The sequence below is a fragment of the Nicotiana sylvestris genome, chromosome 8 (genome assembly GCF_000393655.2).
Source record: "Nicotiana sylvestris chromosome 8, ASM39365v2, whole genome shotgun sequence".
NCBI lineage: Eukaryota > Viridiplantae > Streptophyta > Magnoliopsida > Solanales > Solanaceae > Nicotiana > Nicotiana sylvestris.
The window spans coordinates 204,076,667-204,143,690 of NC_091064.1; the positions used below are offsets into that span (position 1 = coordinate 204,076,667).

General features: G+C 37.0%; 3 protein-coding genes across 3 annotated transcripts; 2 read left to right on the forward strand and 1 right to left on the reverse strand.

Moving 5' to 3' along the window:
- The first annotated feature begins 20,224 nt into the window (after positions 1-20,224).
- Positions 20,225-22,225, forward strand: LOC104215011 (probable aspartyl protease At4g16563). Its single transcript, XM_009764746.2, has one exon. It carries the CDS (start codon positions 20,433-20,435, stop codon positions 21,879-21,881), a length of 1,449 nt encoding a protein of 482 aa, XP_009763048.1. The 5' UTR covers positions 20,225-20,432; the 3' UTR covers positions 21,882-22,225.
- Positions 22,226-36,025: 13,800 nt separating this feature from the next.
- On the reverse strand, positions 36,026-38,693 carry LOC138876263 (uncharacterized). Its single transcript, XM_070155171.1, has 3 exons — positions 38,462-38,693; positions 37,500-38,231; positions 36,026-37,329 (listed from the first exon to the last, which is right to left on the reverse strand). Exons 1-3 carry the CDS (start codon positions 38,691-38,693, stop codon positions 36,026-36,028), a joined length of 2,268 nt encoding a protein of 755 aa, XP_070011272.1.
- A 3,344-nt stretch (positions 38,694-42,037) lies between these two features.
- On the forward strand, positions 42,038-46,871 carry LOC138876264 (uncharacterized). The gene is made up of 5 exons (XM_070155172.1): positions 42,038-42,064; positions 43,336-43,470; positions 43,532-43,723; positions 43,797-44,187; positions 46,333-46,871. Exons 1-5 carry the CDS (start codon positions 42,038-42,040, stop codon positions 46,869-46,871), a joined length of 1,284 nt encoding a protein of 427 aa, XP_070011273.1.
- The last annotated feature ends 20,153 nt before the right edge of the window (positions 46,872-67,024 follow it).

Genomic DNA, 67,024 nt, shown 5'->3' on the forward strand with positions numbered 1-67,024 from the left:
TATTCGGCTTATTTATCTGATTTTTAATACAATTATGAACCATGTGCAAATTTTATCTTTTACCGCTTTATTATTATAATTATTATTTTTTAGGAATGTGAACATCGCTTAAAACATATCTTTGGATTGTGTCACATGAAATGCACCCACAATACGAAACATATTTTATTTGATGTTTTAGGATTTAGATTTGGGTCGCATGAAATGCGCATCCGAGTTTAAGAAGGTAAAATTAATTAAATCGCGCCTAAAGAGTCTAACGCGTCATTATCTTTTGGGAAGGAAGTGAAATTCACTAAACAATCCATCCCAAATTCTAAGTAATTTTTTTTTAAAATAATTAAATAAATAAATGAGATTGGAGAATCCTATACATTTGTATTATTTACATCTATTTATTTTTAGCGAAATCCTTTAATAATATCCTTTAATGACTACCTTTTTATTATTACTAAATTTTTTATAAATATAAAATCAATATCTACATTCTTGAAAATGACATATTAAATAGAAGAAAAAACAAATATTAGCAGAAAGTAATAAAATTATAATCATAGATACAACATGGAATTATCGAAAAGTAAAAAATAAAAATAAAAAAAAACTAATTATCCCATAGTTGGATTAAAATTCAAATTGTTAGTAAGACTATCTATTTATTTTTAGCGAAATCCTTTAAGAATATCCTTTAATGACAACCTTTTTATTATTACTAAGTTTTTTATAAATATAAAATCAATATCTACATTCTTGAAAATGACATATTAAATAGAAGAGAAAAACAAATATTAACAGAAAGTAATAAAATTATAATCATAAATACAACATGGAATTATCGAAAAGTAAAAAAATAAAATAAAAAACTAATTATCCCATAGTTGGATTAAAATTCAAATTGTTAGTAAGACTTAAGCTTATTGAAACTAATTATTTACAAATACTGAAAATTGAAAGAAATAAAAATAAAAACTTGAGTACTAAATCATATTTCTAAAAATTTAAACAATTTAACATTAACTAACTTTGTTTTAATTCATCATGTCCTAATACTTGTTTGCAAACTAATTCATGTTATAACTGAAATTGACTACATGATTCGGATTAACTTATCGTTGACGAAAAACCTTATGAATAAGGAACTTAGTTAATTTTTGCCAAACTGATTCAATAACGCCATTTTTACGTTATTTCTTCTATTTTTTTATTTAAACAATTTTAATTAATAATCAGGTTTAAATATATTTCCTAATAATCTGGTAAAGACGTTATTTAATATGTCGCTATAATATGCCTAGTTATGCCGATGACAGTGATTTACGGAATAATAATACATGAATAACCTAAATACAATACAAAAAATTAAATTAAACTAAATTAAAAATTTAACACTCCATTCTTCATTTCAGCTTACAAAATGCCAAAATTACAGTTGTGTACCTGATATTGTCAATATAAGAAGAAGAAAGTCAGCAACGTAATACGTAACACAGCAACAGCAACAATAACCAGCAATAACCAGTCAACGAAAATCCCAGTGACAGCTTTGAAAAATTCAAAATAAAATCCAGGAATGCCGAAAATAACGGACAGAAACCAAGGGAAATTTTCAGATTTTTGAAAGGCTAGTTAATCTTCAACCCTTAATTTCTACACCTGTATACCAGAATATTTATCAGGTGTGTACTACTTTCTCTTCTAATTTTCAATTTTTTTTTCTTTGTATGTTTTTCTTTTCTTGAGAGTTTCAATTTTTTTTTTCGGAATAAATGTTCAGCTTTTTTTCAATCTCTTTTTTTTTCTGTCTGTATTTCTTCTCTCCCCTCTTGTGTCCAGACTTCACATATATATATCCCATCCCATAAATCAATTAAAATCAATCCCTTTCTCTACCAAACCCATTATCTTCCCACTCATCCCCATTACATTAAATAAATATATCACACCACCCCATTATATTTTGTCCCCCATGCTTTATTTAAAATAATGCAAGATTCCCCTTTAATTTAAATCTTGTCCCCCCTTTATATTAAATAATCATATCACAACCCACCCCATTTCATTTTGTCCCCCATGCTTCAAATAAACAATTACAAAATGTACAATTCCTAAACTACCCCTTCCGACCTTACTGAAATTACCAAACTACCCCTGAACGTATTACAAATTTACCAAACTACCCATCAGCTATAACACATCAATTAATCAAACTTAACCAAAATATAGACAATATGATCAATTTCTAACAATGTTCAAACAACAATATGAACACGGATGAACATCATAACAACAATATCATATGAACATGATTTTAACAACATTTCAACAACAAATCACATGAACACAAATTGAACAACCAAGAACAACTAAAATTTGATTGAACAATATTTTAGCAACAAACAATCCTATTTTCGGATTCAAACCAACAACAAACAAAGTATGAAGATTTCTAAATTCAATCATATTGAACTTAAAATCAACTCTAACAACATTATAACAAACAATTCTTATATTAAACTTTAAACAAGATTATGAGACTAATTCAAGAAATAATCACAAATGGTAAACAAGAAATCAAACTATACACATTTCGGATTCAAAATCAAACAAACATAATATGAACATGAATTAAATCTAAAAATAAAAACGACGGATTCAAATGACTAAAACCAACATACTTCCCTTATTGCAACTAAATTCTTTTAGGCAAATGACAAAACAAAACTAAGAAGAAACAATTATGAATTTAAACTTGAACTTTAACAATACTAACAATTTCCGGAAAATACATCAAATACATGAAACAAATTGAAGAAACAATTAATTAAATTTCAATTTGAATCTAACAAACATTAAACTAACAAATTCTTACTTAAACAATACAACAAACATGAAATAAACATGAAAACAACTAATTAAACTTCCATTTTAAAATCTGAAAATTGATTTAACAAATAACACATGAACATGAACTAAAAATTAATTCAAACGATAAACAAAACAAACATTTGTTGATTTTAGATTCGAAAATATCAAAACAAAATATGGACAAAATAAAACTCAAAAACTACTAACCGGATCGAAAGACGAACAACGACCAAACAAACAACGAACTTGACGATGAACTTACGACGTATAGTATCTTCACTTGACGAAAAACCCTCGACCTTTGCCGGACTTTAACCGGACTGTCTTGTGTCGTCAACAACAGTACGAAGCGGCGAGCAGCAACACGACGTCAAGACAGCGGTCACGGCGACAGGCAGTAGCAGTCCGGCGGCGACAGGCAGCAGCACATCACGGACAGCCATGGACGACGACATGGTCGACGTCGAAGCTCGTCCATGGCTGTGTTCGTTTGGTTGAGACAGAAGCAGCAACAGCTGGTCGATCTTGGCAGCGGCAGTCCATCGAGGAGGATGACGGGAAGACGACGGGGAGCTGCCATGGCGGACAGCAGTAACTCGGAAATGACGCAGAAAACTGTACGTGCGTGTGGACTGCCGGACTAGTTTGGGTGGTGTCGAAACAGCGGCAGCTACCATGTGAGAACATCGAAGCTCAGCCATGGTTGGGCATGGCGAAAGCTCGAACGGGGACGATGAAGCTTGGTGAGGGAGGATGTGCTCGTGTGAAGGTGTTGACGCAGCTGTGTGTGCGTCGATGAGGAGCTTGGAGGTGGAGGATGATGAAGCTTGGTGAGGGAAGCAGCCATGGACGTTGGGTTTTTTGAGAGTGTTGGGGAAGATGAAGATGGAGGGGGCGGGTAGGCTAGTTTAGGTTTTTAGGGTTTTCTTACTATTTTTTTTTTGTTTTTCCTTGTTTTATTTTTTGAAATGCAAGATAATAGGGTGTTGGGTTATGGACCGGGTTGACCCAGTTCGAAATGGACTGGGTCGTAGGGAAGATTGGGCCATTTTTTGGGCCTGTAGCTTGAAGTTGAAGAAGAGGCCTAATTCCGACTTTCTTTATATTTTCGCTCTCTTTTCTTCTTTTATTTTTCTAAAACTAAATTATAAAAATACTTAAACTATTATTAAGAACTAAATTAAGCGCAAATTAACTCCCAATAACAATTAACGCACAATTAAGTATTAATTAAGCATAAAATTGTATATTTGGTCATTAAATGCTAAAAATGCAAACGATGCCTATTTTTGTAATTTTTAATTTTTGTAAAACAATTTTAATTACTAACAATTGTAGAATTAAATCCTATATGCAAAATGCGACATATTTTTTGTATTTTTTATTAATTTAGCAAATAAACATGCACAAACAAATACAAATAATTATTCAAAATGTCACAAAATATCACAAAAATGGCACACCAAGAAAAATTATTTTATTTTTGAATTTTTTGGGAGTAATTCTCATATAGGGCAAAAATCACGTGCTTACACTTATACTTAGTGCATAATATAGCGTAAGTATATATATTGTATATATATAAGCTGTATACGGTATTACCTCATACACTTATACTTAGTGCATAGTATAGCGTAAGTACATATATTGTATATATATAAGCTATATTCGATACGGTATTACCTCATACACTTATACTTAGTGCATAGTATAGCATAAGCACATATATTATATATATATATATATATATATATATATATATATATATATATATATATATAAGCTATATTCGATACGATATTACCTAATACACTTATACTTAGTGCATAGTATAGCGTAAGTATATATATTGTATATATATAAGCTGTATTTGATACGGTATTACCTCATACACTTATACTTAGTGCATAGTATAGCGTGAGTACATATATTATATATATATAAGCTATATTCGATACGGTATTAGCTCATACACTTATACTTAATGCATAATATAGCGTAAGTACATATATTATATATATAAGCTGTATTCGATACGGTATTACCTCATACACTTATACTTAGTGCATAGTATAGCGTGAGTACATATATTATATATATATAAGCTATATTCGATACGGTATTACCTCATACACTTATACTCAGTGCATAGTATAGCGTAAGTACATATATTATATATATAAGCTGTATTCGATACGTTATTACTCATACACTTATACTTAGTGCATATTATAGCGTAAGTACATATTATATATATATATATATATATATATATATATATATAAGCTGTATTCGATACGGTATTACCTAATACACTTATAGTTAGTGCATAGTATAGCGTAAGTACATATATTATATATATATATATATATATATATATATATATATATAAGCTGTATTCGATACGGTATTACCTCATACACTTATACTTAGTGCATAGTATAGCGTAAGTATATATATTATATATATATATATAAGTTGTATTCGATACGGTATTACCTAATACACTTATAGTTAGTGCATAGTATAGCGTAAGTATATATATTATATATATAAGCTGTATTCGATACGGTATTACCTCATACACTTATACTTAGTGTATAGTATAGCGTAAGTACATATATTATATATATATATATATATATATAAGCTATATTCGATACGGTATTACCTCATACACTTATACTTAGTGCATAGTATAGCGTAAGTACATATATTGTATATATAGACACACACGCCCGCTTCGTAGTACTATTCATCCCTTGTATTACAAAATTATTAACGACTTACATTTATATTATTTACATAGTAAACACAAAAGTGATTTTTAAATTTGACCATATAGAGACCAACTTTGGTCGCTAACTTTAAATGAATTTAATTTAGCGACCAAAGTTGGTCACTAAATGTACATGAATTTAAATTAGAGACCAAATTTGGTCACTAAAATTTAATCAGATTTATTTATATTTTATATATTATTTAAATTAATAATAAAAATTGTTAAACATTAGAACTGGGTCCCACATTGGCGACCAACTTTGGTCGCTAAATTTTGAATTATATTTATTTATATTTTATAATATTTTTACATAAATATATATTTATTAAAATATTATAACTGGGTCCTACTTTAGCGACCAAAGTTGGTCGCTATCTTCTTATCCTTCAGTTAGCGACCAACTTTGGTTGCAAGTTTTAAATTATATATATTTATATTTTATAAGTTTTATAAAATAATAATAAAATTATTAAAAAAAATTGTGTGGGTCTCACTTTTGCGACCAACATTGGTCGCTAAACTCAGTGTATCTTTGACCAAGCAAGTCTGACCAGTCCAGTCAACAGTTTGACTAAATTTGCGTCCAAATAGCGACCAACTATGGTCGCTAAATTATTTCAAATATTTTTTTTATTATTTTCGGTAGTTTGGCGACCAACTTTGGTCGCTTTTCTTAACAGACCAAATTTGGTCGCCAATATTTGGTCGCTTTTTGGCCGAATTCTAGTAGTGCTTATTCCGCCCTATGAGGTAGAGAGACTATTTTTGATAGACTCCCGGCTCAAGAAAAAAATAAAATAAAAAAGAAACAGAAACAACAAGCAATAACAATAACAAGATAAGAAATGACAGGACTAATTCAAAAATACGAGGCTAAGAAACATCAAGATAAGATGATAGAAAAGTCGAAGAGAAAGAAATAACATATAGTAAAAGAAACTTGCAAATAAAAAGATACAAAAATATGAAACTAATACTAATATTACCGACGTGAAAAGAGACACACACCTACCAATTATTCTACCCTAATTTTTAACCTCGACGATCTCATAAAAACTTAGTCATAGTGAGGATATGACATCATTTTTGTTCATTGAAGTTAGGCCACATCCTCTGATATTATAATGCTGCTATCATGTATAGGAGTATCTGCTATCGAATTTTAGTTACACTTGTAATATAGTAATAATAAATCACGACAATTTAAAGAAAGTAGGGAGTAGGAGGATGTGGACAAAACTTGAGTTCTTGTTCAAATTCATAATGCAATATTATAGGTATGGCCAATCATGAGTCATAATCAAAATACTTCACCACCTAACCCTAATTTTATCTTTCTATTAGTCACCCCATACCCTATCTCCTGCAAGTAGAAGTCTTTAAGACTTTTAGATACAAGTGTTTGTCCTCATCAAGCATGTCATATTTCTAGCTTTGATGTGATCTGAAGTGATAGAAATATTGGTTTCACGCACACATCAATCACAACTTTCACATAATTGAATGTCCTTTTTTGTCTCCAAATAGGATAATGCTTAGGTCGGTTATACTTTGAAAACATTTGTATATCAATCTTTTGTTCTTCACCAATTCTCATGTCAATTAACAACATAACAAACACGGTGTATTCTCACTGTGTAGGGTTCAGACAGGATAAATCTTATCCTTACCAGCCTACCTTATAGAAGTAAAAATATTATTTTCAATAAATTCTCGGTAAAAGAAAAGGCCATATTAAAAATAACAAATACAAATAGTAACAACAACAAAACAATATAAAATCGAAGCAAGGGCAATTCATATCAATTGTTATGTCATTTAATTGGTGCTATGTAAAAACAACATCGGGTAGTGCTTTTAACTGTTTGCTGGAAGGAAGGTCCCTCTAAATCAAAATAATTTATTTTAATACAACTATCATGTTCAAGTAAAGAAAATCGTATATAGTTCTACGTTTTCGAATTGGCATAACTTATTTGGGATGTGGGAGTAAAAGATATTAATATATGCTAGTGACCAGATTGTATTGGTCAAAATCTGACCATCACGACCAAACTGATCAACGTTTCGCCTAAGAGACCGGGCAGTGAAAGATAACATAGTCCACTTTGCACCCTTTTCTCGACATCCGCCGAGTCAGAAGGAGTAGCGCCTAAAGGGACGACCAAGACACATTGGAGCGTCGGACCAAGCAAAAAGCAAGGGTGCCTTGACTATATATAGTAAGGGAAAACCTTCGATCGTGGGGGGCTACTCCCTCTTTTCTCTCTCTGGAGCTCTCTTCTTGTATTCTTGATAGAAAAAATAACCTATAGAAGAAGATGTAAAGCTATCTCCCCATCGATCGATGAAAGACATAATATTGAATCTCAATAAGATCATTTATATTTCTTTTATCTTATATGCGATTTATACTACTAGCTCTTTGATCTGGAATTAACTGTTTGACTAAGATTTACCCCTTCATCTTCTTTGATTGATTTGTTAAAAAAGGTTTCGATATCTTTTGAGTCAAACAATTTAGCGTCGTCTGTGGGGATTTCTTAGTGAAATTTCCTAGTCTCTCCCATATCAAAGACAAGAAATACGATCACCCACCAAAAGGAGTGCGAAGGAAAAACCTAACCCACGCGAGACAAAGGCGCAGTTGGTAGGGGGAGGTGAGACGAGCAAAATTACCAAACTCAGAAATCTTTCGCCCCATCAACCATCGATATGCCAAACAAGACGAACAATGTTACCAACCGCTTCTCCTTCATTGGACCACTAGACGGGGGCAAGGAAAGTATCATTCTAACTCACCTTCTGCAATCTGTTTAAGTAGGGACACAAAGGCCGCGCAGGCGAACGAATAAAGAAACACCTCAGTTAAAGGACGAAAAACTATTGCAATACCACCCGCCGACAATACCTCCAAGACGGAAGGCGAGTGCCAGACAAGGAAACTACAATATGTGCGCAGAATGAACCTAAGCGAATAGCAACGTTTCACATTCTCCGACATTGCACCCTCCGTTGCGAGCAATGTCAAATGGACTAGGACTCTCTCGGAAGATATCTGGCTCTCCAAAAATTGGACTGACGACGAGTTGTTATTTCGATAAGTTCGAAATAACACCCTAAGGCCAAGTGCCTTCGCCAACAAAAAGAGTTCAACCTCGATCGAACGACGACGTGTTACTATTTCGATAAGTTGGAAATAGCACCCTTTAAGGCCAAGGGCCTTCGCCAAAAAGAGGAGAGTTCGACCTCGATCAAACAACGACGAGTTATTATTTCTATAAGTTTGAAATAACACCCTAAGGCGAAGGGCCTTCTCCAATAAGAAGAGTTCGATTTTGATCAAGCGATGATGCGTTACTTTTTCGATAAGTTTGAAATAACACCCTTTAAGGCCAAGGGCCTTCGTCAACAAGGAGAGTTCGACCTCGATCGAACAACGACGAGTTGTTATTTCGATAAGTTTGAAATAACACCCTAAGGCCAAGGGCCTTCGCCAACAAGAAGAGTTCGAACTCGATCGAACGACGATGGGTTACTATTTCGATAAGTTCGAAATAGCACCCTTTAAGGCCAAGCGCATTCGCCAAAAAGAGAAGAGTTCGACCTCGATCGAACGACGACGAGTTGTTATTTCGATAAATTTGAAATAACACCCTTTAAGGCCAATGTCCTTAGCCAACAAGGAGAGTTCGACCTCGATCGAATGACGACGAGTTGTTATTTCGATAAGTTCGAAATAACAACCTAAGGCCAAGGGACTTCGCCAACAAAAAGAGTTCGACCTCGATCGAACGAGACGGGTTACTATTTCGATAAATTTGAAATAGCACCCTTTAAGGCCAAGGGCCTTCGCCAAAAAGAGGAGAGTTTGACCTCGATCGAACGAAGCCGAGTTGTTATTTCGACAAGTTCGAAGTAACACCCTTTAAGGCCAATGGCCTTCGCCAACAAGAAGAGTTCGATTTTGATCGAACGACGACGGGTTACTATTTCGATAAGTTCGAAATAGCACCCTTTAGGCCAAGGGCCTTCGCCAAAAAGAGGAGAGTTCGACCTCGATCGAACGACGACGAGTTATTATTTCGATTAGTTCGAAATAACACCCTAATGCCAAGGGCCTTCGCCAACAAGAAGAGTTCGACCTCGATCGAACGACAACAGGTTACTATTTCGATAAGTTTGAAATAACACCCTTTAAGGCCAAGGGCCTTCGCCAAAAAGAGGAGAGTTCGACCTCGATCGAACGACGACGAGTTGTTATTTCGATAAGTTGGAAATAACACCTTTTAAGGCCAATGGCCTTCGTCAACAAGAAGAGTTCGACCTCGATCGAACGACGACGAGTTGTTATTTCGATAAGTTCGAAATAACACTCTTTAAGGCCAAGGGCCCATTCCAACAAGAAGAGTTCAACCTCAATCGAACGACGACGGGTTACTATTTTGATAAGTTCTAAATAACACCCGTTAACGACAAGGGCATTCGCCAAAAAGAGGAGAGTTCGACCTCGATCGAACGATGACGACTTATTGTTTTGATAAGTTCAAAATAACACCCTTTAAGGCCAAGGACCTTCGCCAACAAGAAGAGTTCGACCTCGATCGAACGACGACGGGTTACCACTTTGATAAGTTCGAAATAACACCGTTTAAGGCCAAGGGCCTTCGCCAAAAAGAGAAGAGTTTGACCTCGATCGAACGACGATGGGTTACTATTTCGATAAGTTCGAAATAACACCCTAAGGCCAAGGGCCTTCACCAACGAAAAGAGTTCGACCTCGATCGAATGATGACGGGTCACTATTTCGATTAGTTTGAAATAACACCTTTTAAGGCCAGGGTCCATCACCAAAGAGGAAACCCAAAGTATATCTAAGGCCAAAAGCCGTCAGGAAGTATAAAGGGGAAGAAAAATTGGGACTCGCCATATAGGCATCTATCTCGCACCAAAGCCATAAACAGTGAAAATAAAGGCGAAGTACAAGGCAAATAACGAAAAACTCTTCATCATACAAAGTCATTGCGCGGACAATCGCCGCTTACATATGGACCAAGCCAACAATAAAAAAAAAGAAAAGGAAAGGGGAAAGAAACAACGACAACCGACGACGAACAACCAAAAAAAACTGAAAGTAAGAACAGGCAAAGACAACATTCTTCATTCGGGGTCATCACCGCAATGGCCATCACCATCACCAAGAAGTCCTCCATCATCATCATCCGCACCCCCATTAGCTTCAGGCGTCGCCGCAACATACCCGCAATTAATGCGAGCCTCCCGCGCTTTCACTCGCGTTATTTCATATGCAGCCTTAGTCACAGTACCCGCCTCCCACAAACGCTTATATATATATATATATATATATCCTGCTGGGCTTCGGCGTAAACCCAAAGCTCGTGCATATGGCGGGGAATGGCGGTGGAGGAAGATTCAATCTGAGCCAACAGTCGCCCATTTTCTGCCTCCAGTGCTGCGACCCGATCTCCCAGAACTGATGCTTCTTGATCAATCTCGCTGATGTGCTCCTCAAGCCATGCCTCTATGAGGGTAGCCGTCGCTGTTTCTGATTCATGTTCGTACTGGAGGATGCGGATGGTGTCCTCCAGGTCCACTGCCCTCTCCGAAGCCGCGGACCAAGCACTCTCGATGCTCTCCAACCCATCGACCTTGTTCTCCAACGCGGTCAATTTCCCCATCCATTCCACGCTCAGTGCCTCGACCTTGATCAGGTTTTGATCCATCTTCGATTGCATTGACCTCAATCTCTCCTGCAGATGATCACATTCTGCGGTGACTCCCTTGCCCAACTCGGGCACCTCATCCGTCATTCGAAGTTGCTCCTCGAGCACACTCTTGCTGCGGATAGCTTGCATTAACTCTTGGTCCCTTTTCTCCAACTCCTCACCAAGAGCCCGATTGCCGGGGTTAGGCTTCAGCCGCTCACGCATCTCATGGCACTTGTTGCAGTAACGATGATATTTCTCCAACATCTTCAAGAAAATCTTGGCCCGAATGTTGGCCCTACGAATGCTTTCCACTTCTACCATATACGTCTGAAAAATGTAAAGATGGGTTAGAATTGTATCATCAAGAAAGGCGAGGGAAAACAAAAGTAAGCACATCATACCCTTAAGCCCATAGCGGCTACCTCATCCATCAAATCAACATCAGGAACGGGCCAAAGGGCTGCATTCTCGGCTATGGAATATAACATGCTGAACTGCGGCACCGGATCCTCCGTGTCCCCCAAAAGATTGGTATTCGAAGGGATCTCAAGAATACGAGCCGAGCCTCTCGTACGAACCACCGAGTGAGTAAGGCCCTCCTAAAACATCCTGATATTATCAGGGTCGAGGTCTGATTTGAATTTGTAATTGTCGACCATCATGCCTTTCCCTCTTTCGGCAGCCAAAGAGGAAGCATGACCAATTGCAGAGGATGAGGATACGTCCAAAATTGTAATGGCGGCCCCAGAAGTCCGATCTTCCGCTACGACAGGTTGCTGACCACCGACAATGGTGGGAATCTCTGATTGAGCCGAGGCAACGGTCAGTTCCGTCCCTACGGGGGGAGTCACGACAACCCCCTATCCAGATCCCGTTGTAGGAGAGTCGTCTAGATGAATCATTGTTGGGGGCGTAGTTTCAAACTCCACTCGCCGTCTCTTCGACGACCCCTCCTCTTCCCTAGTAGACGAAGAATCACCCGTCGGGCGAGCAATGCGGGTTGGGACTTTAGCCTGAGAAGTGGCCCTCGCAAGAGTAATCAAGGCTGTAGACTCAACTGAAATAGCCCTCGACGAAGGTCGGGCGATGGGTACCGCGACATGGTGAGTAGATGAGGCCGACTGACGAAAGCTAACGGAGGAGCCCTTGCTCTACGCACTCTCCCTTACATCAACAAACGACACGTAAGAGCTAAGTAAAAAGAGAGGAAGAATAGCAAACAGAAACGTCATCTCACCTGCAAGAGGCCTGCGTCCGAACCTTTCATCAAAGGTCGACCATGTGCGAACCACCACTGTATGGGGAAGGATGACACTCACCCATTCGCGAATACCTTCGACAGCGGATGGGGCAATTTCTCAGCTACAAAGACATGATAAAGTTTAGTACCATAAAAGGAAATAGTCGGGCATCTCACTGACTAAAAATACAAAAACTTACGTGGAAAGTTCCACTTATCAGGGAATCCCGTTGGGTCCGCCACAATGTGCTCAGTCCGCACGTAAAAATATTTCTCGTAGAAACGACAGTTAGTCATGTCGTCCATCTTCACCACCAGACTCTTCGACCTCCGAGGACACATGTGTATCATCGTACTGCGAATAAGTTGAGGGACGAAGATGCTGAGCATATGGCCCAAAGTGACCTCACGACCGGCGAGTTCCGCAAACTTAAGCAGCATAAGAAATAACTTGTACAAATACGATGAAAGTTGAACGGGGCATACCTCGTAAAAAGGGAAAAAATGCACCATCAACAAAGGAAGAGGAAGTGTATACCTAATAAGAAACGGGTAGGCGTAGGGCGGTCGAAATGAACTATGTCGTTCCCCACCGCCGGCCGCATAGCAACATAATTGGGGATTCCCCGCCTTTATTTCAACTCTACAATGTCCCTCTCTCTCATAATGGAGTGGACAGGTTCCGGTTCCACCCCGGCGCGAGTACTGAAGTCGGTCAACTCTCTCCCAGGGCGAGGTAGGATCTCAACCATCGACGGGACCTCCTCATCTTCCACCGCATCTACCCCTCTGGTGTCCTTTGCAGCACTTTCCGGTGCCGGAACTGTGGCGGGAAGATCGGCACGAGAGGAATCACCAGCCATTTTGTACGGATGAAGCGGCAAAAAGACAACGGGAAGAAAAGATGGAGATTTTCGGTTAATTAAAGGCAAACAAAAACTTAGAGTGTCAGAGGGAAAATATATCTGCAGAACTCTCTCAAGCGAAAAGTAAAGAAGTGTGTCAATCGAATGATAAACTCCCTCTATTAATAAGAGACATAAATCCCCCGAGTACGAAACCCAAGAGTCGCCAAATGAATCTGATAGGGCACAAAATGTTTCGGTTTCCCAGGAACTGTTCCATAATAGCGGTGACCACGAAATGACGCTTTGATACCAAATGACGTTTCGGTTCTGAAACCGCCGCAACAATCCATGGGTATCAAAAGAACGCCACCACCCCGCCTAAAACCCAAGTAATGTAGCTAAGGAATGAGAAGTCAGAAGTCAGAAGTCAGATTTCGCTCGACTTCGTAGCGATCATGATCCGTCTGCCGAGCCCGATAGAGGATGACCCCGACAGATGGAGGGACTAGCCGTATTGGTCAAAATCTGACTGTCACGACCGAACTGATCAGCGTCCCGCCTAAGAGACCGGGCAATGAAAGATAACATAGTCCACTTTGCACCTTTTCTCGAAATCCGTAGAGTCGGAAAGAGCAGCGCCTAAAGGGACGACCAAGACACATTGGAACGCCGAACCAAGCAAACAGCAAGGGTGCCTTGACTATATATAGTAAGGGAAAACCTTCAATCGTGGGAGGGCTGCTCCCTCTTTTCTCTCCCTGGAGCTCTCTTCTTGTATTCTTGATAGAAAATAACCTATAGAAGAAGATGTAAAGCTATCTCCCCATCGATCGATGGGAGACACAATATTGAATCTCAATAAGATCATTTATATTTCTTTTATCTTATATGCGATTTATACTACTAGCTCTTTGATCTGGAATTAATTATGTCTGACTAAGATTTACCCCTTCATCTTCTTTGATGATTTGTTCAAAAAGATTTTGATATCTTTTGAGTCAAACACGACAGTAATAGAGTACACAAGATTTGCTACCTACATTAATGGTCCAGAACCAAAAGAGAGAGGATAAAAACAGATGGGTCTAAAGTATCCCTTCTTATTTAAAAGGGGGTCCTAATTCTAAATTTAGAAATATCCTTAAAGTGGTCCCCACGAACAAAATATTAAGGGTTTGGCAGCAAGTGTAAGCTGCCACGTATGGTATCTTATGTCTTTATCTGTGTGGTGAGCTGGAAGGCGGGCCACCACTATAGTCAATCGTCTTTGTGGCCTGTTCTTGTTCAATGCTGATCTCAAATCCAAAGTATCTGTTCTTCCCTTTGAATATAAATATAAGATTTATACATTTATAGGATATATTATAAGTTTGCAGTTTTAAAAACTATTTGATTCTCTAAATAGTATCTCATTTCAGGGGAAATATTGTTTTAATTTTTTAATTTATTTTAAAAGATAATTAATTAGAGAAATGCCATATGTTTGGACTACTTTTTGAAAACATATGTTTATAGAATAATTTTTTGAGAACATGTTAAAAACAATTGTACAAAATATTTTGAGTATCTACATTTGAATTGTTTTAAAAAAGAAAATCAAATCATGACATGTACAAAAAAATTTGAATAATACGCAGGTTAAGTACATTAGCGATTAATAGATATAGTACAATCTTATTAAGTAGTTATTATGGAAAGAAAACCTTCGACTACTAAAGTTTCACTGTTTCAGTAGGAATATGAAGTGATATATAACCCAACTTTTGAGTTGATTTTTGGTGTGAGAAAACATAATATATAAAAACTAGGTAAATTTTTACCATATTAATACGAAACCAACCGAGGTATTCAACATGGGCAGAGAGAATCTGAAGTAGGGTTACTTTTCCTTTGATGATAGCACACAAATCCAGGCAATCACCAACTACAATCGATGAAATTTGGATTGATTATATTCATAAAAAAGAGCTGGCATATATAGTAAAGAAATAGGATCTTCATTTGGGAAATGTCATCATAAAAAATGCATTGACGTTGAACTCAAGAGCATTGGGTATATATAGGGCATGATATTTAGGAGAGCGGTCCCAATTTTATTGGAACTAAGTTCATGCACCTTGTAGTAGCTGGAATTTTCTTCTTCTTTCTTCCCAAATTTGAATCTTAATTAGTCATAAAGTTGAGTCAATGTACAAGGCTAGAATATAGTTTAGTCGTATTAGTAAAAAAAATTTACATAATAGGTGTAAGTTTGATTCTCACGGTCTTTTTTCCCTCGCCTTCCTCTTCCCTCACGTCACAGAACAAAGTTATTTAAGAAAATGTCAATTCTATGTTGCACTCAAAAAATAGTTTTCAATCACATTACTAAATCAATTCAAATACACAAATTTAACCTTGGATAAGACCACTATATGTTTCAATCTAATTAATGCCATCTGATAAGGTCATTTACAAGACCAAAACTTCAAAGCCAAGAAATCAAGATAATTTGTTTAGCATAATTAACGATAAAACAACAATTAAGTATGATACGTTGAATTTTTACATGTTAAAAATGTTAGGTTTTAGTTTCAAAAACCTCCCTGTACTTTCATGTTAAAACAATCACTCCCTGTACTTTCAAAAAAGACATAACGAGGGAAAAAATAAAAGGGGGAGAGAAAAGAGAATCAAAGGCCTAAACGGGCAACAACAATAATTGGTCAGATTTTTAGGACCCATATCTTGGTACAATATTATATCTTCAGTAAAAGAAATATAAGTATAGAGATTTATTTGCTTCCCTCTTCTAATTAAACTCTTAAATACCTCCTTGTTTGGGTAAAAGATAGAGTAGAGGATGTCAATAGTTCAAAATAATTTTGCCAAAAAACTTCTCCTTTGCAATAAAATAGAAGAGGAAAATGAAGAAAAAGAAATGGAGTAAATGTGCTTCGATAAACGGGTAAATCCAAAACTAGCGTATAAGGAATTTAAACAACCAATACAAAACATTTGCTTTCAGCTGCAATAAAAGATCTGGCAAGTGTCTTTAATTTGGGCAATGAATGTACTTTGAACCCTTAATACAGCTCATGCATCGAAGAAAAACTCTATTTATTACCAACACGGATAGTAATAAAGTGATAAATATTCATTCAACTTTAATTAGAAGTTTTGGGTTCAATCCCTGGATATAAAGTTGCATTTGTTAAAGAGCGCTTTATTTTTTAATGTGAGATTTTTTAGCGCGAATCCGAATTCAATCAGACTCTAATACGAGTATCGAATACTGGAAAAAAAAACTTTGCTTATTGGTTGACCTTGACATCGTTGACTTTCTACTGATTTATCTTTAGCTTTATTTAAAGTTTTGGTCTGACTATTAAATAAGTTCAATATTCCCTGGGTTGTTACCTGTCCAAAGATTTAGGCTTATCCATTCTTGATTCATCCCACTTGATTACTATTAGCAATTTGGTTAAACTCACATTTAATACTTCAAATCAACTATTAATACTTCAAGTATAAGCAAATATCCTGTTCTCCACTGTATAGTATGTAGTAAAGTATAATTGGATTGAAATCTTATTTTTTGTGTGTGGTAATTTTGTAAAATCAAAGTTTCTTGGTAACCTTGTGCTGAGAACAGTTTGATCTGCAAGAACAATAATATACCCGGTGTAATTTTATAAGTGAGGTCAAGGGAGGATTTAGTATGCGTAGACCTTACATTTACCTTATGTGAGGTGGGGAGAATTCTGATAGACCCTCGGCTAAAGAAAAGCATTTTAAAAAAATGTTTGAAAAATACAATAGTAAAGCACAATTTGATATGCAATGTCACGAATTCGTATACTAATATCTCCTTGTTTATGCTAATTTTAGTTTAGTTTTTCATGTTTTATTGTTAACATTGTAAAATTAAAGAAGAAAAAATTAGTGAATGCCGTAGTGTTTCAAAATTTGTTCACGTTATTCAAGACCATTGAAATCGTAATACAATATCTCTAGTGCCTCTCGTTCATTAACTGAATGTAAAAGATTTTAATTTTGGATTAGTTTCATCTTAAAATCAGTAATTAGAAATCTATGGCTTATTAGAGGTTTCAGGTTTGAATTATGTAAATACAAAAAAATTGTGGCAGAGATATTTCCTCTTTAATGAGCCTTACATAACGCGAATCTAAATTAATCGCGGCTCAATACAAATACCAAATACCGGATGAGAAAAAAAAAAAAAGGTGACCATACCTTCCTCTAAACACTAGCAATCAAGGATTCACTCTTCCTGCAAGATAAAAGAAAAAGGGTAGTGAAATCTAAGTTGACAGGAGCCAAAGATTTACAGTAATTAATTCAAGGAAAAAAATACAAAAAACAAAGAAGAACTTTTGAAATTGTGTATAACTTTCTTCGACAACTTTGCCTCCATTTCCGATTCAATTACACAAGCCTTTGAAAACATATATTTTTCAAAATATGTTACTTTGTTCACTCTCTATTGAATGTGATGTTTCACTTGAAAACAAAATTGACCCACGTTGATAATTAATATCAGATTTTTTTCTTAAAATGCAAAAAAAAATAAAAAAAATCATTATACTCCTCTATAACTTTAGTTATTTATGTTTTATTTCAGAAAACAAAAGATAACATGTCACCACAAAAAATAAATTAAGTTCAATATTAATTAAGATGCAGATCAAATTACTCGCTCTTTCCAATTCATATAAAAGCAATTGTAGTTTGAGATAACATAAAATGTTTTATCCAAAATTATTTTAAACGACTTAGACAAGATTCAAAGAACTCAAGACCATTCAAATTATTAGACGTAAAATACAATCAAACATCTCTATAATAATCTCGTTTCTTTCGATATTTATTGGCTTCTATAGTAAAGCATTGCGAATTAATTCTTAGTTTTATTTATTTTATTTTTATTGTATTGTTAAAAAGGACATATATTATAGTAACATACTATAAAAATTGATTTCGAGAAAAACTTGACTTTTATAATCATGATATTATTATATATATATATATAGATTGATACAGAAGGATCTGAATGTATATTGGTATCTAATGAAATACTTTGAACTCCATATACATAATCAAGTAACACAACAAAAATTGAGACGAATAGAGAGTAAATATAAAATATTCTAACCGCATATCTACATTACATAAAATGTTGGCAAAGAAAGGAGTAGAATCAAGTGGGAAACCTACAATCTCCATTACTCTCATGTCTTTTCCTTCCACATAATGACACAATATGACTACGACACCATTCCACACCCAACGCTCGTCCCCTCTTTTGAAAGCACACAAAGATTCATTACCATACCAAACCCCTCAACGTCGACTTAGGCGTTTGTCCATAAATTTTTCTTTTCTTTTTTCTATTTTTTTTATTTTTAAAAATGTATTTGTACATAAAATTTTGCAAGTTTTTGAAAAAATTTCGAAAATAAATTTTTTAAAAATCAAACTTTTCAAAAAGATTTTCCCCACTCACAAAGCTGCAATACTTTTTTCAAGTGATATGCATGTCTAAATGTAATTTCAAATTTCAAATACCATTTTCCAACTTAACTTCAAATACTACTTTTTCCCAAAAATTATAATTTTTATGTCGAAATGCCTGCCCAGGTGCATGACGGAGCTAGATCTTTGAATATGTATTCAGACAAATTAAGTAGCTTTTATTTTAATTTTATATTTGTAACTAGTAACTAAGATATAATGAAAGTTCAGAATCTATAAACTTAAATTCTGGTTGAGTATGCAGTAGGTGGAATCACTTCCAAGTTCCAAGTTCTTTACCCATCCTCTGAAAGTGCGTTTCTTGCGGGCAGATATTGATTCACTTGTCCCTTGCTTTTTTGCAAGGATCGCATACTATTAATGTATGTACTTTGTCCCAACATTTTACTGCTCCTTTAATTCTTACTGAAAAATCATGGCAGAATTTGAAATACAATTGTCAAAATAATTCTATGCGGTTGGAAAGTATTGAGTTGAATTTATAAAAATAATATCTCAAGTTCAAGTTGAGAAATAGTTTGCGTGCATTATTTCTTAAACATTAGTGGTACAATTATCTATGTTGGTTGAAAATAATAGATAAATAAAATAATTAAATTGCGTGCAAATTAAATTGAACACTATTTGTATAAAAAAAAATATTGTGCGAGGAGCCTCCCTCCCCCCTTCCCCCTCTTCCCAAAATGATCACAAACTTAGATAGCGTTTGTTCATAAAAAAAGGTTTCCTTTTTAAAAATTTAAATATATTTATCCATGAAATTTGTTAGTTTTTGATAAAAAATTAAAAATAAATTTTTTCATATCTAAATATAATTTTAAATTTTAAATATTATTTTTCAACTTAAATGTAAATACTAGTAATTTTTATGTTGAAACGCTTACTTAGTGTTTCAATTCATTGCTAAGACTTGGGCTTTATCCATTGCCCGCCTTTTGATGTGCAATCAATTAAAGTGATGGTAGTATTTCCCGTAATCAACCCCACTTCCAACCGAGAGGTAAGCAACCTCCACTTTCAATCAAGAGGTAAGCAACCCCCACTTTCAATCAAGAGGTTGTGAGTTCGAGTCTCCCCAAGAACAAGGTGGGAAATTCTTAGAGGAAAGTATACCGAGTTTCTATTTGGAAACAGACTCTCTGCCCTAGGCTAGGGGTAAGGTCTGCGTGTAGTATTTCCCGTAAACCTCTCCTAAATCCTCCCTGCCTCACCAAACCTCCCTTCGGCTTTCCCCCACAAGAACCTTCCTCCTCTACAACCCCTTTATATACCTATCTTTTCTTCCTCTCCTTTTTATACAAACAAAAATTGATCCCTCTCTTTCTTTCTCTGTGTACAGAAAAGATAAGGTCGAGCGCATAGTGTTTCAGTTGTATATTCATTTCAAAACAAAATACTCTGTTTCTGAACCTCAGTTTGCTCTGTTTTCCCCAATGGCTTCTTCCTCTGTTTTCTTCACTCTTTTCACTTTCTTCTCACTCTTCCTTTTCTCCTCCTCCGCAGAAACATTAGTTTTCCCTTTAACACATTCTTTCTCGAAAACCCAATACAACAGTACTCATCAGCTCCTCAAATCCACCTCCGCTCGCTCCGCCACTCGCCTCCACCACCACCGTCAAGTCTCCCTCCCTCTCACTCCAGGAAGTGATTACACGCTCTCCTTTTCCCTTGGCTCTCAAACTATTTCCCTCTACATGGATACTGGAAGCGACGTCGTTTGGCTCCCTTGCCACCCTTTTGACTGTATTCTATGTGAAGGCAAGTATAACCCTTGTACTATCCCTAACCCGGGCCCACTTAATCTCACCTCTGCTGTCCCCGTCACGTGCAAGTCACGCTCCTGCTCCGCCGTCCACTCCTCTATGTCTTCCTCTAACCTCTGCGCTATGGCGAAATGCCCGCTCGAAGACATTGAAATTTCCGACTGTAAATCTTACACGTGTCCACCTTTTTACTATGCTTATGGCGACGGGAGTTTCATTGCGAAATTATATAGCGATAAATTATCAATGCCCACGTCATCGCCGTCGTCGCTAATTTTGCATAATTTTACGTTCGGCTGTGCTCACAGTGCACTTGGTGAACCTATTGGAGTAGCTGGTTTTGGCCGTGGGAGACTTTCTTTACCGGCTCAACTCGCTATTAACTCACCGGAAATCGGAAATTTCTTCTCTTATTGCTTGGTTTCTCATTCTTTTGATACTACAAAAGTTCGTAAACCGAGTCCGCTCATTCTCGGTCGTTACTCAGTTGATGAAAAAATGAAGCAAATGAAAGATTACGAAATTGGTTATGCTTATACTCCTATGCTCGAAAATCCAAAACACCCGTATTTTTACTGCGTCGGACTTGAAGCAGTGACTATAGGGAAAATGAAGATTCCGGCGCCGGCGAGTTTGCGGCGAGTCGACGGCAGAGGAAACGGGGGAATGGTGGTGGATTCTGGTACGACTTTTACTATGTTGCCGCATGTGTTTTATGAAACAGTGGTAACTGAATTTGATAAACGAGTTGGACCGGTTTATAAGCGAGCGAACCCGGTCGAGGAACGAACCGGGCTTAGCCCGTGTTACTATTTGGATAAGGGTTCTTCAAATGTGCCACAGCTGCTTTTACATTTTGGGGGTAATTCCAGTGTGGTGATGCCTAAGAGGAATTACTTTTATGAATTTTTGGACGGTGGAGATGATGGGAAGTTAAAAAGGAAAGTGGGGTGTGTGATGCTGATGAACGGTGGTGTTGAAGAGGAAAGTGGGCCCGCTGGGTTATTGGGTAATTATCAGCAACAAGGGTTTGAGGTTGTTTATGATTTGGAAAAGAAGAGAGTTGGATTTGCCAGGAGGAAGTGCGCATCTTTGTGGGATGATTTGAACCAGCACTAATGTGCACCTTTGCGTAGCTGATCAGATTCGACGTTGACTTTGACTTTATGGTGAAGTCAAATTGGGTCGGACTACTTGATGAAATGGGTCGGGTAAGGATCCATGGATATTTTGGGAATAAGAAGTGGAATGTGGTTGATATTTTTTCTATTTTGTCATTGTATAGCTGGAGTTTTGGTACATATTAGACAAAAATAATTTGAAATATAGAAGGGAGAAATGAGGCAAAATGAATAAAATGTGTATGTAAATTTGTGGCATTGGATTTGTTAAATTCTTTTTTTGTTTTTGTAGATTATGTAAACTGGTGCTGAATGTAATTATTTTTGAAGATATTTATGATATTTGCTTTGTGTAATTATAAAAAATTATTAGGACATTAAAATCAAAGCCAATCAAATGCGCTTGCTGTAAATTTCTTTGATAGAATTATAGTGGGAAGGAGTCTTTGGCATTCCAATAATTTTGTGGAAGTTTACAATTATTGATACGTCCTCAAACTAAACAATGGCAGGCTCTCGCTTGTAACAAACATTTTTCTTTCCCTTTCTTGAAAATTGCCGAGTACAAACTTAGGTACAAAGTCATATGAACACAGAAGTCTTAAATTTAATTCAATTTAATTCGAAAGTTACGAACATTTCGAAATATAGACTTTATCTCATAAAGAGTTCTAGTTTCATTACTGTAAATTTATTGAATTTCGATTCAATACTTTCCAACAGCACGAAAGGTACAATTTTTAGGAATCAGAAACTGTTAAGTCAGCTTGAGTGAATCTTCAGCAAAGTAATGAATCGAAAGATATTGTGTATCATGCTGCCTGCTTCATCAAATTTTTGTTTTGGTGTGAACCTATTGGTCACCGTTTTGAGACGTGAAAGTAGCTATTAGTACTTGTATTAAGAAATGCTATTTACATTATACTGGTAGAAATGTGATTCTTTTTTGAACCCCGTGTAATGTTTTATACACCGAACTACTTTTTATTTTATTTTAGCATGGGCACTTGTTGAAAATCATAATTTTCCTCGAAGCTTCAAGACAAATCTTTTTGCCACGTCCCACTAGTAGAAGGAGTTTATTAGACGCACTCATTAAATTAGTGTCACAAAATTTCATATTTGTCAAAAAAAAATTGGCCTCAAACTCAATGGTAAACTATGTACTAAGCTTGTGGATTTGAACCGATATTTCAATATTACAGGAGTAAATACTGAACTTTTATATTTACATATAGTATTTGACATTAAATAAAAGGAAAAATAAAATAATATCGAAAAGTACATTTCAAGTTAAATATTGAGAAAGTTTCAATGCTTTCAAACATCTTAAGTTCGTGTTCATAGAGAATTAAACTTTCATAACTTCTTAATTCAACTTCACAAATACTCCCTCCGTTCACTTTTACTTGACACATTTTGACTTTTCACGCTTCTTAAAGAATAATAAATAAATTGCATAGTTTACCATGATACCCATATTAACCGATACATATTTTATTGAATTTGATAAAATAATTGAAATGAGTAATAAATATTGTGGGTATAACAAGAGTTTTTTTGTCTTCTCTTGATATGCGTACAGTTATAAATAAAAATAAAAATTTATTATTAATATATATGTCAAATAAAAGTGGACAGAGAAAATATTATTTTTCCACTTTAATTCCGATATATTGTCCAATAACCAATTTAATTGAGTTGGAAGGGGAGCCAAAAATAAAGAAAATGACAAAGCACGCCGCCAATGGGATTTCAGATATTGCAGAAATCTGACGTCATATAAATAAGAGTCGCTAGTTTCGAAGACAAAAAGGTGGCCCTAAAATTTAAAAACGTGTGTGTCCGCTCATCGCTTAGCTGTCTCCCACTGTGTATTTGGTGCACTTCCCTATTAATTACACATACGTGTGCACTCATTATTATTTATCAATCCTTTTCGTTTCGTTTGTTTTTTATATGACGTGTCACTCTCTCCAGTTCTCCTTACAAATTGTTCGCATTAAACATTCTGCTTGCTTAACGTACTACTCCTACGTATAATTTTCTTCATTTTATAAGATGTTTTTGAAATAATGATATTTTAACATTTAAACTCTTTATTTTAAACTTAATATTTACTTTTATAATCATGAAAAATTATGATACGTCTAATACGACAAGTCTAAGGACATTTTTAGTATATGTGAAACATTTTTTATTTTATTTTTAAAATTTTTGCATTCAATTAAAAATTATTATGTACAATAAACAAAAGAAATAACAACCACGTAACTTCTTATCGATAGAACTTTCAATATAATTATCGATTACTTTAGCTTACCCAAATGGGCAAATTATTCCCCTTACAAAGAACTTAACTGTTAGTTCGAGATTTGGTGAGAGGCAGCCGTAGGACTGTGCGTAATTTGATAAATACCCATTTTTTGTACTGAAATAAATTTTTTTAATATTTGATATTCAATATAGTATATGGTTTAAGTTTTAAAAAAAATGGTATTAAATATAGTATTTGGTATTTTAAAACGAAATACTGAAATATCGATACCGTACCAAAATATATATTATATTACACAATACACATATTATTAATTCTAAAATAAATATAAAAATTCTAAAATTTTACTTTCCTTTATTCTGTAAGTTCAGCAATTAACTCTAAGCAAATAATAAGACATTTCTAATGATCAAATTTATAGCCCGTTTGACCAAACTTCAAAAATCAGTTTATTTTGAGAAATACTTTTCTCAAAAGTACTTTTAGTGAGAAATAGTTTGTATTTGGCTAATTAGTTTGAAAAACACTTCTGAGCAGCAATTAGTGTTTGGTCAAGCTTTAAAAAATTGCTTCTAAGTGTATTTTTCTCAAAAGTGCTTATCAAAAAAGTATATTTAGAGAGAAGCTACTTTTGTCTGCTTCTTCAAAACTGCATCTGTTTCTCCTCAAAAGCACTTTTTTCCTTTCAGAAGCTTGCCAAACACCTCAATAATTGGCCAAAAAAAGCTTGGCCAAACAGACTATTATTCCTTTATGGACAAGTGAGGCTTGCTTAGTTGGTAAAAGCACCTCCACCTACGACCGTTAGGTCCTGGGTTCGAGTCACCATGGAGGGGAAGTGTGAAAACACTATAGATCCTCATAATTTGGGAGGGGTATAAAAAAAAAATTATTCCTTTATGTACAGTTTTCTCTCTCTGGGTTGATATTTGACAAAACTTTTATCAACAAACGTTTTTAATTTTGTACTTTTGAGTACTTTAATTAAGAATATTACAATCTATGACACTATGCACTAGTTAGTATTCAAAACAAATAAAACGAAGTTACTAAACCGAATAAATCGAAATTGAAAGCGAAAGGCGAAAAACCAAACCATATCGAATTTAATTAAGTAAAGTATTGGTATAACATTTAAGAAATCGAATATCGAAAATATCGAACCAAAATATCTAAATACCGCATCGTACCGATCGACGAACACCCTAGAGACAGGACTAGCTAGTAATATGTTTAGTACAAAACTAATTAAAATTATATGGAGATACTTCTCTGATACGATATCTACTGGAGTATATATGAATGATATTACACTTTACGTAATTAATAAGGAATAGTAGGTATAGCATGTAGAGGAACTTAAATTAGACTTTCAGTTTGACATTCGGGTTACAGTTTAGTAATTTAGTGGTCAATGGAGTGAAAAAAAAAACTTTGAAAGACCAGAATTTAAATCTTAGCAGGGACAACAAAAAAAAGTAAAGTAACCCCCCCCCCCCCAAATATGATAAATAGAAGGCAAAATATCTTACAATTCTCTAAACTTGACACAAATTATTAATTTCTATCTTAAATTATTCGTGGTCTTAACTATCCACCTCAACTTGGCCTTTTTAGAGCCAATACCCCACTGGACGCTGATGTGGCAAAGAGTGTGGGTGCACTCGTCTGCCACGTGGATTTTTTTATATATGTGATTTTTTTTGAAAAATAAAATATATTTTTACCTTTATAAGTATGTTACTTTTTTAGATAATTTTTTTCGAATACAATTTAGGCAGAATAGTCTGGGAGACACTTGTACTAGTTTGGTTTTGTCATCTCGGTCCCTCTACTCTACAAAGTTTCAACCGGATACTTGAACTCGATCAAAATATAAGTTTTAAACATCTCTGTTGCTCACTCGCTTGACAGGAAAGACACATCATATCCACCTCAGCTAAATTAATGCCACATCATTATTTATTACAAAATATAGTATTTTTTATAAAAAATCCAAATCTATCCCCTTTTTCCAAAAAATAAAATCCCAAACAGTCCTTTCTCTTCCACTATTCCATTTCTCAATCTTATACCCGCCATAACCGGATATCACCACCCCTTCCTCCTTCGTCTGCAAATACATAACCAAACTCACATTTGGTTACAATTTTCAATCAGTTCTTGTTATCCCCATTGTATTACTGTTACCGGTGAATCTCTCCATAACCATCTGTACACTCCTCTTCTTCACTTTTAGTATCACTTCTCAAAATCCAACTACTCCCTCTGTCTACAACCTGTTTAGCAAAATACTACAGAAAGTACAATGCTTAACCACCACAATTTAAAATATCTCATAAAGTCAAAGTAAAATAAAGAAAACCATATGAAAATTATGAAATTCTTGTACTAGTAGTAGCATCTTCCCTGACACCATTGTTGAAATCGAATTTTAGAAGGGGAACTAAAATTGAAGCAGCCTGTTTCATGATTTAAGCCATAAATTTCAATTGATTATTTTGACTCCACTTAACAGCAAAAAGTAAACATGCAAGTGATTATTTATACTAACCTCGGAAAATCCATGAATTCAGGTCTTCTCATAAGAAATTAAAAAAAGAAAAACTCAAAATTAAATAAAATCATAGGGAATTTTTTTTTTTGATGGCAGAAACAGACGCTTTCAATAAGGGATTGCTTTGGGTTTTTTCTTTTTGGGCGGTGTGGGGTTGGGGGAGAAGAAAGGAACAAAAAGAAAATGCAACGAGATGGGGTGGGGTGCTAGGAAAAACGATTAAGTCTTCTGTTTTGCTTATGTTCATTTTTTTTTTTACTTTTTTGACTTTGTCTTTTTATTTGTTTTCTCATCTTATTTTAACAATTTATTGTTCGAAATATTCATATTCACTCTCACTGCCCCGCGTGAATTACACCCCTTTTGTCCAGCTCAATTTTTTGTTGCCACATGTACTCGGTCAAAGGTCAGAGGTATTTAAAAGTTCTGTTTTGCACGAGATCAAGTGTCCGGTTGAAACTTTGTAAAGTAGAGGGACCGGGATGACAAAACCAAACTAGTACACGTGCCTATCAGGCTATTCTGCCATTTATAATAAAACTTGGATAGTACTATATTATTTAGGCTAAATTTTTTTATTTGGCTAAAAATAATAAAGTTTTAATTAATCTTTTTTTTGAATTTGACTTGATAATAAAGATTTATACAATTTAAATAAATAGTCAAGGCATCTAAAAAGTTATAAAAATACATAGTTTGAAATTAATTATTTTTGCTATTAATCACGCCCAACTCTAGTCCTAAAAAGGATAAGCGATCACTGCAAATATAATCCGGTCTAAAAGTCCGGAGTCGAATCCTACAGAGAACTAAAGCTTAGCTATATCTGTTTAATATCATTAAAAAGACAAGTTTAATAATTTTCTAAATTATAAAGATTGAGATTTATATTTCTAATTAATTAACTAGCAAATACTAGAAAGCGGTAAAATTATCAACTAACGAGACAAAGGGTTGGAGACTAAATTAAGGAGGTCTATAGTTATGATTTCCCCAATTGTCGAAATCCTTACAGCTATGTTCTCTACAATTTCGCCGGTGTATTCTCTATTGATGGTGAGTACTTTAGGTGCCGTAATTCTCTCTCGAGCAACTACAACAATTTACTAGGCATATTCTCTCGAACTACGCTAGTTGACTTTATCTAACCGCTCATTATGACCACGTTAAGGCTTTGTTATTTCTAAACCTGCCTTTAAACTCACTGTATTGATTTCGCACATACATCAGGAGTGACGTTGTTCAACAACTACCTAAATATGTACTCTCTCTCGAGCAGTACACGCTAAATAGGCACAGTCAATTGATGGTCACTCAATCAACAACAACAAATACGTAGTTGAACAAGTAGAGAAATTCAACGGCTTAATTATATAAAAATATAACAAGTATTTATCCTACAAAAGGTTCCATCAAAACCCTAGAAAATGAATTAGTTATTCATAATAGTATGCAAAAATACAATACTAGAATTCATAAGCAATAATGGAAATAGGAAGAAGGAACTGAAAAACTCGTGAAAGAATTCTCCGCCTTGCTCCCAGTGTGTTCTTACCTCCTTAGGTCTAAAAACAAGTTTTCTCTTGACTTGGGCGAGTTTGTTGAGTTTATATAGGATTAGGATAAGTTTCCCATGCTTTACACATTAGCCCTTGGACTTTCTCGGCCTTTTCCAGATCGATCGCGGCCGCGGGCCAACTGCGGTCGTTTTAGACTATTCTGTTTTGCAACTTTTTCCACCACGTTTCAGCCGCAGTCGCGGTGGACTATTGCCCAGTTTTTCTTCGTCTTTTCTTGCTTGTTTTCATCCGGGCTCTTCTCGATTGGTCTTGTATTTACATATTTGACCCCAAAATACTCTATATCCTCCTCCTAACTTGGAGTAGCTCCTGCAAAGCATAAAAACCTCAATTAGAGCATTTTGTTATCATTTAGCACTTAAAACATCAATAAAATATAGTTAATTTAGAGCATAAATAGCATCTACATCGCATAATATAGGCTACTATCAACACCCCACATTTAAACCATTGCTCGTCCTCGAGCAATCAAACTACACTTTATATATAGACATGACCTTTTTAAACAATTCCCCTAACTCGTCACACCAAGAATACTTAAAATAGACTAAGCACAAAAGCGTAACATCTTCACCTCAAGAATTGATTCGCAAGTACAATCCATTATTCACAACTTGACCACTTACTCAAACATAGAGGTCACTGACATTACCTCTCCTTCATGAATCAAGTGCCCTCACACAACAAAAGAGAGTAGTTCCATACAATAAAATTCAAGAACACTTATGAACTCAAGATAGAACTAATTCACTCACTCTCATTGATATGCCACAAAAGATGCACCATAGGCATTCCCGTAGTGTACTACTCTACTAATCGAGCTCATTCAGTCTAGGATCAAGTAAGACTTTATTTGGTTGTATTGTAGGCTGCGGGTCGGGTAAAATATTTGGATATAAGAGTGACTACACCTCCTAGAGCACTTTAATACATATACTTTAATATTCCAGCCCATACTTATGTCAAACCATAACTCCACCTTCACATCAATGTATATTATCCCATACTTCTTTAAGCACAATTACATCAAGAGTCACCACTTATCAAGGAATATTTTTTTCACAGCAATACAACTAATTTTTTTTCAATTCAAGTGGCTCTTACTTTTTCAAAACAGTGCACTTTTCTCTTTATTTCATTAATTCCACTCAAAAGCCAAACCAACCATCCCACACTTTAACTTTTACAAAGTTCATAACAATTCAAGTGCTCATGAGAGGTTAGAAGGTTCAAATAGATGGGTAGTTCCAACAACTGGGTAATGTTTATAATGTGGTTGCCAAAGTAACAGGATTACAAGCTCAAAGGGGTTAACTACGATACATAACAATTAGGCGGGTAAAATATACATATCTGGCTCAACAAAGAAATGCCTATATCACTTTCAAGACTGAACAAAACTACTATTTCGCTTTGTGTTAACGGTGAAAATGGTAATAACAATTAAATTTCATTAAGTGGTTCTAAAAATACGTGATCTATTTTTATGCTAGTTGTTAGGCGATTGATGCTATGTGAAAGACTTAGAAACGAGATAAGATCTTAACAAGGAGATGTTAATCAAACTGAATCATTGTCAATCGGGGCCTCGAGCTTGCCTATTCGAGGGCCTCGGGGTCGAGTCCGAAGCTCGGCTGGGAGCTATCGAGGGTGATCGATTGAGACTAACAGTTATAAATAAATCAATTACGGCTCTTTGTGGCCAATAATAAGCAATAAATGACGAACTTTAAGTAGAATACAATAAATACGAGTAATAAATGAAGTAATGAAATCAAGAAAATATGTTAGAGAGAAGAGAGAATGTTCTTGAGTCTTTAGTATTGAGCAACAACTATTTACATATGACAAGGATCCCCTTTATATAAGAGGGAAAATCCCAACATAGTAAAAATACATTCATTACAAAGATATGGGGCTGGACCAGCCATTTAATGCCTTGATTCGCATTTTGGGCTAGTCCACTAGACTTGACCTGCCATACGCACGTGCCTTGGGAACTCCGCCTCGATCCACCGAGACCGGTAATTCACATTGTCTCGGGGCCGGTTATTACTTATACTATCTCGAAGTCGAATTGTCGAGAATTCTCAGAATCGATCACTAGAAGCCCTCGAGATGCCGTGATGCTTGTGAAATCGAGCCGTCGATTTCCACCGTATACAGATAGTCCCTATGTTTCCTAGAACAAAGTGATAGGAAATGATCCTAAGCCCATACTCCGTAAGCATCATCGCTATGATGCCAGTCTATCAGAGCATTAAATGTCATACTCAAAAAGTCGCGCAAGGGTCGCCGTCAAACACAACTATCGAGAAGCCCACAAACCGCTATTGGTTCGTCCTTTCCGCTGCCCACACGGCTCCTATAAATGCATCAATCGTTTGATAATTCATATTTTCTCAACATCTTCAAATTTTCAAGGCCAGACCCATCCCCTTGCGCATTTTTTATTCTTCCGTTTTTGATCCTTTGTCTACTTCCTCAGAAAAGTTTTCCCACCATCATGGCTAGAACTTCCAAGACAGTTCCTCGGAAAGACGAGGCTGCCTCTTCAACCCGAACATCCAAAGGAAAGCCCAAATTGATACCTACCATTGAACAATGTACTCACATCGGGTTCGACATGACGAAGGATTTCACCGTCGAGAAACCTTCATCTACACCGGGCCGATGCGAACACGTGTCCCGGTACATTAGCATTGTGACCGACATAAGGAAAGTGAAGGAAGACTGCTAATGGGAGGAGGCATTGTTGGTTGATATTCCCCGCTCTAACGAGAGCATAACGGATCACAAAGCTGGTTTCCTTTATGTATATACTTACTTGTTCACTTTGGGTCCGGTCGATTATTCTAACCCTTTTTCCTTGGAGATAGATCCGGTTATTCTCAATTTCTGCGACAAGTACCAAGTGGCACTTGGTCAAATCTATCTGTCTTTCTGGAGGATAGTCTACATGCTCTACTACTTCTCCAATGGGGTCGAGGGCGAGAACTTTACCCTCGACCATCTGATCAGATTGTATAGCCCTCGATTTTATTGAGGTTTGATTAAGCTTCACCACTGGTCCAAAAATCATTTTTCTCGAGCACCGATGAGGACAAAGATCGAGGGTGGATGAGCAGGTTCGTCCGAGTGAGGACCTCGGACATCATCTCGACCAGGAGGATGCCATTCTCGGAGAAGTGGAATACACAGCGTAAGTATTTTTCCTTCGAACATGCTCTGTGATCTTCCTACCTCTTTTCCGAAAATGATCTCCCCTTGGTTTATGCAGCTACCGCTTGGTATCCCGAAGCGGTTCAGGATCTGCCAGGATGGATTAGGCAGTTGGATACTTCGTTCCTGTATCTCGTCCGGTCTTGACCTGACCTAGCTAAAACGCAGTGGATGGCCAAGAATCATGGTAAAGTTCTTCTTACCACTTATATCTTAATCTTATGCTTCTCCCCGTATCCTTTGTGCTGATAAAGTTTGTCCATTGTGTTTGTGCAGGCCTTGGCAATGGTGTGCTGATGAGATCGCCTCCCGATGGCGAGGTGGAGACTTTGGTGCCCGATAAGGGCAAGAAAAGGAAAAATAAGGCGGCTGCTGATTCTCTTGAGGCAAAGAAACCTAAATCACGCCAGCCTCGAGCTGCCATCGGGACCTCAGCTTCAGCTTCCAGAGCCAGTACCGGCACTAGGGATGAAGATGATGATGATGTGGGCCAGTACCATTTGGTACAAAGAATGAGGTCGGGCGCGGGAATCCCGCAGGTGCCCCGACCGGAGGCCGCTGATCCGGGAATGGCCGGTTCGGATCGGTCCCGTGTAGTAGAGACCCTCGAGGAGGGTGTAAATGTGGTCCTCAATCCCGTGACCGAATGTGGTGCAGCCCCTACTGGGGAGACCATTGATGCTGGTCCCGAAGGGTTTGGGCCTGGAGCTCTCCGGGGGCAGGAATTGCCCCTTGGTGATATCGATTCCCTGGATGGCCTTAATTTGGGCCCTCAGTTCTCCTCTGGGGAGTTAAGGGATGATCAGGACCCGAATTCTGCCAACGTGGGGGGTCCTCTCAAGGGGGGAGGTGCGTTGATAAATAGGGATTATGATGAAATTTACACTCCTTCTTGCTTAAGTTTTGATTAAAAATGTGTACAAAATAGTCCCAAAGGCTCACATTTTGTACTTGATTGTAGGGTTTGGTCAACAAGGTGATAATTTATCAAAAACGTCACGACCCAATTTAGGATCGTGACCGACGTTTAGGAGCAAGTGCTCCCAAGTAAGCCTTATCGGTATTTTACAGAAAATCGGACAGAGTTTCCCCTGTTTTGGACTATTCCAAAAAATTTCTTGTCTCAAATCAACAACCAAACATCCTAATATCATACCAAATAATTGACAACTTATAAATCAACCAAAATGAGTTTCCACCATTACTAATCAACCCACTAACAACTAGAAATGCTAATTTTCTCCAACTTTGATAATAAAGAACGATACTCAGCATAAGACTATAATAAATAAATAATACTCATGACACTAAACGAATGACTATGGAGTAACTCTAGAATTCAAAGAATAGACCATAACAATAAATAAAATCTTCGTCCACGCGAACAAGTGCGAGGCTCACCAAGAACTATCAACCTGTGCGCTCTAATTAAGGAAATCCTCGCCTGCGTCAACTGCTGTCTCTGTAAAAAAAATTAGTGGGGAATGAGTCGCTAGCTCAGTGAGTAATAACACTTAACCACAACCGTTTTTATTGGGGACAAGTCAGAAAACATGCTAGTATCTCAAACAGATGACATCAAAATGCCCTTTCAGAAACAATAAATAATTTTCAGTCTCATCATGTTTTTCTTGTATTATAATACAATTAACAGTTCAGTAATAAGTTCGGTAACCACTATATAATATCAATATTCACATTTGGGAGGTTTCAATGAACGGATCATGTAATCGGTATAATAGTGGACTTCTTCGCAAGAAGTCAAATATAACGGTAGTCCATACTCGAGGGAAGTCGGTAACGGTATGCTAGTTCTACCTTCCCACTGGCGAGGGCTATAACGGTAATCTGTAATTACAAGGTGCACCAGGTCTAACGAACCCGCCATTAGCTACGGGATCCTTCAATGTCTACTCCCATTTATACTTGTCTCTGTAATCCGTATATACTCGCAGAAAATATTTTAAAACAATATAGGGCATTTCGATTTTTATCAAATCATGTAATTTAGTTTCAATAACGGTAAATCTTATTTCAGGTAACAGTAAAACGTATTTAGTAACAATGAGAATATTCAGAATAACTGTAATCGTCTAAAATAAATATAGTAGTATCATATCGAGTAAAGGACTTGTCCCACATGCAGATTCAAATCATTCGGTAACATGCTCATATTAAAATCATATGTAAATCATGCTAGTTGTAGAAATACAAATTGAGGTAAGGTTAGTACTCACAGTACTCGTGTGAAATACCAAACTCGTCACCTTGAGCGATCCGTACAACTTTCTTCAATCAATCTATAACCACATCAACATCGATCTCGTGCTAATTGCCTCATTTAGGCTAAATTCATCACTAATTTAGAATACCCAATTCTTCGAGTTTTATATTTTATCATCAATTCACCGAATTATATTTACCCATGCTACGAGTAATTTAAATTAGTCCAAAATTATTGAAATAAAAAGATATTTATATGGTTTATTCCCTTTACTGTTCAATTTTCTTAATCGTGTGCATAAATTGAAACTAAAATAACTTTATTGTCCATCATATTCCTTCTTAATTGGTACCTATCTTTTGTACTCAATACTAGACTCATAACATTTAAACCCAAATTCGATATTGTCATTGCAATACAGTTAATACCAAAACTCAATCCTTGCACCCTAACTTAATTTACACCTAACAAAGATCATATATAATGAGACTAGTTTAAATACAAATACACCAATACCCTTCTTTTTCCAAGTTAATTTATCCTACAATAACATTGACCAATTTCCAATTGCATAATTTGCCCAGAATAACTCTTATTGGTATTAAATTTCTTATACCTTATGAAACCCATTAAATATATGAACTGAGATAAAAAAAATTACCAGAAGAAAAGAACCTAGATGAGAAATTCGAGTATTTCCCGTAAGAAATAGTGCGTATTTAAAATTTCTCAAGTTTTGGTTCCACCCTTTTTCTTCTTCTTCTTCTCCCTTTTGAAATTTTGTTTTCTCGGCGATCTGAAGCTTCTCGTTTGTCCTTTCTTTTGTTTTGGCAAAATGGGCTTCGACCCTTTTTGCTTTACTTATTTTTTTTTTGAGTTATTTTGTTTTAGTAATTTGCTCCCTTTTTTTTAGTTATTATTATTATTATTATTTTACTTATAACCAATACCCTTATTAAATATAGGATATTACATCCTCCCCACCTTATGAAATTCGATCTCCGAATTTAGCTTAATTACGTACCTGTAAACTGAAACAAATGGGGATACTTCGCTTGCATATCTTTTTCTACCTCCCAAGTAGCTTCTTCAACGGTATGATTTCTCCATAAAACTTTAACGAAAACAATTTTTTTTGACCGTAGCTTTCTTACTTGTCTATCAACAATTGTCCTCGGCTCCTCCTCATAAGACAACTTCTCATCAAGCGATATAGTTAGTGCTTCAAGCACCTGAGATGAGTCTGATATACATTTTCTTAGCATTGAGACATGAAACACTGGATGAATAAAGGAAAACTCGGGAGGAAGTGCCAAACGATAAGCCATAGCTCCCACTCAATCTAGTATCTCATACGGTCCTATAAACCTGGGGCTCAGCTTGCCTCTTTTCCCAAACCGCATCACACCTTTCATAGGAGAGACTCGTAGGAACACTTTGTCTCCAATTGTGAACACTAAATCTCTTCTCCTCTTATCAACATAAGACTTTTGTCTACTTTGAGCTGTAAGCAATCTCTGTCTGATCAACTGGACTTTGTCCATTGCTTTTTGTACTAAGTCGGGTCCCAATAAGTTAGTCTCACCAGCTTTAAACCGTCTGATAGGAGAACGACATCTTCTACTATACAATGCTTCGTACGATGCCATTTGAATACTGGACCGGAAGCTATTGTTGTAAGCAAATTCAGCTAATGGTAGATAAGTGTCCCAACTACCTCCAAACTCAAGAATGCAAGCTCTCAACATATCCTCCAAGATCTGAATAGTACATTCAGACTGCCCGTCTGTTTATGGATAAAATGTAGTACTAAGATCTACTCATGTACCTAATGCTTCTTGAAATGATTTTCAAAAGCGTGAAGTGAACTGTGATCCTCTATCAGAGATGATGGATACTGGAACTCCGTGAAGTCGGACAATTTTGTTCATAAATATCTGTGCATACCTGACTCCACCATATGTAGTCTTCACCGGCAAAAAAATGTGTTGATTTCGTCAGTCAATCTACAATCACCCATACCGACTCATAACCTCTAAGGGTTCGTGGTAGCCCGGTGACCAAAATCCATAGTAATTCTTTCCCATTTCCACTCTGAAATCTCAATTTATTGTAGTAGTCCTGCGGGTCGCTGATGCTCAGCCTTGACCTACTGACAAGTCAAACAACTAGAAACAAAGTTAGCAACATCTTTCTTCATACCTTCTCACCAATAAAATTACTTCAGGTCATGGTATATTTTTGTGGATCCAGGATGTATAGTGTATTTAGTGTTGTGAGCTTATTTAAGAATAGCATGTCTCAACCCATCTACGTCTGCTACACATAACCTGTCACCCATTCGAAGAACACCATCACTTTCAACAATCATATCCTTGATTTTACTAGCTAAGGCCTCATCCCTATATTTGCATAATCGTTCATCCTCATATTGGGTGGCCTTAATGCGCTCAACTAATGAAGACTTAGCCTGAGCACAAGCCAACAATGCCTCTGAACTTCCCATACTAAATCTGATACCTGTATCTTCTAGTCTCCGAATATCTTTGGCCAAAAGTCTCTTTGCAGGGGCTATATGTGCCAAACTCCCCATAGATTTTCTGCTCAATGTATCAGCCACTAGATTGGCTTTTCCAGGATGATATAAAATAGAAAAATCATAGTCTTTGAGTAGTTCCATCCACCGACGCTGCCGAAGATTCAGATCTCTCTGCAGAAAGATATACTTCAGACTTTTATGGTCTGTATAAATCTCACAAGTTTCGCCGTATAGATAATGCCTCCAAAGTTTTAGAGCAAATACCACTACAACCATCTCCAAATCATGTGTAGGATAGTTTTGCTCCTGCCTTTTCAATTGTCTCGAAGCATAAGCTATAACACGACCATTTTGCATGAGAACACATCCTAATCCCACCCTCGAGGTGTCACAGAATACTGTAAATCCTCCAGAACCTGATGGTAAGGCTAATATTGGTGCAATTGTCAGACACGTTTTGAGTTTCTGAAAGCTTTGCTCACATTCCTCCGTCCACTGAAACTTTGCATTTTTCTGTGTTAGCTTGGTCAGTGGCGCTGCTATTCTGGAGAAATCCTGCACAAAATGGCTGTAATAGCCTGCTAAGCCTAAAAAGCTGCGAATCTCTGTAGGAGAAGAAGGTCTGGGCCATTTCTGCACAGCTTTGGTCTTCTTAGGATCTACCATAATTCCATCTTTGGATGCAACATGTCCCAGAAATGATACCGAGTCTAGCCAGAATTCACACTTCGAGAACTTAGCATAAAGCCGATGTTCTCGCAATCTCTGCAACACTGTCCTGAGATGATTCTCGTGTTCTCCTTGGCTACAAGAATATATCAAGATATCATCAGTAAATACTATTACAAATCTATCCAGAAACAGCTTGAACACACTATTCATTAAATCCATGAATGCAACTGGAGAATTTGTCAGTCCGAAAGGCATCACAAGGAACTCATAGTACCCGTATCGAGTTCTAAAAGCAGTCTTAGAAATATCTTCATCTTTGATTCTAAGTTGATGATAACCAGAACGGAGGTCAATCTTTGAAAAGTGGGCAGCTCCTTGTAACTGATAAAACATGTCATCTATACGGGGCAAAGGATATTTATTGCGTATTGTTATCTTGTTCAACTGCCTGTAGTCAATGCACAATCTCAGGGATCTGTCTTTCTTCTTTACGAATAGTACTGGTACACCCATGGTGATACACTAGGTCTAATAAAACCCTTACCTAACAAATCTTGTAACTGTTGCTTTAGCTCCCTCAACTCTGCTGGTGCCATTCTATATGGGGGTATCAATATGGGCTGTGTGTCAGGTAGCAAATCAATATTAAAGTCTATTTCTCGTATTGGAGGCAATCCTAGTAAATCCTCAGGAAATACATCAGAAAATTCTCTCACTATTGGTACATTCTCAGCCTTCATAAAAGATACAATTTTGCAAGTCTCTGGAACCTGACTCCCTCTTAGAATAAAACTGGGTTCATTTGGTATCTCAAACTTAACTATCTTTGCATGCCAATCGACTATAGCATAGCAAGAAGATAACCAATCTATTCCCATCAACATGTCAATGTCAATCATATCAAGTACAATAAGGTCAGCTAGAGTATCTCTACCCTCAACCTGAATCTGACAAGCACGATACACGTATTCAGCTAACAAAGACTCTCCAACAGTAGTAGCAACTAGAAAAGAATCATTCAATAGCTCGGGCTGTCTACTAAATCTCAAAGCAAAGTACGAGGACACATAGGAGTGAGTAGATCCCGGATCAATCAACGCAAGTGCATCACATGAATAGACAGAAAGAATACCTGTAACCACTGCATTCGAGGCCTGAGCATCCTGTCTAGTAAATGCAAAAACTCTCGCCTGACCTTTACCAGCATTGCCTTGTCCTTGATTCACAGTAGCACGGTCTCCAGCACCTCGACCTCTATTTCCTATACCCGTAGCACCTGAAGTATTACGAGTAGTCTAAGTCAGTGCAACTGACTGAATAGAAGCTTGGTTGAAATTTCTCGGAGGCTGAGGGCAATCACTCAAGTGATATCCCAACTGGCCACACCGAAAGCACTCTCCAGTTAGAACACGACATTGGTCCAAATGTGATCTACCATAAGTCTGGCAAACTCGTGTAGTGGCATATATCTGCCCAGAATTATGATGTCCAGAAGTCCCCTATTACCTTGTCTATAATGTGGTATGTATGTGGACTGTGAAGACATGTGTGTCCCTGTCTGAGAACCTTGTTGTTGTTGTCCCTGATTTCCTGCTTTTCTATTTTCACTCAAACCACCACTAAAAGCCCCTCCTGTCCTGGCCTTCTTACATAAATCACTAGTTGCACGCTCCTCGCGTCCCTTGTTTTTAATCTTTCTAGCAAGGTCGACTACATCAGAGTAGGATAAAGTCTTCATCTGTGGGGATACTGCAGTGTATAGACGACCAACCAATCCATCAACAAACCTCTAAACTCGAGCTTCTTCGGTAGGCACTAAGTGAGGAGCATATATAGCCAGCTTGCAGAACTTAGTGTTATATGTTGACACATCCATATCTGGAGTTTGAACCAATCTCTTAAAGTCTCTAGCATATTGTTGCATCAGACCGTCCGGAAGAAAATGATTCTTGAACAACTTAGTGAACTCGTCCCATGTTAGTGGTGGTGCTTCTGCTGGCCTTCCTAGCAATACCTTTTCATACCATGTGTTGGTCATATCCTCTAGTTTGTATGCTACGAGTTCCACGGCTCTCTTACTAGAACATCCAAGAGCATGTAATGCCTTGAGTGTCCCGTCCAAGAAACTTTGAGGATCTGTTGAATTATCGGAACTTATGAATTTTGGTGATTTCAATTTCAGGAACTCGTGTAGGGATACTTCCTTATTCCCGAAAGGCTGAGTCTGTGTAGGTGCTTGTGTCTGTAAAGTAACCTGAGGAGCTGAACTTCTGCCCTGAGTAGGCACCAATGCCTCTAACACATTCAATAACCTTGCCACTGCATCTGCACGTAAGGCAACAGTAGGTACAACAGTTGGCACTGGTGGTGGAGTGTTCTGAACTCCCTGCTCTTGCATTTGATCTGGCATAATAGCTTGGGTTTGACCCATGTTCCCAACTTGAGGTTGAGGGGCAGTCTGTCTTCTAGTTTGATGAACCCCAACTTGACCGCCACCTCGGGTAGCACCACGTCTAGCAGATGAGGGTGTGCGTATCCTAGCCATCTGTGAAAAAAAAATTCCAAAGTCAATCTCAAGATATCTCAACGCACGATCAAATAATGAAAGAAGGGAAAACATTCCTAAATGTTCAGTAGCCTCGAGATCATAAGTATGGGTGCCTACAAACCCATGAACAAGACTCTACTAAACATTACTCCATGACTCGGGACTTAAAGCCTAAGCTCTGATACCAACTTTGTCATGACCCAATTTAGGATCGTGACCGGCGTTTAGGAGTAAGTGCTCCCAAGTAAGCCTTATCGGTATTTTACATAAAATCGGACAGATTTTCCCCTATTTTTGGACTATTCCAAAAATAATTCTGTCTCAAATCAACAACCAAACATCCTAATATCATACCAAATAATCGACAACTTATCAATCAACCAAAATGAGTTTTCACCATTACTAATTAACCCACTAACAACCAGAAATGTTAATTTTTCTCCAACTTTGAAAATAAAGAACGATACTCAGCATAAGACTATAATAAATAAATAATACTCATGACACTAAAAGAATGACTATTGAGCGACTCTAAGAATTCAAAGAATAGACCATAAAAATAAATAAAATCTCCGCCCACGCGAACAAGTGCGAGGCTCACCAAGAACTATCAACCTGTGCGCTCTAATTAAGGAAATCCTCGCCTGCGTCAACTGCTGTCTCTGTAAAAAAATTAGTGGGGAATGAGTCGCTAGCTCAGTGAGTAATAAAACGTAACCACAACCGTTTTTATTGGGGACAAGTCAGAAAACATGCTAGTATCTCAAACAGATAACATAAAAATGCCCTTTTAGAAACAATAAATAATTTTCAGTCTCATCATGTTTTTCTTGTAGTATAATACAATTAACAGTTCAGTAATAAGCTCGGTAACCACTGTATAATATCAATATTCATATTTGGGAGGTTTCAATGAACAGATCATGTAATCGGTATAACAGTGGACTTCTTCGCAAGAAGTCAAATATAATGGTAGTCCCTACTCGAGGGAAGTCGGTAACGGTATGCTAGTTCTACCTTCCCACTGGCGAGGGCTATAATGGTAATCTATAATTACAAGGTGCACCAGGTCTAACGAACCAGCCGTTAGCTACGGGATCCTTCAATGTCTACTCCCATTTATACTTGTCTCTGTAATCCGTATATACTCGTAGAAAATATTTTAAAACAATATAGGGCATTTCGGTTATTATCAAATCATGTAATTTAGTTTCAATAACAGTAAATCTTATCTCAAGTAACAGTAAAACGTATTTAGTAACAATGAGAATATTCAGAATAACTGTAATCGTCTAAAATAAATATAGTAGTATCATATCGAGTAAAGGACTTGTCCCACATGCAGATTCAAATCAGTCGGTAACATGCTCATATTAAAATCATATGTAAATCATGTTAGTTGTAGAAATACAAATTGAGGTAAGGTTAGTACTCACAGTACTCGTGTGAAATACCAAACTCGTCACCTTGAGCGATCCGTACAACTTTCTTCAATCAATCTATAACCACATCAACATCGATCTCGTGTTAATTGCCTCATTTAGGCTAAATTCATCACTAATTTAGAATACCCAATCCTTCGAGTTTTATATTTTATCATCAATTCACCGAATTATATTTACCCATGCTACGAGTAATTTAAATTAGTCCAAAATCTTTTAAATAAAAAGGTATTTATATGGTTTATTCCCTTTACTGTTCAATTTTCTTAATCGTGTGCATAAATTGAAACTAAAATAACTTTATTGTCCATCATATTCCTTCTTAATTGGTACCTATCTTTTGTACTCAATACTAGACTCATAACATTCAAACCCAAATTCGATATTGTCATTGTAATACAGTTAACACCAAACCTCAAACCTTGCATACTAACTTAATTTACACCTAACAAAGATCATATATAATGAGACTAGTTTAAGTACAAATACATCAATACCCTTCTTTTTCCAAGTTAATTTATCCTACAATAACATTGACCAACTTCCAATTGCATAATTTGCCCAGAATAACTCTTATTGGTATTAAATTTCTTATACCTTGTGAAACCCATTAAATATATGAACTGAGATAAAAAAAAAATTACCAGAAGAAAAGAACCCAGATGAGAAATTCGAGTATTACCCGTAAGAACTAGTGTGTATTTAAAATTTCTCAAGTTTTGGTTCCACCCTTTTTCTTCTTCTTCTTCTCCCTTTTGAAATTTTGTTTTCTCGGCGATCTGAAGCTTCTCGTTTGTCCTTTCTTTTGTTTTGGCAAAATGGGCTTCGGCCCTTTTTGCTTTACTTATTTTTTTTTGAGTTATTTTGTTTTAGTAATTTGCTCCCTCTTTTTTTTCGTTATTATTATTATTATTATTATTATTATTATTATTATTATTATTATTTTACTAATGACCAATACACCCTTATTAAATATAGGGTATTACAAAAAACCAGCTCAAAAAGGAGTGAAAGCACAAGTACCAAGAACAAGGTCAAGCTCAGTCTAACAGGATCAGTGCGGCCACACACTATTCTGTGCGGTCCGCAAAGATGAATTTCAGAGAGCATGCAATTCAGGTAGCCAGGCAATGCGGCTGCAGAGTATTTTGTGTGGACCGCATTGACTTCATTGCGGCTGCACTCGACTTTGTGTGGTCCGTAAAGCTCAAGTTCAGAGAGGTGATATTTTGGAGGAACCTGGCCAATGCGGTCCGCAGTCCTTTTTATGCGGACCGCAATAGAAGCCACCGCGGCCGCAGAGTATTTTGTGCGGTCTGCGGTGGGCAACTTCAGAGAGCAAATTATTTAGCCAAGAGCCTTAGTTCGGCCGCACTCGATTTTGTGCGGTCCGCACTACCCCGCAGGGGTATTTTTGTCCAGAATATTTAGCCTAGTATAAATAGTTTCTTTTCCCATTTTTAGGTTATCAGTTGTATTTTGAGATAGAGTTGCGCTCGTGAGCACTTCTTTTCCATTTTGAGTAATTTTAGCTTAGTTTCATCATTGAATCTTCAAGTTTTATCTAGCAATTAATTATTATGGGCTTTTCTTCATCTATTTCTTTGTTTTCTTCTATAATCATGAGTAGCTAGACCCATTAACAAGGGTTGTAGCTCAACCCTAGTGTGAATAATTGATGGGTCTTGTCTTTTGATGTTTGATTGTCTATGGGTGTTTGATATTTGGACTAATTTAAGGTTTTAATGTTGAATTAGTGGTTGCAAACACTAATTTTTGCCTAGTTGACTTTGGCTCTTCTTGAGAAAGAGAGCCTAAGTCTCTGAAATTGGTCCAACAAGGAATTGGGGCATATTCAAGAGATTGATAGCCCCAATTAAAGGGTTAAACCTAGAGATAGTAATACCCGACTTGAACCTCAATTACTTGCACAAATTATTATACCTAATTGGTCTTGAGAAAGTCAATTCGGGAAAAATCACTCGAACTACCGAGAGGTATAGAGTGAGTATAATCGTGCAATGGTTATATCATAGTGAGTATAATCGTGCAATGGTTATATTATACTCCCCAAATATAATAATCTAGCCTTAGACTAAAGAATCCATCAATTAGACACCTAGGATAAAGTCACTACCCTAGTGCCTTTTATCTATTTGAACAACTCTCAATAGCTTAATCTTAGTTTCACTTAGCCTAATTTAGCATATTAGTAGTATAAAATTAGAAGTAAGAAATCAGAACCAACAATGTTTAGAAGTGCAATTAGGAACAATTACGCAACACCAATTTAGATAGAAACTCAACTCCAATATCTAGCTCCATGTGGAAATCGATCCCGACCTTCTCGGGTAAAAGCTGATTTGACCTCTCTTGCTACTTTATAGTAGTACAAGGTTGGCCTTGATCTTGAGTTTGACGACTTCTTTGATGACGTTGACGATGCCAGCGAGGACATTGATCTCGATGCTCCTCGCGCTGTTGAGGCAACGGAGAAGTTCCAGCGACAGGTGATAGCTGTTGATGTATACTTTTTTAGTCTCAAGCATTTTTCCTCATTTTACTGACTCTTTTGTTTCGCCGTAGTCTAAGGAGATGTATGATCACGCCTCCTCTAGGCTTCGAGAGGAGCTTTCATGTCATGGAAAGGAGCTCGAGAAACTCGTCTCGGGTCTGCAGGAGTTGGAGGCCTCCTCTACTCGAAATGAGAAGGAGCTGAGCGAACTTCGGGCAACTTTGGAGGGAGTTCTTAGAGAAAGGGCTGGCCTTGAGGAGCAGGTAATTCGTTATTCATAAATCCGTTCATTGTTCCCATAATTCAATGTTTGCCGACTTACCTTTTCTTTTGCAGATCAGGCAAAAGAATGGGGAGATCCTCGAGCTGAGGAAGCGAAACGAGGTAGTGACCTCAGAATTAGCATCGACCCAGGGTCTTCTCCAAAATGCTCAAAAAGAGATTGTTGTGCTATCTACGGCCAAGTTTGAGGTCGAAGGAAAAGTTTCTACTTATCTGAAGGATGCTGCCACTGCGAATCAAATAGCCCGAAGTATATCGGTGGAGGCCGAGCAAAAACTGATTCGAGCTATTGCTCATGCTAGTGCAAAGACGAGGAGGCAAGCCTTAGAGGAAGCCAGTGCCAAAGGTTCCGATATCTCGACTAAGGTCGAGAAGGCCCGAGAATCGGAGGAAAATTGGGAGATCTTAGTCGCTTTGGATGAAGGTCCCGGAGATGGTTCGGGGGGTAGTGGCGATGAAGAGTCGGCCTGCGTCATCTTTGCTTTTCTTCTTTTTTTGTGTGTATGTATTCTCGGGGAAACAAGTCTTGTAAAGACGCCCCATGTAAGTATATTTTTTGGCAATGCAAGAGAATCTTTCTACTTCAAGTCTTTCCATTCTTTATGCTCCATCGTTCTTGCGGAGTTAGCCTTCAAATTTTGATGTTGGCTCTTTGGAGCTCATACTTGGAATAATCGAGGCCCCCGAGATCGTGTTCTACCTCGAAATTAGTTCGATAGCTCCTTTGGAGCCGATGCTTATGATAGCAGGAAAACCTCGAGGTCTCGATACCTCCTGAATTTCGCGTGATAGCAACGTTCATGCAACCTGATAATGGGGCCCCCGGGGTGGTCCTGCCAGTGCATTTCCCAAAAAAGGTTACACTGTCATGGCCAGAATTAATTGGTCTTCTAGGTAGGCGAGTAGTCACTACCTGCCTTTATATACTCACTCGCTTACTTCTCAAATGGAAATTCTGCTACTCTAAGTAACTATTTCTTCCATAGAACTTTGTTCCTTGTGCTAGTTCTCCCGTCGTGTCAACTCAAAGCCTTTGCCCAAATCTCCATCCTCCTCTTTCTATTTTACCGTAGCCATGATTGCTACATCGGCATCCGTCTATCAATGAGAGGGGAGTTCTGCCTCTGTTCCGTGTCCGGTCGGTGGCACACCACCGGTACCCGGTGAGCGGGCCTCGAGGTGTTTTGTCTCGAGGAGAGATTTTACGTTGGAGAGACCTCCCAACATTCAAGGGCATCGGGAGCATGCATCGAGGTTCATCTCCTCAATAAGGGAGGACCACCACGAGATGATTAGAAAAGATTGCGGATAGGGAGAAGGAGTGGTACTGCAGGTATCTTCCCCGGAGGAAAGAATCATGACCCATGTTGAGGGGTTTTTGAGCGTGTATACATATCCTTTTACGTCGGGTCCCCTCGATAGGCTGTGCTCAAATTCTGTAGGAGATATCTGGCTACCCTGGCGTAGGCTCACCCAACCCTTTAGAAGATAGTGCTGATGATAAGATACTTTGCGGATAAGACCGGGCTCGAATTCACTCTCAGCCATCTCGTTAGGTTATATCGGCCGCTACATTACCGGGGCTTGATTACTCAGCAACGTCGATCCACTCGGTCCCCTGCTGTTAACGACAAAGAGGACGAGGATCGAGGGTAGATGGTCGGTTCGTTCGAGCAGGGACAGTCGATATTATCCCTAGAGAGTTTTTGCCATTTCCTGAGAAATGGAATTTCACACGTAAGTGGCATACCTGTATCTTTATCGCTTTCTCCATAGCGGAGGCGGGTTACATAAAGGGATCTTTCTATTTCATTCTTTGTAGCAATTCCTTGGTTGTCGAACGAGGTCCCTAATTTGGCTGAATGGTCCCGCAAGCTGGCGGCTTGTTCGACCTATGATAAGAGCAGGTGGAGAGACCTGTCCAAGGCCTTTTAGCACACTAACTCTGCCGCCGCAGGTGTTGGAGATTTTTCCGAGATAAGGCCATGCCCCCTGGGGAGTAGGAGAGACTGCCTACCTCGGGGTCGAGGGTCGATAATAAACGGAGAGAGTCTCCGAGGTGTGGGGATGCTTACGGCGGGGCAAGTCCTCTTTTGAGGTTCAAAAGAGGTGAGTCGGCCAATCTTCCAGATTCGGAGGCCTCTGTTTTCGAAAGATCATTTCCCATTCTCGTCGAAGGTACTTCGAGGAACGAGGGTCATGCGGCGCGTTCCTCTTTTTCTACCAAAGGCATTTCGGGGGATACTAGGACATCAGACATTGGCTTGGCTTTTGGTGAGGCTCAGTGTCTTGGCTTTATGGTAAGCTTTGGTAGCCGGTATATGCTTATCTTGGTTTTGCGCCCTTCCTTTCTTATTGAATTTTCGTTTGCAGACCTTTGACAAGCTTAAGTCCGAGCTGCTTCGCCATGAGGCCAGGCTGTAGAAAGCTTTGGATAGGTAGAAATCCCTTAGACTCCTTTGTGCGAGAAAGGAAAGTGAGCTCGTATACCTGCGGTGTGAGGCGAATTGAAGTTGGAACTGCGAAAGCCGTCTCGAAAGATAGGTAACCTGTATCTCATGTCGATGTATGCTTCCCTTTTTATTTTCAGAGATTAATGTTTCGATATTTCAGTTGGAGAGCAAAACGGAGGAGCTAGAACGACTTTGGGGCGAAGTTGTCCGGGCCAACCGTGAGTTTAACGAGTTGAAGGCTCAGGTAGATGCCCAAGTTGCGGCCAAGGAGGGTGTTTTGGCTAAGACTTCTACCCTCGAGGTGCAAGTCCGAAATGCTTATGCAAATGATTCTGTCCGAGCGAACATGATCACAAGGCTCGAGTCCGAGCTTTTGAGGGCAAAGGCCGAGGTGGTAAATGCCCGGGTTGAGACTGTAATGAGTCGCACTAGGGCTGAACAGAAAATGATGGCCTATTTGAAGGGCGCTGCCTATGCTAGAGTTGAGCTGAGGGAAGCTCTTGATCATGAGAGCAATAGTAAAGAGTTCGTGAAGTGTAAATCTCGGAGGGAAACCCTCGAGGAAATTCATGCCAAGCGCTTCGACCTCTCGGAAGAGATCAAGCAAGCCAAGGCGGAAGAACACGATGCTAAATTCCTTATGTCCAATGCCGAGGATGGGGCCATTGGGCCATAGTCCCCAAGGGGACGTATATTTCCTTCTCTGTTTCTATATATATTATTTTCTAAGCATGTTGTAAACGGAGCTTGTATTTTTCCGCATGTATGTATAAAGAGGAAACCTCACGGTTTTGTTTCTCCTGCATTTCTTTTTTCCTTGATTTTAGCCAGATGAAATAGTCTTTGAGTTCAGAGGAATCCTTAGATTCGTGGTATGGCCCTGGGGCTCATCAGGCTGGCCCGTAGGCTCTTACGTGCTCGGTCGATACGACCTTCAATTTTAGTGCTGGCGACAATGGCTCTTACGCGTTTGCTCTCAAGCATATTTAGTTAACTGTTTTGGGTTCAGTCTCTAAATCAGGTTTCGAGTCGAGCTCATTCAACCCTCAACTTTTTGAATTGCAAGCTAGCCCTTAGGCTCTTATACATTGGGTCGGTGTGACCTTTTGTGTAGGCTGGCGACAATGGCTCTTACGCCTTAGGTCGATGCGACCTTTTATGTGGGTTGATGACAATGTCTCTTACGCCTTGGGTCGATGTGACCTAGGCTTTATTTTTCCCTCATTAAGGACTTTTTGAGATAATGTTTGCCTGACTCTTCGACGGTTTAATAAAAAACCTCGATTGTGAGTCGTTTTGTGGCGATGATCGAGCACCTCGGGAGGTTTGGCTCGGAGGCTGAGTATCTCAAAGCCAGTGTTTAGGAGTTGACATGGTCGAAGCTCTTTGGCCTATATCGAGGGTAGCCTATTTAACCGGTTCTTTCCGAAGTATATTCGAAGTAATTGAACGCTTGTGATTTATAGCGACGGTCGGGCATCCCCGAGTCGCGTTAGTTTGGTTGGTGCATCCTAGTGACCGGAGTCATTTGTGTTTGGCTGGAGCCTTTAAGTCCCGAGTGAAGTAGATTAGGCGTCTATATCGAGGGTATGTTTTTTTAGAGGTCTTACAAGTTCAATATATAGCCTAAACTTTGAGATCAGGTTTATGCCTTTAGTAAGGTCTTACATGTTTTGCATGCCTTTGAGTTCTTACAGTTTTGCATGCCTTTAAGGTCTTACAGTTTTGGATACTTGGTAAAAGTGTGGTTCATGCCTTGCTTGAGGTATTACAGATATTGTCACTTGGTACAAGTGTGGTTCATGCCTTGCTTGAGGTCTTACAGATATTGCTGTTGCCTTATACAGGTCTTACGAGGTCGAGACTGCCTGCATGTGGTCTTACGGCCTCGGGTTTTGATAAGTTGATGGAGATGGCGATTGACGGCAGTCCCCGAGTCATCGAGGGTTTCTTGGCTCGGGAGCCATTACTTGTGAACTTGGTATTGCCTCATTGAGGGCTTATGATTTTGGAGTTTCCGACCCGGAGGTCGTGTAGCCTTGAGTTTTCGATGCTAGTCCCCGAGTGTTCAGGATGTTTTTGGCTCGGGAGTTGTTTTGTGATCTCGTTGTTGCCTTATTGAGGGCTTAAGAGTTAGGAGCTCCGACCCGGGGGTCGCATTGTTTTAAGTTGTTGACGCCAGTCCCCGAGTGTTCGGGAAGTTTTTTGGCTCTGGGGCCGCTTTTTGCAAAAAATGTCGAGCTTCCTTGACACGAAAAAATGCTTTTGAGAAATATTCTTTGATTACTTGACAAGTATACATGTCTTTGATGTTTGAAGGCCTAGTTGTTCTATACGGTCACGGTTTGCTCAACCGTTTGGCCCGGTACATTATTTCCCTATCGAGACCCTTCTTGGCGTATCTTGGCTTCTCTGAGTCGATGACCTTTTGGGCGGTATGCCCCCCCAATATTCGAGGTTGATAGCAAAAGAAGCCTTGAACACTTGTTGAGTCTTCCTCAGGTAGTATATGGGTGTTGCCTTGTTCAAAACCTTGTTGGTAAAATCCTTTTCGGGATAAAAACTCAGTCTAAGGAAAAGCGTGCAACGGATGCTTTAAAACCTTAAGGTCTTCGAGCTGGGTTAACGCTTCGATAGTCTCGGTCGGGCACCAGCATAAAGGTGAGTACGACATGTAACATAAAAAGGGAGATGGTTGTACCTTAGTGGCGATAGCGCTTTGAACACCGATAGGCCTTCAGTTATCTGTTCGAAGGATGCGGTACGACCATTTGTTTGTTCATTCGAAAATAGCTGAAAATATGCCTTGTGGTCGCCATGTTGAATCCATTGAGGGTTCGAGGGGTGAGCATAATTTGGTCAAGCAGTCCAAGCTGCTCTGTTGCCCTCGACCTGATAATATTGGTCGAGCCACTTGGACCCACAAGCCAAAGTTTAATTTGAAATGTATCTTCAAGAAAAGAAGTTACCAGTGCGTCGTTATGGAGATGAGATAGAGTCTCGAGTTTGCTTTTTCCTGGAGAGGGATGTTTTCGTTCTCCTGACCGTGGGCTCATACAGGGCACAGATGCCTTAAAAGATCATATGGGTAACATGTTGCGGCTCATTTTCTTCGTTCTTTTTGGTCGCCTCTCTTTCCCGAAACTAAATTTTGGCTCTGTCGCTGAGGAATTCCTGGAGTTGTCGGCAATCTTCGGTCCTACGACCATGTGTGTTGTGAAATTCACACACTAAGTTGTGGTTCCTTTGTGAAGGATCTTATTGTACAGGCCTTGGCCATATGGTGTCTCTGCTTTTACTGATGGCGAACATGATGTTTGATACATCAACGTTGAAGTTATATTCCGACCAGCGAGGCGCTTCCGTCAGTCCTGTGTACCTATCGAACCCAGTTCTTTTGACGAGTCCCTGAGGATTCTGGCCTCGATCCATTCTTCGATCATTGCGGGGTATGTTACGCCTCGGGGCGTTTCTCCTGTCGTCGGTGTATGGCTAGTACCTTTCCTTGTTTGGCTTTGGCTCCTTCATCAAAATCTTGCTTGGGTATACCAAGCCCGAGTTGGCTCCTAGTTGGTCGTCCTCGACCCTGATTTTTGATTGATATCGGTTGTGAACGCCCGACCAGGTCACGGAGGGATATTCAACCAGGTTCTATTTCAGTTGCTTCGAAGCCACCGAGCTTCGCTCATTCAGACCTTGAGTGAAGGCCTGTACTGCCCAATCGTCGGAGACTGGTGGTAGTTCCATTCGTTCCATTGGAAAGCGAGATGCGAACTCTCGCAGCATCTCATTCTCCCTCTGCTTGATCATGAAGATATCAGACTTCCTTGTTGCTACTTTGATGGCACTGGCATGTGCCTTTATGAAAGAATTTGCCAGTATGGCAAATAAGTCTATGGAGTTAGGAGCTAGGTTGTGATACCACATCATGGCCCCTTTCGAGAGTGCTTCCCTAAACTTCTTTAGCAAGACGGACTCGATCTCGTCGTCCTTTAGGTCGTTGCCCTTTACTGCGCAAGTGTAAGCAGCAACGTGCTCATTAGGGTCTGAGGTACCATTGTATTTTGGAAGGTCTGCCATTCAACTTCTTTGGAATGGGTTTTGGAGTCACTTTCTCTGGGAACGGCCTTTGTATGAACTTCTTTGAATCCACCCCTTTCAGGATCGGGGGTGCACCAGGAATTTGGTCGAACCTGGAGTTGTAGGTTTCGACCTTTTTATCGTTGGCTTCTATCTTCTTTTCGCCCGATTCGATCCTCTTTGTGAGGTCCTCGAGCATCTTTACAATAGAGGGTCGGGCACCGACCCATTGTTTCTTGAACTCTCCGGTACCTTCTCGGCTGGGGGAGCCGTCCCCGGCGCTACTGTGCTAGGAGTTTTCTAGTGACTTTGCAGCTGAGCAATCGCTAGCTGTTGTGCCTGCAACATTTTAAAAATAACAAAAGGGCTAACCTCCTGTTCTTCCCTAGTCAGGGTTTTCTGAGCTTTTTGTTGGTCTTCTTAGTGCACGCTCCTGTTAGTGTGGGAGCTTACATCGACGTGTTGAGCATCGTGTGAGACCGCGTCCATGGGAATCGGTTCTGGTAAGTTTTCAATGTTTCGTGGTGGTACACCAACACCTGAAAAATCCACACCATTTTTTTCCGTGGTTCTCAAGATTGTTGTTCACTAAGTCAGACATTTTGACCGGAAATCAAAGATCTTGGGCCAGAAAAAGTGTGAAAGATAACTTGCGTTATGTAGTTAAACCAGCAAGAAAATAATTACTATTATTTTTAGCCCCACGGTGGACGGCAAACTATTTACCGTAAAAATGGTAATAACAATTAAATTTGATTAAGTGGTTCTAAAAATACGTGATCTATTTTTATGCTAGTTGTTAGGCGGTTGATGCTATGTGAAATACTTAGAAACGAGATAAAAGCTTAAAAAGAGATGTTAATCAATCCGAATCGTTGTCAATCGAGGCATCGAGCTTGCCTATTCGAGGGCCTCAGGGTCGAGTCCGAAGCTCGGTTGAAAGCTATCGAGGTGGTCGATGGAGACTAACAGTTATAAATAAATCAATGACGGCTCTTTATGGCCAATAATGAGCAATAAATGACGAACTTTAAGTAGAACACAATAAATACGAGCAATAAATGAAGTAATGAAATCAAGAAAATATGTTAGAGAACAGAGAGAATGTTCTTGAGTCTTTAGTATTGAGCAACAAATATTTATAAAATGACATGGATTCCCTTTATATAGGGGGGAATCCCAACATAGTACAAACGCTTTCATTACAAAGATATGGGCCTGGTACAGCCATTTAATGCCTTGATTCGCCTTTTGGGCTAATCCACTAGACTTGACCTGCCATACGCACGTGCCTTGGGAACTCTGCCTCGATTCACCGAGATCGGTATTTCACATTGTCTCGGGGTCGGTCATTACTTATACTATCTAGAAGTCGAACTTTCGAGAATTCTCGGATTCGATCACTAGAAGCCCTCGAGATGCCATGATGCTTGTGAAATCGAGCCATCGATTTTCACCGTATACACTTTGCAAGCATACGGGGCAAGTTCTAGGAATCAAATGCGATGCACAGAATAACACCCAAACCTCACACATACATGGCACATAAGTCACTTAGAATTGGTTTCATCAAGACACTCTAGTCAAAACAGTTAAGCAAAGTTAAGATTATACAATTTTAGGTACTTATACAAGAGTCAAAAACTGAGCCTAAGCGTCACAACCAAAGTACTCACTATTCTCAAGGAATAACAAAGTCAAGAGATATTGCTTCAACTCAATTCATCTCATTAGCTCCTACTCCTAAAAAAAATAAAACTCACTATACCCGGTTCAAACAAAACCCTTGGAAAAGAACCGCGACACAAAGAAAAATCAAGGGGGAATTATTACACTACCTAAAAAGAAAATATTTTTGTCCCTATTTCTTTAGACTTAAATTCCTCAAGACAATAGTCTAATAGATCCATCGTCGGGAAAAGTCCAATCTTTAAAAAATATATTATTTAATTAAACTAACACAGCTAAAGTAGCATGAAAAGTCACTCAGACAATCTCCTTACCCCACACTTAAAACCATGCATTGTCCCCAATGTACATCATAACTATAAGAGGGTAAGAGAAACTCCCTTGTAGGCCAAAGGCCGAAGCACTAGCAGTTCATGGGGTACTCAGACTTCTCCCAAGATTGATCCTTTGTGCGGGTACCTCACACTTAGTTCCAACCATTTGGTTTGTTGTTGCGTCCTTCCAATAGCTTTGCTTTACATGTTCCTAGAATATCAAAAGTTGACACTACAAAAATAATACAATTTTAAAAAGTAAAAAAACAGTAAAGTTGGGTTGCCTCCCAACAAACACTTGATGTAACGTCGCGGCACGACATGAATCACTTTTTTTCTCCACCTCGAGCTTATGAATTGAACCCCAAGTTTTGATTTAAGCTTATGATTATGCTCTTGGGGCGGTGGTACGAATCTAACTGGCCCAAGGAAATAATGTAGTATTCTGCACTCTTTGTCCTTTGTATGAGGTATGTAATCCTGACTTTCTGGCAAGAAGAATTCCAAAATATATGCACCTTGTTCCTTATTCCTTGACTCTTCAATTGGTTCGGATGACTCTATTTCCATATCATCATCCAAACACAATGTAGAAAAATACTTGAAGTGTGGACCAATGCACTCACACACATGAACTTTAGGACTTTCAGCATCCTCAACATCAACGATACTAGAGTCAACAAAATTTATATCCTCAATGTCCTTGGCTAACTCTAGTCTCACTTCTTCAACATCGCCATCCTCAAATTCTAGTTGGTTAGATTGTTGGTTTTCTACTCTGACCTCCTTTATTGGCACCTCAATTTTGGCATCTAATTCATGCTCTTCTTGGCTACTATCCACAATATTGGCTTGTTGAGCGTTAACTACCTTAACTAGTTGACTCACTTGTGCCTCCAGGTTGCGAATAGCACCATCTTGACTTTGTATGTGCAGTTGTTTCTCATTATTTTGTTCCACAAGGAACCTTAGCATATCCTTGATCTCTTTCAGGTCATCATCCCTGGGTTCTTTGTTCCTGTTAACTTCACAAGAAAAAGAAGAACCATCAAAGTAAGGGGTCGGGGGAAGATAAGAAATATAAGCACAACCATAAAAGTGACCATCTTGACCACCACACATATCACATACATTCCACACATAAGATTGAGTTGGTGCATATAACTCGCTCTCGGGAATATTTTGATAATTTTGTCAGGGGTGGTTTTCTTCACAACATGCATAAGGGGGATTAAAAGTAGAATTACCAACATCCAAACTCCCATAATTCCAGGATGCCATGTTTATCAAATTAACAAGTAAAACAAAAATATATAAAAAAAAATCAAATACAACAAAACAAAAATAAAAGTTCAAACTTTCAACCTAGCAATATGTACACCTATAGTTACAGCGTTATTTCCCCGACAACGGCACCAAAATTTAATCACGCCCAACTCTAGTCCTAAAAAGGATAAGCGATCGCTGCAAATATAATTCGGTCTAAAAGTCCGAAGTCGAATCCCACAGAGAACTAAGGCTTAACTATATTTGTTTAATATCACTAAAAAGACAAGTTTGAATAATTTTCTAAATTATAAAGATTGAGAATTATATTTCTAACTAATTAACTAGAAAATACTAGAAAGCGGTAAAATTATCAACTAACGAGACAAAGGGTTGGAGACTAAATTAAGGAGGTCTAGAGTTATGATTTTCCCAATTGTCGGAATCCTTACAGCTATGTTCCTTACAATTTCGCTGATGTATTCTCTACTGATCGTGAGCACTTTAGGTGCTGTAATTCTCTCTCTCGAGCAATTACAACAATTTACTAGACATATTATCTCGAACTACACTAGTTGGTTTTATCTAACAACTCATTATGATCACGTCAAAGTTTTAGTATTTCTAAATCTGCCTTTAAACTAACTGTATTGATTTCTCACATACGTTAGGAATGACGTTGTTCAGCAACTACCTAAATATGTACTCTCTCTCGAGCAGTACACGCTAAATAGGCACAGTCAATTGATGACCATTTAATCAACAACAACAAATACGTAGTTGAACAAGTAGAGAAATCCAATGACTTAATTATATAAAAACATAACAAGTATTTATCCTACAAAAGGTTCCATCAAAACCCTAGAAAACGAATTGGCTATTCATAATAGTATGCAAAAATACAATACTAGAATTCATAACCAATAATGGAAATAGGAAGAAGGAAGTGAGAAACTCGTGGAAGAATTCTCCGCCTTGCTCCCAGTGTGTTCTTACCTCCTTAGGTCTAAAACAAGCTTTCTCTTGACTTGGGCGAGTTTGTTGAGTTTATATAGGGTTAGGATAAGTTTCCCACGCTTTACACATTAGCCCTTAGACTTTCTCGGCCTTTTCCAGATCGACCGCGGTCGCGGGCCAACTGCGGTCGTTTTAGACTATTCTGTTTTGCAACTTTTTCCACCGCGTTTCAGCCGCAGTCGCGGTGAACTATTGCCCAGTTTTTCTTCGCCTTTTCTTGCTTGTTTTCATTCGGGCTCTTCTCGATTGGTCTTGTATTTACATATTTGACCCCAGAATACTCTATATCCTCCTCCTAACTCGGAGTAGCTCCTGCAAAGTATAAAAACCTCAATTAGAGTATTTTGTTATCATTTAGTACCTAAAACATCAATAAAATATGGTTAAATTAGAGCATAAATTGCATCTACATCGCATAATATAGGCTACTATCAGCTATAATGTTTTATATAGCTCTAAATTGTGGTGCTCTAAATATATATATTACAAATTTTACCCGAAAAAGGTAAAAATACACAGTTGAAATAAATAGTTATTACATCAAAAGAAGAAATAAAAAGAGTGTAAAATTGGTGCAATGACTATTTATTTCAACTGTGTATTTTTACTTTTTCAGGTAAAATATGTAAAAAAAGTATATTTTTATATCACCATAATTTAGAGCTATATAAAAAATTAAAGCCAAAATAATTAATTTCAAACTATATATTTTTATAACTTTTTAGATGTCTTGACTATTTATTTCAATTGTATAAATCTTTATTTTCAGGTCAAATTCAAAAAAAAGATTAACTAAAACTTTATTATTTCTAGGAAAATAAAAAATTTAGCTTAAATAATGTAGTACTATCCAAGTTTTATTATAAATTGTATTTGAAAAAAATTATCTAAAAAAGTAACATACTTATAAAGTTAAAAATATATTTTATTTTTCAAAAAAATACCACATATGCAGAAAAATCCATGTGGCAGGTGAGTGTACCCACACTCTTTACCACATCAGCATCCATGGGTACATCTCTCAAAAGGCCAAGTTGAGGGGGATAATTAAGACTGTCACACCTCCTTTTTCCGGCACCGCGAGGGTACAAGGAGTTTTTCCAATTAAAGGACAATCGAAACGGGATTTGTTTATTTATTTCAGAGTCGCCACTTGGGAGATTTTAGGGTGTCCCAAGTCACCAATTTAATCCCGAATCGAGGAAAAGAATGACTCTGTATTACAGTCCGCGAACCAGAAATCCGGATAAGGAATTCTGTTAACCCGGGAGAAGGTGTTAGGCATTCCCGAGTTCCGTGGTTCTAGCACGGTCGCTCAACTGTCATATTCGGCTTGTTTATCTGATTTTATACAATTATGAGCTCATGTGCAAATTTTAACTCTTAACCGCTTTTGTCATTATTATTATTTTTTTAGAATTGCAACGTCGAAAAGTGCGTTTCGAACCACACCACAATCAATGCACCCATGGTTGTTGACACGTTTTGACTCCGTTGAGATTTGGATTTGGGCCGCATAAATGCGCACCCGAGTTTAGGGATGTAGTATTATTAAAATCGTGCCTAAAGAATCTAACGCTTTATTACTTTGGAGAAGGCCGTGAAATTTGCTAAACGGCCCATCTCGAAATCTAAGTATTCAATCAAACATTTATTGAGGGCCCCGCAATTGGTGCGTTTTATTGGGCTCATCTCATCTCATTTTTATTTAAAAGGATAAACCTATAGTGACTACATTTTTTCTATTAAGTTTAGTCTCTAAAATAAAGAAAGAAAATCCTAATTAATTAGGAGCTTTCAAAAAAAAAAATTAAGAAAACATAACATACTAATTGCTAGATTAAGACAAATATTAATGGAAAGAATTTTACTAAAAAAAGAAAGAAAATTCGAAATTATAAATAAAATAAGAAATTCGACAACTAATATTCAAAAGAAATCAAATATAGCTAGATTGAAGCTCGCATTGTTATATAAAAAGAACTATTGGGATTAATTATTCATAACCATTTGAAACTAGATTTAACCATAATTACTAAAGCTTATTAGAAAGTTTATTAAACTTAAACATTATCTAGTCTTGTTTGGCTTTAACTAATTTTAGCTATCCATTCATGATTAACCTACTGTTGATAATCTTAAAACCTTCATAACTAGTGAATTAACCCGTTTTGCCAAGCCGATTCATTAAAGACTAACTTATGTTATTTTCTATTATTCCAATTATTATTCAGTAATACATGAAATAGCCTAAATACAATCAATAAAATGAACTAAAGAAAAAGCGAAATTAAAACTTCAAAATTCCATTCTTCATATGTATTCATGCTTCCACATTATTAGCTTGCAATAGCTAGTATTACAGTCGTGTACCTGGTATTGGAAACAAGAGAAGATGAAGATGAGAATCAGCGGCAGTAGAAACAGCGCAGCAACAACAAACAACCAGCAGTCAGAAAACCCAGCAGTAGACTTGAAAACCAAACAGAAATTCTAGCAACCACTCAATAAAGCAATAACAAGCCAATTGAAAATTCCGGAAGCAAACAGGAGGCAGAGATCACACTCAGGAATACACGAAAATAGTATTCGGATATTTTAGGAATCCTCTTCCTCAAGATTAAAAGTATGTTCTTCTCTCCTCTATAGTTCTGAAATTTTTATCTCCCCCAAAATTCTCTTTTTTTTCTAAGTGTCAAATGAGTCCCCTTATATACAAAAGCAAGACTCCCTTTTACCTCTTTTACTTTATTAACCCAATCTTCTTTCACTATGTGCACCCTTTAACTTTCTATTATTACCTACACTTTTACTTTAGTAAAAGTAGTCAACATGGGCCCCCATGTTCCCTCTTTTTGAAAAGTAGTCAAAGTGGGTCCCCGTGTTCCCTCTTTTTGAAAAGAAGACATCATTATCCACCTTTTCCTTTTTGCTTTTATCATTATGTCTGTAATTAAATAACCTGTAATTGGTTAATTCCCGTTTTACCCCCTAAAACTACTGTTACGCCCCGATTCAAAAATCTGTTCAACTTCAAAATTATTTAAGAACCTAAAATTAAATTACCAGCTATAACCAATCCAGTTCAATCAACGAATTCAAACTTAAACTATGAACAACAAATCAACAATCGGAATTATTTTGACTGAACGATATTCTTAACCACACATATAGTTGCAGATTCAACAATATTAACAAATTGAACACAACCAACATGTATATTTGAATTTCTAAATTCAATAACCAATTAATCTTTAAAATAAATCCAACAACATTACAACCAAGATGAATATTCAAATTAAATTAAGCATTTAAAACATAAATTCACCTTAAATCACCGGATTAAGAACGAACTTCAACCAAAAGATGAACACGAATTTAATCTAAACTAATCAGCAAAGACGAATGATTCGAGCGATTAAACTAAATCTAACAATATTAAAATTAAACTAACAATTCCTTTTTACAAAAATAAATAAAATTAACATGAAACAAACCAAAATAAGTAATTAAATTTCAATTTGATTCTAACAACATAAAAATTAAACTAACAATTTCTTTTACAAAAAACAAATAAAACACATGAAATAAACTGAAAAATGATTAATTAAATTTTAATTCGAATATAACAACATTAAAATTAAGCCAACAGTTTCTTTTACAAATTAAACTAAAATTAAACTAACAATTTCTTTCACATTAAAATTAAACTAACAATTTCAATTTGAATCTAACAACATTAAAATTAAACTAACAATTTTCTTTTTGAATCTAACAACATTAAAATTAAACTAACAATTTTTTTTTATAAAAAAAACATATGAAATAAACTGAAAAGTAATTAATTAAATTTAAATTAAAAATTAAACCAATAAAACACATGAACAAAACAAGAATCAAACATTTATCGATTTTAGATCCGGGAATATCAAAAAAAAAATACGGACAAAATAAAACTCAAACCCACTAACCGGCTCGAAGCGACGACGAACTCGAACGGAAACAAATCTGTCCGGAAACAATTATTGCACCAAAATCACTCGAATCTGCCCGGAAACTTAAACAATGGACGAAGCTCGATGGAGGGGTGTTTGGCGATGACGTGAACTGAAGCAGCAGCAGCCCGCGAAGGAGAAGAAGAAGCAGGGACCAACAGTGACGCGACCATGGCAGCATCAACTCGACGGAGAAGAAGCAACGAGCTGGAGTTTGTGATCGCAGCCATGGCAGCGAGGATAAACAGTGACGCTGTTGTTGCGTGCGACGGGCAGCAGTCCGCGAAGCTTGGAGAAAAAGAAGCAGCGACCAACAGGGAGAAGCTGAGATGTTGTCATGGCTGGGTGCGACGGGCAGCAGTCCGCGAAGGAGAAGAAGAAGCAGCGAGCAACGCGAACTTGAAGAAACAACCATGGATCTTGAAGCAGAAGAAACATCAACCACGATCTTGAAGAAGAAGAAGCACGGGCAGCAGCAATGGAGGTTGAAGAGTGGCCAGCAGCGATGGCGGACTGACGATGAGGGCTGTGTGTGTGAATGTGTTGCTATGTGTGTGCGTTGCTGTGTGCATTGTTGTGTTGCTGTGTGCGTGTGTGTGTCGAAGGTGAAAGGCTGCCATGGGAGGACGAAGAAGAAGAGGAAGCAAGCAGCCATGGGAGGAGGGTTTGGAGAAGAAGGAGAGGAAGAAGAAGAGAGGGGGGGGGTAGCTTAGGGTTTTTCTTGTTTTTTTTTTTTGTTTTGTTTTATGAAAAATGAAAGAAAAGGGGGTTTGGGTCTTTTGGGTTATGGGTCGACCCAGTTCGAAATGGACTGGGTCGTTTGGGAAGATTGGGTCTCTTTGGGCCTATGACTTAAAATTGAAGAAAATGCCCAATCCGATCTCTTATATTTTTATCCTTTTCTATTTATTCAATTTCCTAAATAATAATAAAGCTAGAATGCTAAGATTAAATTATAAAACCCAAAAATTATCTGGAAATACTAATTAACTCTTAATAACAGTTAACACACAATTAAATAGCGACTAACGAGAAAATCACAAAATTTGGACATTAAGTGCTAAAACTGTAGCGTACATTATTTTTATGATTTTTTCATTCTGTAAACAAACTTAATTAAATATTAAACGCAAATGCGACTTATTTTTATATTTTTTATTAATCTAACAAATAAACATGCATAGACAAAAATGCAAATAATTACACAGAAATGCCACGAAGAACACAAAAATTGCACACAAAGGAAAATTGTTTTGTTTTGAAATTTTGGGAGTAATTCTCATATAGGGCAAAAATCACATGCTCACAAAGACCACAAATAGTTTAAGACTATAACTAATAATTCGTGTCAAGTTTAGGGAGTGGTAATGTATTTTGCCTAGATAGAACTATTCAATACATATGCGGACAAAAAATAACAAAATTTTGATAGGTTAATAAGTGCGCATAGCTTGACCAAAAATCTGAAGGGAAACTTGGTGTAAATGGCAAGTTGCTGACATTTGATCAGGAGGTCACGAGTGCAAGATGTAGAAACAACTTCTTACAGAAATACAGAATATATAAGACTGTGTACAATAGACCTTTGTGGTCCGGTCTTTTCCCGTGTGCACCCGGGCTTGAGCAAAAACCACCATTAATTATAGGAAAAGATTGGATTGCCAGTTTGTTTGTTCTCATCTCGACAAACAAAAATAGATTCACAAGAAAAAAGACAGAAAAAAAAATTAATGATTGGCTTTGCTTCTACTCATCACAGCCATTTGAATTTTTTTTGAAAGAATGCCGCACATATGTCATTTAGAGCTAAGTTCCAGTTGTCTTTTTTAAATTTATTTGTTGTTTGTGCTTTTTGGTAGGGAGCAATCTCTTTCTGTAATAGAAACAAAATAGTTGTCACAACAAACTTAAGTGAAACCCTAGTCCTATATGCCACTTGAAAACCATGTATGGCTAAAATATAACCAAGTGGTTCAACAATTTTTTGTTGTTGTTGTTCTTAAGGCCACTTTATTTTTCCAACCCTTAAAGCCACTTTTATTTTTGTTAAATAAGTCAAAAAGGAAGAATCTTGATTGAATCCCCTGAATTAAAGATCACATCATGTAGCTTTTGTGGATACAAATAGAGAAGTAGTTGAATCTTGATGTATTTATTTCTTTCGACTAGAATTACATAAGATAGTAATCCGCACTTATTGACTTAAAATCATAGTAATATATTTCTTTTCCTTAGGTTATCTTAGTATGTTATTGTTTGTTGTCACGACTTCTTTTTTTATTTTTTCTTGAGCCGAGGATTTATCAAAAATAGCTTTTCTAGCTTCATACGATAGGGGTAAGGTTTGCGTACACACTATCCTCCCCAGACTTAACATGTGAGATTACATTGGATTTATAAGGGTAAGGTCTGCGTACAAAATATTTTTAATTTGGAAGTTAAAGTTACGTTAGGACATGAATTTTATTTGAATTTTTTTTTGAAAGTTTGTAAGCGGAAGAGAAATTTTCACTCAAAAATTGCCCTAAACTCGTTTTTGGGAATTTCAAAAACTAATCATATTTTATAAATAAATAATATTTTTAATTTTTTTTAAATGTAACCCAAATTTATGGCCAAACGAGAGCTTAATGGCCGGTAAACTATTCGGATACTTTCTTAGTTTCTTATGTTTAGCTAACAAACACACTACTTATGTCCTTAGATGCAAAAGTTAGAATCGTGGAATTCTCACCGAGAAATAATTGAAGGTTTCTATGGTTCTAAATTTAATAATGGATCACACTCAATGCCAGTCTTATCGACCAACTTATGGGCTTCGACTAATTTAAGTTTGTCGAAGAATTAAAGACTGCTCAATCATTGTTTGGTCAATTATTAAAGGGAAAATATACCAATCCCATTGCATATATTTTAATGGATTAAAGAACAATTTTATATGTACAACAAACTTGTCTTGGTCAAACACAAGAGAACGAGTGATTGCTATTGAAATCATTTTGATGAGCAAAAGTTATCTTAAAAAACAAAAAACTAACAAGACTTAGAAACCATGAAAATTAAAATAGTCAAAAGTTTTCTTCAGTGGATCGTAGGGACTTTAAAAGGTTATTACGAAATTTGTATTCGCAACTGTAGCAGAAAAGAAGGCCAAGTGTGTTTATATTATGGCTAAATGAACTAAATAACTTCGGCTCTAGTTCCAGTGCTGAAGTTCGCCAGCTACCAAACAAAACTTCAGCTCTAGAGCTAAAGTTCGCCAGTTACAAAAACAAAAACTTCAGCGCTAGAGCTGAAGTTCGTCAGTTACAAAAACAAAAACTTCAGCAATGCAAATAGAGAACAAAAACTTCAGGCCCGTCTACTAGAATGCTGAAGTTTTGCATGATTGTCTTTGCTACTTTAGCCCCGTATGCTGAAGTTATGCGAAAAAGAGGGTATGATTGCAATTTTTTCAAAGCGGACACAAGTTAAAACGTGACACAAAAAGTGGGAATAGATGCAAATGCCCCAAAACAAATATTGAACAATGACAAATCAGACAATAAAAGAGAAATATATCAAAAAAGATACAAACATTTAACGTGGTTCGGTCAATTGACCTACGTCCACGGCGGAAATGAGCAATTCATTATATATAAAAGAGAGTACAAAATATCGAGAGAACAACATCACGAAGAGAAAAATACAAGTGACACACTAACACTTGTCCCAAAAATTCTCCCCCTAAACAAGACTTTCAAATCTCATATGAACCTTTTCCTCCAAAAAAAGGACTAGCCAAACATGAAAGAATTATATTGTTTTTTCGTAAAAGAAAAAATCAATTATGGTAATTACATTGCCTTTCCTTCAAGAAATAGGAGAACCAAATATGGTAAAAAAATTAGGACAAACACCTAACAGTTCTCTCATTTGTCGTGAATTTTCTAACAAAATAAACCGATCCACTTCACATAATCTTCAACAAATCATATCTCTAAATTTCCAACGCAAAGTTTGTCTCAACATGAGTTACACTCCGGTAAAATTTCTCAGGCAAAAATCATGATTACCGTCAAATAGGTTGCGGCTAGAACTAAACCCGCCTAGATGAATCTATCTTGAACCTCGCTCTGATACCAATTGTTAGGATCGAAATAATTAGGTGTTATGCGGAAGCTAGCAGAACAAATATTGAACAACGATAAATCAGACAATAAAAGAAAAATATACCAAAAGAGACACAATTATTTGACGTGATTCGGTCAATTGACCTATGACCATGGCGGAGATGAGCAATCCACTATATAAAAGGGAGTACAAAATATCTAGAGAACAACCTCACGAAGAGGCAAACACAAATGATACATTAACACTTATCTCGAAAAATTCTACCCCTAAACAAGACTCTCAGATCCTATATGGCTACATTGTGGATGTTACTGAATGAGAACGATGGATCCTCAATTTATAGAAGTCCATACATTTTCCTCCAAAAAAAGGACTAGCCAAACATGGAAGAATTATATTTTTCTTTTCGTAAAAGAAAAAATCAATTATGTTTATTACATTGCCCGTCCTTCAAGTAACAGGAGAACCAAATATGATAAGAAAATCAGTACAAACACCTAACACTAAGTCCTTATATTGGTTGCCGTCTCGTACTTGGGACTTAATTAATCTTTCCTAAAAGTTAAAGTATCGAAAATTCGGTGAAAATGAAAAATTGATTCCTTAATATTCTAAAAATAAAATTCATGTATTTACAAAAATAATTGTAAGTTATCGCCAAAGAAAACGTTATTTGAATCTCTAAATAATAATAGTATTATGTAGAGAAGAAATAATGTATTGATGCGCGAAGAAATTATCTCCTAACTATGTAAAAGAGCTTTGGAAAAAAAAAAACTAATTAATCAGCCAAAAAAAATAAAATAAAAATCTAACTATTTATGTGGTTAAAATAGCACGGTCTAGCCAGTTTTCGGACTGGTCATTAAAAATAGCCAGCGTTTGCCAAGTCATTGAAATATAGCCACTATTTTGCTGCAACAGAGACTAGTCCAACACAATATACTGGAGTTCGGTGCACCTGTGTATGAACTTCCAGCATATTATGCTGGGCCGGTATACTTTGCTGGCTCCAGTATAATATACTGGAGACTGGAGCACCGGTGCTCCAAATTCCTGTATATTATGCTGGACTGGTATATTATATTAGAACTCCAGTATATTATCCTGGAGTATTTTTCTGGATTTTGAACAGTTTTTTCGTTCAGATTTATCTTTATACGAAAAGTGGCTAAATTTCGATTACTTTTAAAATTATGGCTATTTTTGAATGACCACTTGTAAATCTGGCTATTTTTGAATTTCTCCCATTTATGTGGGTTGTTGTAGCTCTGCTTGAATTTTGGGGTTTTCAGGTGATCCAATGAGCACGATCCACTTTAAAACTCAAAATTGGGCCAAGCAATGAAGTACACAAATAGTCCCTTTTGGCCATTGTTTATAGAGGATTTGGCATTGCATAACAATTTAGTCCAATAATTGGCAGAAAATAGCCTATTTTTTAGCATTTGGCACACGTAACCTAAATTTAACATTTAATGATCTTCTCCCTCTTCTAATGGTCCAACCATTACCCTAAAAATAGGCTTTTATTTTCTTTTTGTTAGAATTCGAAAATCTTTCAAGATTTTTTCCCAAATCTCTATAATCTTTTTTCTAGGTTTTTAAATTATTTCTCACAAGCATTAAAAATTATAAATATAGTTTGTATATCATAGTGTATATCCAAGTGTATAACACAAATAAATTTTATTTTTTGTATATCATACTGCATAACATGTTAAATAACGTGTATACCAATATATACATTACAACTTTATTTTTCTTGTTTGTGTATATCAAAAATTTATTTTCCTTCAATAGTTGTCTATAATTTATTATTATCTTTGTATCCAAATGTATCACAAAAAACTAATTATATTATTTGTATATCACACTGTATAATACATAATAAAACGTGTATATCAAAATATATATCACAAATTTATTATCCTTCTTTGTGTATATTACAATGCATATCAAAAATTACTTTCCTTCCTGCATATACCAATGTATAATATATAATTTCTTATGAATATATATATATATATTCATAAGAAATTATATATTATACATTGGTATGCATGTATGTATGTTTGAACCTCGAAGAATTGTATGCACATATTAATTTGTCGCTCTATATTAAAGCTTCGCTCCTCTGAACTTGATGGGTAATACTGAGTAAACCAATGGTAGAGTTAATCCACCATTTTAATCTCATTTGGAATAGGGAGGGAGGGAGGGAACGGGGGAGGCAACGAACAAGAAGGGGGAGGGGAACCAGCGAACAATAAGAGGGAGAGCAGCAAACGGTTAGGAGAATAAATAATAAAATAGGGTAGTTTTTAGGATTTGGCTATAAAATGCTAATTATTTGGGGCTACTTTTGCCAAAATCTAATATAAGGCTAAACATTTGCCAATTCCCCTTATGTATTATCATCAGGTGTCAATTTTTCTTGTTTATATTTTGTCATGTTTTTAAAAGTTTGCAAATATAACTATGCATTACACATTGCGAAGGTAAAATTTTATATTATACAATAGATCGTTGTGGTGCGAGCCTTCCCGAACTTCCTACATAATGGAAACTTAGTGCACTGAGCTGTCTTTTTAGTCATTAAAATTTTATATTTTTTCCAAATTTTAGAACCATCAAGTTTAAAATTTTCAGTAAATTTTAATAAACTTTACGGACAATTTTAGATCAAGTTTGGTTTAAAGTCTAGACATAATATTATTTTTATAGTTCTTCTACAACTTTATTGGATCTAAAGTTTCCAGTGAACTTGGCTGAAGAAATGCAATTTTTTTCCAAAAAATATAAATGACGATTTTAAAAAGGGATAATTTCACATAAATACAACTCACACATCTGACTTGCAACATAATAGCCCAGTTATAAATTTACAAATCTGTAGCCCAAAAATAGTCGGCTAATATTTGTAAAAAGAGTACTTTTTAGATTTTTTATTCGGCAACGGAGTTTAATCAGGATAATTATCTTATTTAGATGAAGTCATGAGATTTTCTAATTCTTCTGTCGTATAATTTCTCCCCCAATTTGTCTTTACTGCTGCAAGTTATCCCCCAATTTTTCGTTGATTCTACTTATATGGTAAAATTTAGAAACAATTGCTGCAAGTTCGTGATTTGGCTGAGAATCAATAAGAAAAGTAGATTTATACATGAATTATTCCAAAAAAAGGAAGAAAACATGAAAAAAAATTAATTTGATTATACATATGCGGTACATGTATAATGATGTATAACTATGTATAAACTTGTATATGGAATGTATAATAATGTATATCAAAAGAATAAGAGAAAGAGAAGAAGAAGATAAGTGATGTTATGAACATATATACATATTTATATATAATTATATATATTTATACACATTTATACACAATTATACAATAATGTATAAGTGTGTATAAATAGTGGTTATACAATATTTATACCATAACACATCTAATATTCAATATTACACCTCTATTTCAGTATCAAAACATCAAAAGAGAGTTTTTCAGAGGAAGTTTGATCTGAAAATTAAAGAGGAGAGAAGATGGAGATGGATTTGTTTTATAAAAGAAGATAAAACTGGAACATCATCTGAAGAACTTGAAAAATGTCTGAATACAACACAAGACCTCTTTTTCATTCTTCGGTGACTTCATCGTCGACCTATTTACCTTGAAAATTGAAGGAGAAAAATGGAGGATGTCTGCAACTCTTTAACCTCTTTCCAGCAATTTGAGAAGAAACAAAAAATTATTAATGGAGGATAAACGCTTTTTGTTTTAAAAAAATTCACATTGCGCAAAAAAAAAAGAGGACTGTTGTTATTACAGTATAGAAATAGCGATTTAGTCTCCTTGAGGAGATGTTTATTACAGTAATGGAAAAGGCCTTCCTGTTAGGTTGAATGAGAGAATGACTGCTGCTTCTAAAAGAGGAAGAAGCATTTGGATATACGTTTTGGTGAAATGTTGAAGAAAGACAAAAGAAGGATAAATGAGGCTAGGTTAACCAATGAAAATGGGCTATGCATTATTTGCAAAATGGGCTATGTCGGGTAAAGTTCCAAAATATGGGCTATTTTTTGTTCTAAAATTGGGCCGACTGACATAGAGTGTAATTCTGTCTTTTAAAAAGGACACTTGATTATATTTTTGGTTATAGTTTTGTGGTTTAATTGTTCTTCGGTCTAAGAGTTTGGAGACAGACGCTTGAGTCTAAGGGTTTCAAGTTGAGTAGCACGATCGATGATGGAAGAGTTTCAAGTTGAGCAGGACGACGACGAAATATCTTGAGTGCAAGTTAAGTGCCGAGCCGAGGGAAGTGGACATGAACGTGAGGCTTGGATCGCAAGTC

Excerpts from the sequence above, each read along its gene's own strand:
- LOC104215011 (XM_009764746.2), top strand. The coding sequence starts at position 20,433 with ATGGCTTCTTCCTCTGTTTTCTTCACTCTTTTCACTTTCTTCTCACTC.
- LOC138876263 (XM_070155171.1), bottom strand. The coding sequence starts at position 38,693 with ATGAAGACTTTATCCTACTCTGATGTAGTCGACCTTGCTAGAAAGATT. Across the intron at positions 38,232-38,461 it reads CATACCACATTATAGACAAG|GTGCTACGGGTATAGGAAAT; the intron begins GTAATAGGGGAC and ends GTAATACTTCAG. Across the intron at positions 37,330-37,499 it reads ACAGTTACAAGATTTGTTAG|GAGCTGCCCACTTTTCAAAG; the intron begins GTAAGGGTTTTA and ends ATCAGTTACAAG.
- LOC138876264 (XM_070155172.1), top strand. The coding sequence starts at position 42,038 with ATGAATTTCAGAGAGCATGCAATTCAG. Across the intron at positions 43,724-43,796 it reads GGGCTGGCCTTGAGGAGCAG|ATCAGGCAAAAGAATGGGGA; the intron begins GTAATTCGTTAT and ends TTTCTTTTGCAG. Across the intron at positions 44,188-46,332 it reads TCCCGGAGATGGTTCGGGGG|AGATTAATGTTTCGATATTT; the intron begins GTAGTGGCGATG and ends TTTTATTTTCAG.